At 40.5% G+C, this 60,948-nt stretch overlaps 2 protein-coding genes and 4 long non-coding RNA genes across 12 annotated transcripts in view; 3 read left to right on the top strand and 3 right to left on the bottom strand.

Moving 5' to 3' along the window:
* Positions 1–4,021, bottom strand: part of mydgf (myeloid-derived growth factor) — an 8,734-nt gene extending 4,713 nt beyond the window's left edge. Inside the window, exons 1-4 of the mRNA XM_040052902.1 lie at positions 3,792–4,021; positions 1,594–1,644; positions 1,433–1,494; positions 915–996 (exon numbers count right to left, since the gene is read on the bottom strand). Coding sequence (XP_039908836.1) covers positions 915–996; positions 1,433–1,494; positions 1,594–1,644; positions 3,792–3,953 — 357 coding nt within the window. The 5' untranslated portion in view covers positions 3,954–4,021. The remainder of the gene's footprint in view (positions 1–914; positions 997–1,432; positions 1,495–1,593; positions 1,645–3,791) is intronic.
* Positions 4,022–10,579: 6,558 nt separating this feature from the next.
* loxl5a (lysyl oxidase-like 5a) lies at positions 10,580–15,894 on the bottom strand. 2 transcript variants are annotated; one of them, XR_005699081.1, is made up of 6 exons: positions 13,623–15,894; positions 12,712–12,820; positions 11,988–12,125; positions 11,448–11,604; positions 11,030–11,324; positions 10,580–10,946 (listed from the first exon to the last, which is right to left on the bottom strand). XR_005699081.1 is itself a non-coding variant. In XM_040053048.1 (5 exons), exons 1-5 carry the CDS (start codon positions 14,629–14,631, stop codon positions 11,172–11,174), a joined length of 1,566 nt encoding a protein of 521 aa, XP_039908982.1. In that variant the 5' UTR covers positions 14,632–15,894; the 3' UTR covers positions 10,580–11,171. The 2 variants fall into 2 exon arrangements, 1 of the variants encoding a protein (XP_039908982.1); XM_040053048.1 differs by having other exon boundaries at positions 10,580–11,324.
* A 10,153-nt stretch (positions 15,895–26,047) lies between these two features.
* On the top strand, positions 26,048–28,247 carry LOC120747346. Its single transcript, XR_005699093.1, has 3 exons — positions 26,048–26,204; positions 27,546–27,638; positions 28,002–28,247. It is a non-coding gene; the product is annotated as an uncharacterized LOC120747346 (long non-coding RNA).
* Positions 28,248–31,288: 3,041 nt separating this feature from the next.
* LOC120747311 lies at positions 31,289–34,764 on the top strand. 2 transcript variants are annotated; one of them, XR_005699088.1, is made up of 7 exons: positions 31,289–31,390; positions 32,883–33,014; positions 33,132–33,231; positions 33,350–33,409; positions 33,499–33,589; positions 33,756–33,913; positions 34,559–34,764. It is a non-coding gene; the product is annotated as an uncharacterized LOC120747311 (long non-coding RNA). The 2 variants fall into 2 exon arrangements; XR_005699089.1 differs by having other exon boundaries at positions 31,289–31,385.
* Positions 34,765–46,802: 12,038 nt separating this feature from the next.
* Positions 46,803–50,384, top strand: LOC120747310. 3 transcript variants are annotated; one of them, XR_005699087.1, is made up of 4 exons: positions 46,803–47,342; positions 47,784–48,079; positions 49,186–49,278; positions 49,643–50,384. It is a non-coding gene; the product is annotated as an uncharacterized LOC120747310 (long non-coding RNA). The 3 variants fall into 3 exon arrangements; XR_005699085.1 differs by having other exon boundaries at positions 47,784–47,844; XR_005699086.1 differs by having other exon boundaries at positions 46,803–46,998; positions 47,784–47,844.
* Positions 50,385–55,059: 4,675 nt separating this feature from the next.
* LOC120747043 lies at positions 55,060–58,088 on the bottom strand. Of its 3 annotated transcripts, none has more exons than XR_005699036.1 (7): positions 58,029–58,043; positions 57,582–57,756; positions 56,991–57,483; positions 56,390–56,515; positions 56,031–56,138; positions 55,804–55,925; positions 55,060–55,661 (listed from the first exon to the last, which is right to left on the bottom strand). It is a non-coding gene; the product is annotated as an uncharacterized LOC120747043 (long non-coding RNA). The 3 variants fall into 3 exon arrangements; XR_005699035.1 differs by having other exon boundaries at positions 57,582–57,761; XR_005699034.1 differs by having other exon boundaries at positions 57,582–58,088.
* Positions 58,089–60,948: the final 2,860 nt, after the last annotated feature.

Raw genomic sequence — 60,948 nt, forward strand, 5'->3', positions numbered from 1 at the left:
GCGTGACTCATCTTGAATTTGAAAAAGAAACCAGATGAATCCAAGCTGAATGAGCTTACAGTGCTTTCATGTGATGTCAGGAAAATGAATCCCTGACTGGAGATATTCACGTGTCTGAGAAACCTCTGGCGCTTTAGACAGAAACACAGCGAACATGACGGCAGAAACTCTCGGTGCAAATTCATGATTGGCAGGAGATTTGGTGCAGCGTCTGCATTACTGCGGATGGTGCCTGGGCTCCGGCTCGGAGAGGCGATGAGGAGCTTAGAATCAAGCTGACATCGTACGGAGCCAGCTGAGGTGGTTCGGCCATTTGATTAGGACGCCTCCTAGGTGAAGTGTTTTGGGCATGTCCATCAGTGAGGATAGCCCTCTAATATGCTGTTAGGCTGTAACCATTAGTTACCATCTATGCAGGCTGGGCTAGATTAGTGAAAGAGGTTATTTATTAGTAGTACTTCTGACAGAAAGTCAGTGGAGCGCTGTTCTGGAATCAGCTAACACGGTGTTGTTCTGCTTTGGGCCATGAGAGGATGGACGCGGGACTCCTTGTGGACATCATTCAATAGTTTGCATCTTCAAGGACCAGCCCGAAAAACAGTGAACCAACCACACACCTGCAGGCGAACTCCAGCCAGCTTTTTAAAGAATCATGTGGAATATTTATCGGCAGTGTCCACAGCAAGTATGATCCTGGTTTTAAAAGCATCACTGAAGGACAGCCCTCCTCTGGAAATGGGATCAGCCCACTGACAGTAATAAATAACAAACTCAGCAGCACAAAGAAACAAAACCCAGCAATCACAGTTTTTCAGCTTTGTCCATGCTGAGCACTGGGATAATTTGACAACTCAAAAACAAATGAATGAACACAGGCCCACTAAAAGCTCAGCTAACAGTTTCTTTGTACTTACATACGCGTTGACATACTCGATTTTGGTTCCCTTCAGTTCAGCTTTGAACTGAGTGAAAAACAGGTACGACTTCCCCTGAGGCCTGGCGGGAATGAAAAGGAAATATTTGCTGTCAGTGTCACGCGTTTGCATAAATTCATTTCAATCAGAGGTTAGAAGTTTGCTGTGTTGTTTCCCCTTCTAGTCTCTACCGCCACTGTCACGATTAAGCAAAATCAATGAGGTGACTCAGCAGACGCACACATTAGCGGTGAGGGTGCTCTTAGCATCGGGGTCACCGAACTGAAGAAGAGTACCTCCGCGGGCTGCTCATTGGCCTGTGAGTGTTGTCCTGGTATAACTGCAGTTACGGGGACCTAAATCTGGTTACACAATCACAACACGGGGGCCCGACTTCCTTATGGGGACATTTTAGGGTGAAGGCAGGCTTTAAAGTTAAGGTGAGGTAAGCAGTAGTTGTGCAGCCTCCATTAAGCCAATGCAAGTCAGTGCAGCGTCCTCTAAAATCTGTGTCTCACCTCCACACAGAGCAGGAGAACAGTCTGTTGTCATCAGTCAGGCCCACACTCATCAGCCATTGCTGCGTTACAGAAAAAAGGGACGATATTTTAGCATAAAGACCGCAGTAATCAGTGATGTGAGGCTGGAGACGCACAGTGAGAGAGGGGGAGGCGCTCACCTCGTTGGTTCCTCCTTGAGAGGCGTACGTGAAAGAGCATTCATACTCCCCCTGCAGATGGAGAATGAAACCAGGTGTTAGAGCCACGTTTTGGATTTACCTACAAAACTTTCCTGTAAAACGAGAAACTCTTTGTTCCACTGATCTCACTCAGGTTTCAGTTTAACCTTACATAGAAACAAAGACAGAATACGGTTGCATGTAAACTCACATCCTTTCCAATAATACCCTGAACACTAACACTTTACTCTTTAGGAGGAACCCAAGAAGCTCTGTTCTGTCTGTGCATCGGAGGTTAGCGAGGGTGGTCTCTGCCAGACGGCTCCCCTAAGAAAAGCCCAGAAACTATTTCTTTATTTTGTACTGAGGTCTCAAAACCTTTCTTAATGCTAGAGCGTGTCAGATGTTGTTTATGGGGGAAAGAGTTGAGCCAGATTAAAAAAGCCATAAGAAATTACCGCTGGTCTTTTTGGTTTTGGATGTTTCTTTTGCTTGTTGATCATCATTTAAAAGAACGCCATTTAAAGTCTGGTCTACGTGACCTGGTACAGATGTTGAGAATTAGCCTGGATACTGCTAAAAAAACAATTTCTCTCTATTCAGATTTCAGCGTAGCACGACAGACACGCCCGTGGTTATTTTCTGCCACATTAGTAACAGCTTTCACCAGTTTCAGCTTGAATAGTTCATTCATATTAAGCTTTTCAGCATCACGTAGACTGAATGGCTCCGTAACGTAGTGGTTAACATAGTCACCTAACGTATAAAAAGGCCCTTGGTTTGATACCAGGAGGAATCACAAACTGTTTGGGGTTGGCTCGGGAATCTGGTAAATCCAATGTGTACTGAGCCAACCTGAAAGTAGTTTTAAATATATTTAATTGGTCCTGAAATGAGCTAAATGAGCTAAACAGGGCTTCCTGATGTGGAGATAAGATGTGCATGAAGCTTTAGAAAATGTGAATGAGGGCAATAATGTTGGACATCTAACTGCAACATTTCCTACTGATGAAGGCCTTCCTCTGGACCATTCATACTATACTAAAGTAATTAAGTAACAGATTGAAAAAATGAAATGAAAGAAAAATTCCAGTTTTTTCACTTTGTAGTACAGAATTCGTTTACACCTTTATTTCTTAAATCTCGCTGACAGATTCCTCTCATTTACTACAGCAGCATTTGTCTATTACGTAGAAAGAAATGAGAGGTAAGGTTGTATTTGCACTTTTTTTTCTTATATTCAGATATCTGTGGGAATAAATGTGCAGCTAATCTTCGGTCCACTGACAGAGAAGGGGAATTCCACTGCTCTGGACTCTGGACACTTGAGATTAAAGTGGGCTGTCTGTGGCCAACGACGCAGAGGGAGTCTGACATTCCTGGTTTAGAGCATGAAAGTGAGTCAGAGTCACACCTCTGCCATCGACAACGAGGAAATAACAAATAATAAGTCAAGCTACAGCTGGACGAGTCAGCGAGTTTCTTTTTCTAGTTAAAGAAATAATCTAATGTAACAGCTTGTAAGATGACTTTGACTTTTTTAAACTGCGACTCTGCAAACACCTCCCACGTCAGAATATTAGAGACACGTAATGGTTCTCTTTGTCACCGCTGAAGCTATCAGGGACACCTGAGCTTTACCTGCTGTGACCAATGACAAGTCAGCTTTTCTTTGATTAATCAAACAAGAAAAACATTAATTCATTAAATAATTAGTTCGATCGTTAGTTTAACAATCAGACAAAAGTTGTTTTTACAATTTAAAGTGAGCAGTCTTTAAGTTAAAAGAAAAGAAACTCTCAACCAATCAAAAGCGCCATTGTGACAGCGACGTGTCAGCCCCTCACTGGCTGTGTCGTCATCAGACAGCGACTAAAGCTGCCCAGCAGATTGTAGTTTTTGTCTTTTGTTGTTTATAACATCGATTATTTCCGACTGTAATAAGAGAAGCAGACCTCAGCTGCTCAATGATAATTAATTTATCTATTAATATGTTAATAACTGACTGATAAATCACATTGGAGTGGGTTACAGTGAGCTGCGCGGGGAATTTACTTGAATTCAAATTTAATCCACGTAAAATTAAATTTTACGATTCAGGATTTATCGGTAGCTCCGTGTTTCCCTGCACGAGGGCTCGTTTTAAAGCGGGAGATTTACAGCGAGAAATAAAGACACCGCTCGGCGGAGGCACTTACGATGCCCTCGGAGAAGGTGTGCACGACTCCTCCCGGTTTCACGTTGAACTCCACCGTCTTCGCCTGCTCCTCGGACGCCTCCGCCGGGACACGCGCTGCAATCAGCGCGAGCGCAAACAGAAACGCCAGATTACCGGCGCAGGTGTTACTTTGACGAGCCATGTTTTCCTCCTCTGACCTGCAGCTGGTGCGAGCAGCGCCTCCGGTGTCCCGTCCACTGTGAGTGTCGTCACACCCCACGTCACGAACGCTGTAAAACAGAAACAAAAGGGCTACGAGTAACATCACCGCGCGTGACTGACAGATAATAATAATAATAATAATAATAATAATAATAATAATAATAATAATAACTGTGTTAAATGTTGACTGAATAAAGTTACTTTAATGGAGACGCTGACCGTGTTGGCCACACGGTGTCGCTGTAGTTTAACCAATTTTACACAGTACTTTATGTTTAAGGGATACTAAGGGTATTATTATTATTATTATTATTATTATTATTTAAGCACGAAGAAATAATTTAATTTTAGCATTTTATTTTACTTGTTGTTATTATATAAGTGATGTAACAAAATAGAGATAAATAACAGAGAGATAAGAGGTGTGAAAGAGTTTCTATATTTGTCCTTGTGGCAGTAGAGATAATTCAGTCTGTTAGGAAATGTGCTCTGCTGTCTGTCCCGTAAGTGTTGCAGGGGGTGGTCAAAATGACTGAAGAGTCTCCACCACACCTGCAAAGGAGTCCAGTTTGCAGCCCATCACAGAGTGGGCCTTCATCAGCTTATTGGTGCTTGTGTGTGTCTAGAGCTCAGATGAAGCTCCCCCGGCAGACCACAGCAAAGTATGCCGTGATCACCACAAACTGAGTGGCAGAAAATGATCACTGAATGATCTCAGCCTCCTCAGACAAGAGAGGCTGCTCATCCCCCATCGTGCAGCCGGTGTGCTGCTCTTCCATTTAAGCCTGTTCTTATTTATATGCTAATTTGTAGCATTACGCCACTACAACCTTTTTAATTCGACACTCTGCTGCATTTATCTGCCAGTTTACAAATTCTTTGTACAAATTGATTGAAATCCTGGAAGGCAAAATAGTTAAGCCTGCAGTATGTCATCTATAATTTTTACAAAGGGGTCATTAGTTGGTGCGATCATTGGTAAAATGTCTGACGCTCTGATGCTGGGTTATTTTATATAACGCCTTTAGATTACTTATACAGAACAATTAGTGTTTAAGCAACATGCTGCTGTTTCTGCTGCTGAGTTACTTTGAAGTATTTCATGTGCAGAAATATTAATATGTGGAGGCCAAATTAATCAGATGCGTCCAGAACTTTAATTAAATTGAATTTATATAGCAGCAAATTACAAGGCACTTTATACTGGAAGGTAAAGACCCTACAGAAAAGCCCAACAATCAGAACAAGGCTGACATCTGTATTTATTATTTTTAACCACCTGGCTGTAGCCCTGAATGTTTGGCCAAGGATGTCACATTCAGGTGTGAAGGGGTGAGGTCAAAGGGCACATTTTGTCTTTCCAAACACGTGCAGCAGTTTAAGAGGAGCATTAGCTGCTGGCTCATTGTTCTTATTCTTTCGCTGCACAGATACTGAACGCGATAACATCCTTCATTAAGATGAAAGCTGATAAAAGGACACGTTTCCTATAAAGCACACTGCAGTTACTTCCCCAGTGTGTCCACATTTTCTCCACAATTAGCAATGTTTGTATTTCCTGTCTGGGATTTAAGAAAGAAAGAAAGAAAGTGTACTTTATTGATCCCCGTGGGGAAATTCCTCTCTGCATTTAACCCATTCACTCAGTGAAGCAGTGGGCAGCCATTGGAGTGTGTAGGGATGGTACCTTGCTCAGGGGTACCTCAGGGTAGCTGTTCAGGGGAATCGAACCCCCGACCTTCCGATCATGGGGCCACCACTCTACCTACTGAGCTATCCCTGTAGTAATTACACACTCGCAGCCTACATATGTACCACAGCCCTTTTAAAACTGTCTATACTGCTGTAGTTATAACTTTTGTTATAGAGTTTCATGTATAGTATATTTAATATAGTATATTACACACTGTGGCAATGCTCACAAGCATATACAAAGCGGGATGAATGAAATACTTAGATCAGCCCGTCTGGCTCCAACGACCACGCCACATTCAGAGTGACTTTTAAAAGAACCTTTTTGCTGATTTTGATGTTCAGTTTGAACTTCAGCAGGTCGTCTCGGCCACGCCTCTATGTCTAAACGCACTAACGTGCTGCCACGCGGTTGGCTGATTAGAAATTTGCGTTAATGAGGAGTTGAGCAGGTGTACCTAACAAAGTGGCCGCTGAGTGTATATATCCTCCAGTGCAAAAGTAAGAATAAGTACTTAAACACAGCTCCTGCTGTTACAGTTAGACCTAGAAACTGTTGCTGTCACGCTTCTGTACAGAACCGCAGCAGATGAAATGAGTCAGTTAAGATGCAAATGAAGAATCTCTGCTTTAATCCGAGGGGTTGAACAAAGATCCTGCATCAACACTTGACGAACAGCTGTCACTTTATTTATCCGCGGCTCAAATGTAATTGCACAAATTAACATAATAATAAACGAGCTGTTCATTTTCAAAACTTTGTCATAAATCCAGTAAGATTATTTGTTTTGTAATCCACACATATTAAATCCAGACTACAATAATTAGGCGCGTGTAAACTGCATTTCTTTGGTATTGCTTTTGACTTACTCGAGATTTCTTTAGGCGCTGTTTGAGGCCCGCTCTGCCTCAGCAGGCTGTGATTCATGAGACAACCCTCCGATTAAACTTTGCACTACTCTCGTGCTCTTGCATGAAAGCATATAGCAAACATGTCGACAGCTGTCTTTTTCACACTGCAGTAACATTTTGTTTTACACGAGGCAGCAGCACAGTCTCACGTCTGCTCACGTCTCCGTGGATGTGTTTTATATGTCTCCGGAGCCAACATGCGTCCTCCCGGTGTAGCGTGAACAGATGTTAGGCACGGCAGGAGGCACGCTAACGTCGTCTGACAGCCAAGTGTAAAGCCCATAAAACAATATGAACATTCAGAACAGAAATAAATGGAAGGCTTCAGCTGGACGACCCCCCGCCCTCTCTCCCCTGCACCTCCTCAGCCAGACCTCCTCCCGGCCCCAAAATAATACAATAACAGGATAAATAAAACAGCATGCATTTGCACAGGGCTGTCGAGTGTTTGCTTCAGGAGGGAAACCACACACAGGATTCTTCTCTTTCAAACAGGGGAAGCTGTTGAATCTACAGCGGTGTGTAAACGGCCCAGTTTAGAGCCCTCGTCCCGTCCAGGTAAACATTGTTTCCACTTTTGGGACATCAGACGCCGCCGGCGGGAGAGCCGTGAAAATGATTCAGTCATTTCCCCCCCGCTCGCACAAATAGCTTCGACTCTTTGCTTTAGACAAACAGTTCACTCACAGCAAACACAGAGCACGGATGGAGGAAGGGAACATTAAGTTGACGTCGAATAATTTCACTCGTGATGGAAGCTCGTATTCCAGACTTTACACACTCACTCACACGGTGGGAGGAAACACAGCAGCACGTCGGTGCTTTTATGTGTGTGTGTGTGTGTGTGTGTGTGTGTGTGTGTGTGTGTGTGTGTGTGTGTGTGTGTGTGTGTGTGACTCTACAGGCGTCAGGGTTAATTTGGTGCTTTTATTAGTTCTGAGTAGCTGCTGTGGAGCTGAGTCGCCCTGTGGCGAGAAAACTTTCCAATTTCTTCCTCTTAGTTAAAAACAAGGAAAACTGCATCGTTTGTTTCTTACCTCTGGGTGATTGATCACCGTGGCTACAACTGCAATGTTTTGGTATTTATGTATTCATGGTGCTGATGTCTGCGATCGATCTGAAACAGAGTCATATGTGATGGTTTTACGCTGTTATGAACATCTGGACCCACAGTGGGCCGGGCCTCGTGGTTTCTAACTGACAGGTGCTGGATACAGGAAGAGATCACACTGTGCACGTCGTGATGCGGCCACTGGTGTTTGGAGTTAACAGCAGATGTAGTGACTTGATCAGACCTTGTCAGATCTGCCGTATTTCTTCGTGGCTCTGATTGGAAACATTCCTGGGATATTCTGGTCCATACTCGCATTGCACAGCTGATGCAGATTTGTTGGCTGCACAACCATGATGTGAATCTTCTGTTCCACCACATCCCAAAGGTCTCTTTTGGATTGAGATCCGTTGACTGTGGAGGCCATTTGAAGACAGTGAACTTACCGTCATGTACAAGATACTAGTTGAAGATAATTTGTGACACAGTGGACAGACATGGTCAGCAACAATACTCAGGTAGCCTCATTCTGATGCTCAGTTCAAACTTCAGAAGGTTATCTGAATGATATCTACATGACTATATGCACTGTGATTAGCCGATTAGACATTTGCAATAAGATGGACTACACCAGGTATACCTAATGAAGTGGCCAGTGAGCGTATGTTTGAGTCAGTCCCAAAACCAAAATGATCTCTTTTCAAAAGGTTTAGTTTAACAGATTAACAGGCATCTCTTATTGTTTCTAGTGATACGTATTAACATCAATCATTTTCTGCAGTGTTAACATGCAGATGAATAGGTGTACCTAATGAAGTGGCTGGTCAGCGCTGTGATAACGTTCTCTCTGAGTGCATTAAAGAGAACACTTGACATCGTGGCGCACAAAGCTGTGATTAAGTGGAGTCTGTGACCTGTTAATGCGTCCTTTTAAAATGCGTTTCAGTGATCTGGACACAAGTGGAGCGCGTCATTGTCACACACCTGTTATTGTCACACACCTCCAAGCTGCCCGCTGTGGTCCTTCGCACAAGCTTTTACTGCTGTCCATTTGTGATCTGATTGCATTTTAAAAGGTGATGTGTTTTAGTGTCTTTGAGTGTTTTCTTACCCACAGTCTGTGGCAGGAAAAAAGGAATTAAGAACAATTACCAAATACAGAGTAGAGTTAAATTGCACATAAATGTCTGAGTTTGTGTGCAGGGGATGATCAGTGTTGTGCTCACATAGGCGGTTATGCTGCCACTAAGTGACTGTAAAAATCTGATAATGCATCTTTAATACAAGTGTGATGCTTTAGTGAAGTCACAAGACAAGCGTAACAATATGGGCGTGAAACTCTAAACACGCGTGCATATTTTTAGTCTGTGACTGCTTATCGACACTGTTCCAGTCTAAGTCTGTACCCAGGAATATTGACGTCCATCATGTGTCGCTGGGGTCTGGGCTCTTGGCTCGGACACTTGTTGACTGGGCGTCTCAGACAGTCTGGGCACGGCCTCACAGACACTCAGCCCACAGTAAGAATGGCTCCGTCGCTGATGTCAGCAGTTTGCAGTCGGGTTTTCCTGCCCGTCAGTGGATCTGTGGAATTTCTCTCCTCCTTGTCATCTCCAGCCGGAGCGACCGGCAGCTCTGCCCACACCCTGCAGGCTTAGTGCACCGGCCCACCCTTAGCACACAGCAGCTGGGAGGGCTGGAGGAGGTGGCTCTGCCCTGACCCTCTTTCACACTCAGATGGTTCGCTGGCCAGAGACGGTGTAGGTTCAGCACAGAGTCCATGTTTGGATAAGAGGATGAGTGAAATGGGTTTCAGCACAGTGTGATGCGGTTATACAGGATGCGGTGCAGGCAGCATGCTTTCCATGTCATCTCCGGTAGTTTTTCCATCTCTTGCATCAGTGTGTGTATTTGATTTCCTCTGTGTCCTTAAAACATAACAAATAGAGGTGACCTCATCAGGACCGACAGACTCTTACTATTATTGTGTGAGGAACTGGAGAAGTTGGCGACAGGCTGTGACTTGATGCTGCCACAGACAAACTCTGCAAATGATTCAGTGAATGTGATCCTAGAACAAACTCCCGCGACCCCGCTCTGCACCTGTTAGCATATGCATCTCATTAAAACCCTCTTTCATTTAGGCTTACTGCTGCTAAAAGCTTCCATTTTACTACAAGAAGTTTTCTGCTGAGGTTCAAATTACTGCAGTGGGCATGTTTGGTTTGGAATGGTTCCCACGACAGTCCTGCTGTGCCTAATGACGAATGCCAAAGAAAAAGCCCGTACAATACAGGACATACCTCCTGCTTGTTTTTCTGCCAATCTTCTGTGAGGCAAACAGGCCTCATTAAAAAAAAAAAAAAAACACGGAGCAAAGAGGAAGAGTTGTGTTTTGCGCTGGTTATTTCCTCCAGACAGCGTCCCAGTTGGTCCCGACTAAATTCGGTGACAAAGTGTAAACAGAGCGAGACACTCGCAGGCGTCTCACATGGAGCCACTGCCAGGTGACTAAATGTTTTCCCAATCACTCACCAGCAATAACACAACACAACAAGCACGCAAAAACACACTGGTGTCACAGCGCTCTCGTTCTCTCGCTGCTATTTTGATGACGTTAATGAGCAAAGTGGGATCGTTTCAGGTATTTCTCTGAGGTGTGTTATTCCTAAAGCATTTAGGAAATGTACCGCTCGACACTGAACCGGCTCTCAGCTCGTGTTAACTGGTGTTAATGGGCAGCCAGATGAGTTCAGGCTGAGAAATATTTGCTCCCAATTGTAATTAGACTGATTCAATAATTAGATGTCGGGGTTGCCTTTGTTTTCAGAAATCTAAATAAGTTTTACCATAAAGTAAAAAGCTTTTAAAAGTCGAGCCTTGTTTCAGTAGAATACATAAAACTATAAACTGCTGCTGGAGCAAAGCATTGCAAATAATCCACACGTGACAGCTTTTGAACTTTTTAAATAAGAGCAGCGGCACGCTGTATACTTCAGGGTATATTTGCTGGTCTCTGACAAAATCCTAATAGATGTGATGGAGGAAAGCTGGAGCACCACTGCTTCCCCACAGTAAGCACCAAGTCAGTCTCACAGTAACAGCCAACAGCACAAAATCCACTTAAAATGAATATTCATATAAATAAGTAAAAGGTCAAATTGAGCCATCCTGGCTTTGGATACAATAAATCATATAAATACAGATTCACTTAGAAGCAAACAGATGATGGTATCAGCAGCTGCTCATTAGGAGCAGTAAGAAGAGATTAAGTACATGTTTGCCTGTGAGATGTTCAGTCTGCTGTCAGGTCAGCTCCTGTGAAGCAAAGAAAAAAATACTTTAAACATTTTTACCTCCAGAGTCACTCGTGAAAATCGAGAATACTTGACCTGACTTACACAACGATCCTGCAGTTTCTCGCCTGGACGTAGCTTCCCGTGTACCTGACGTCACACTGAGCCTCGTTGTTGGAGAAGTCAGACTCCTCGACCAGGTGAGAGGGGTTCACCGTTACCTGAAAATCAAATAAACAACAATCATTTAGAGATGAAATGTGAATAATAATATAAATAATATAAATCCGTCCTGCAAACCCGCCTTGAGTATGTAGTTCCCCGGCGGCACATCAGTGATGTCGATCCACTGGCAGTCGATGTTGGCGTGGTACGTGTCATAGCATCCAGGACTGAGACCCTAAGAAGACGCCAAACTTACACAACCTGCTTCTGCGATGCTTTAAAAGCGGAAATCTTTACGTTTTTACGAGAAAGATGTAACCAGTGAAAATCCTGCACAGATACAAAAGTGCAAACTGACTTGTGTGTGAGTAGTGCAGGCAAAGCGTCGCCGTACTCCTGCATCACACGACGTGTCCTCTAGACAGAAACTGGCTTTGTGTCCCTCAGCAACCTTCAGTCCAGTGGAGACATCCAGCAGGTCGTAGTTACTAAATGCTTCCATGCTGTGGTAATGCCTGAAGAGGAGAGAAATCTTCTCTGCTAATGTGTTCAGGAAACCGTCCTTTCTGCTGTATTTACAGTACGTAACATTCTCTTAAATCTCATGTTTCGCTTTTTCAAAAAACAAAACGTGTAATTACCCCAATTAAAACAGATGAAGAGATTTGGTCTACTCTCAGCTGTTTCTGAACTGTTGGCTCTGTGGGATGTCAGAGTGGATGTTCCTAAAACGCTCACCTCAGGCATCTTTGGCTGAGAAACTACAGTTTCCTAAAATTAACTTCTCCCTCGGACATGTTTTAATGTTTTATCTGTTAGTTATAAATCCTGTGTCCACACATCACTCTGCAGGAACTGGGGTGTGACTTTGAGGACATATATGGTGTTTCTAACTCACTGGTGACAGCTGTGCCACTCCCACTCATGCCTGGGTCTCACTGGGAGGAAGTCTGCTGTTCCCTGGTTCTTCACTCGCTGTGGGAAGCGCAGCAGAACTCGATAGTCGAGGTCACTCACACTCGGGTGATATGCAGAGCTGAAGGAAAAGGAAACAGGAAATGAGCCAAGATACCTGGAGCACCTTCACTGTGTGCCGAGATGACACTCGGACGGTTTTAAGCACTCAGTGCGCAGCCGGAATCGACTTGCACCACCTTGCACCAGTCTTTGTCCTCCACACATACATGCCTCACTGCACAGTTTACTCTATTTCCTGCTCACCGAGCGGCAGACGCAATGATTTACTGCAGAGGTGGTTTCTGGTCTTGCCTCAGCAGTTTTTGCATTCACCTCAGAAATCCTTTGCCTTTCATTTCAGAGTTTATTTTATTTGGCAGAGCGGCTGCTCAGATCAGAGGAGAGAATCTCAGGCAGCAGCCAGGTTTGCGTCCATTCATTCTGTCACTCAGCTGTAGCATCCAAATGGGATGTGGGCCAACACAGTGAGGCAGGCTCAAAGAAGTCCTATCTTTTATTGTCTCGATGTAAATGTGTTTGTCCTGCCTGACGTCACACGTTTCTGCTGCACAGCAAAAATAACCTGTATTGTAAAATGTCAGTGAAGAACAACTTAAATTATTTTTGACTTCACAGACAGATTCATATAAAGCCCAATAAAGCACCTGGAAAGACAGTTCTCCTCAGCTGCACAGCGAAGTGCATACATCTGTGCTCTCTGAATGTACGAGGCTGCTTGGATGTAGTAAGGGTCAGGAACCAAGTCTGGAAGACCTGCAGAGGAAAAAAAATCAGAAACTTAAACGATTAAAACAACCTAAAGGCAAAAACTGGGGCATCAACTTTCCACTAATGGGATTTCAAACTCATTTTACTCATCAAGAGTCACATAAATGTCCACATTTAATCCCTCAGATATCTGAATATAAGATAACAAAGGGCAATTTTAACAGAATATCTCAATTTTTCTACATGATAAATGTGCAAAATTAAAGAAAAAGTGCTCTTAGATCACTGACCAGACTGTCCTGTACTTATGAAACATAAAGCTTTGTTGATGGAGTCTGTCTTCTCTGTGTTTGACAGCTCTGTTCTACACTGTCTAATAAACTGCATCTTTATTGAAAGGTGCTGCATGTGTTGATTTGACTATGCAGACGTCACAAAACCTGTATCGATACAGATCAGCATAATAAGAATCTGCTTGGGAAGAATAATGAATGGACAACTTTAGATATACTGTCATAAGCTGCAGAAGTAATTTCTCCATCACTGCTGGCTAATCACTAATGACTCTCAACGTCTATCAATCAAGCATTTAATTTTAACTTTGCTCAGAGGCTCTGGCACGGGAGACATTAGTTTTGTCATAACGGGGCATTAACTCCGGTTCTCATTAAAATGCATTAAAATCTGCATTAGATGGGATTTAAATGTGGGGCTCGGCACTCCTTTCGGCGCCAAACCAATTTGATTGATTGGGCGTGATAATGTCTCTAACGCTTCACGATGCGTGCCTCTCCATAACTACTTTTTAAGACACGTTGGTCTCTTCGCCGCGGTGCTTCTGTCTCACCGTTGTGGAAGAACCTGGTCCCGTAGCCGGCTCCTGGTGGAGGGCGCGCACTCAGCCTGTTCCTGCGGTCTGGTGGGTAAACGTTATAGAAAACCGAGTTCCTGTGATGAATACTGTGCGGGTCTCGTGGGTCACTCGCGTCTGTAGTGCGTGAGGCATCTGGTCCGCTACGTGGAAATTGTAATTCTACAGCGTTGCTGTACAGCGCTGTGGGAGAAACAATTAACTCTGGCGTGACTCTGGTCAGAGTGTGCGCTCTTTGCACACCGCGCGCACTGGGAGCGTCTCCCAGCGTGGTCTCCTGGGTTATATGACGTGCGTTCCCAGCGTCCTCTGCCGTGGTCACCCATATTGATGTGGCAGGTGATCGAACAGTTGAATGCGTGCTCTGGGAACTGGTTCTGCCGCTTCGGCTGTGGGTAAAATCCGGCGATCTTGCCTTTGACGCGCTGGCCCGTTGTACACCTGTATCATCTCCAAGTGCACTACGGCCTCCTCGTGGGACTCCGCTGCCGGAGAACTCTTGGACGGAGGTAAGAGCTGAAGAGCTGCTGGACTGTGGCCGGAGGGACCCGGAGTATCCCACAGCCTCTGTGGTGGTTTGGCTGCGGGGTGGGGACTGACTGCGTGTGCCAGGTCGTCCCGAGGCGAGTATATACTGATCCGCATCAGCACCAAGGACCGACGCATCCACTTGACTGCGCTCGTTTAGTTGAAAATGGCCGTTCAGTTCGTTTAATTCCCAAGATCCGGTTCTGGTGGGTCTACTGGACGCAGCCGGAGGGTTCACTTGGTTGTTTGCTCTCAATAGAAGCTGAGCGCGTCTCCGTGTCTGTGCTGGTAAACGATACTGAGTCCCAGTGCTCAGTAAACTGTACACCTGACCGTTATTCTCCCACTGAATCCGGTGTGTCCACGGTCCAACACGTGCACGCAGATGGTGCTGACCGGTGCCCAAACACACCAGAACACCAAATAAGTAAAATAACACAAATACGAACTTCTCCATGGCTCGTCGGGATGGCAACTGCTCCAAAAGTGACACATGAAATAGGCTGACATTTGAGTTTGACACGGGAGGTGAGGGGGTGTTTTGAATATGCTCGACTCCGTCACGAGGTTGCGCACAGCATCACCGGCAAGGGGGCTTGGTTTGAGAGGTTTTTGGCATCTGTGATGTGATTTACAACCATCCACCCATGTACAGCAAGAAGCCGCACTCACAACCGTGGGCATCAGCAAGTTGGTGAAATTTAAACAAAACAAAACAGCATTCCATCTGAAACTCTCTTATTGTACCCAAAATACAAATTTTAGTGATTACATGTGGCTTCATTAATTATGTTCAAAAGGATGAATACATAACGCAAGTAATAACTTTATGATCAGTCAGTGAATGAAGGAGCTCAAGAGTGCAAATATAGTTGCAATAAAGTGACAAATATGCCCTTTTATGTCAAACAAAGACCGAAATAAGTGGCATCAGTGTGAGGATGAGAATGAGCGATCCAACCTCACACTGCAGATATCAGGGCAAAGCACAGTGGGGGGGTTGCAGTCTGCACGCACAAGAGGGCTAACAACGCTGTGAGTGACGGAATCCACCCAAAGTGAGGAACAGCTTCTTCCCCAGAGCTGAAGCCTGCACTGTTTGCACTATAATATAATATAATATAATATAATATAATATAATATATCATGTTGCTATTTAATGTTTTTTGTTCGTGTTGCAGCTGCTCTGTGAGCCAAGCTTTCGTTGTCTAAATTCAATGGCAATATATCTCTGCACCACACGATGGCGATAGATTCTCACAGACAGTCTGTGCTCCGCTTCCGCCACCAGTCATCTTTAAATCTTTTTTTTTATTCAATGAAACCTTTATTTAACTGTCCATCTCGTGGCATTACTTAAAAAAAATCATATTTAAATACAAAGAAAATTAAATACATGAACGACAGTAAATTGATAAAATAACAGCAAATAAATCTATTTACAAATGATAGCAACATCAATGGAATAAAAGCATGAACACCAGCAGAAGGAGAAAGAGGCCTGTATCTACATTATTACTCTGGCAGCTCTCAGTCTCCATACAGACAGGACACGTTGCAGCGTAATTGCAGACAGGTGCGTGGGCCTGAGCTCCGCCCAGGCAGAATGACGAGTGGAAGAAAGCAGCAACACAATAAACATATGTAGCCTTGCGGAGCCGGCCGGGCAGACACCGAGACAGAGCGCAAAGATTTTATACGTGACAACACACACAAAAAAACACACACAACAAAAATCAGAATGTGTTTGTGATTTGGATTTTTATTTAAAGGTGAAACCTTTTTTCTTTTCTTGTTTTGCCAGATTAGACATTTTGATTCATTTCATTGAAGTATACTTTAGTTTTTTTGTTTTACTTTGATGCTATAATAGATGTTTTTAAAATGTAGTCATATTTAATACTATATTGCATCATGGCAAAACAACAGTCTCCTCAAGCTGCTTTATACTGTAAGGTGAAAACACTACAGTAAAAGCCAGAAAACCCCAACAATCCAATGATCCCCTTTGAGCAAGCACTGGGCGACAGTGGGGAGGAAAAACTCCCTTTAGGAAGAAACCTCCGGCAGAACCAGGCTCAAGAAGGGGCGGCCATCTGCTGCGACCGGTTGGGGGTGGGTGGGCAATCTCAGTCCACGAGGGCCGGTGTCCCTGCAGGTTTTAGATGTGTCCTCGAACCAACACAGCTGATTTAAACGGCTAAATTAGCTCCTCAACATGTCCTGAAGTTCTCCAGAGGCCCGGTAACGAACTAATCATGTGATTCAGGTGTGTTGAGCCAAGGTGAGATCTAAAACCTGCAGGGACACCGGCCCTCGTGGACTGAGAATGCCCACCCATGATATAGGGAGACAAGATGAAGTATACTTCTAATGGCCTATTTTAGCAGTTAATTTTTAACAATCAACTGGTGGTAATCCATCATCAGAATTGAGGAAAGGTGGTGTTGATGGAGACTCTACAGGAGGATTCACTGGGGAAGCCATACCTGCACTTCTGCCAGGGTGTCTTGGACGTACCTGAATAAATGTAGTTTTCCCTGGAAGTGGACGAGGATTAATCTGAGACGGAGTCTCCTCAGAACATCTCCCCATCATGCTTCTATGGTCCAACGATGCCAGCTTTTGTCCTTTCTGTTTTTCTAATTTAAGCTGGAGTTGAGCGTCTTTCACTCTAGATTTTAGATGACCTATCTCTTTTTCTTCATTGCAAGCCTTTTGAATCATCTGGTTCACTGGTCCAATGAGCTCCTCTCTTTGTCGGAATAAAGCGTACTCGGAAGACTTTACCATGTCATTGTACTGCTTTTTAAATGATTCCAGCTGCCGTGTTTTATGTAGTAAAGCTGCATCTAGATCCTTGCATCTGATACGTAGACAGTTCAGCTGTTTTTCAAGAAACTCCGTTGTTCCAACAGAGGGGGTGCCTTCCACTCCGTCTACGTATTTCTTTTTCAAGTTGTGGAACATATCCCTACATTCCACCTTTTCTTTTCCTCTCAAGTGACCTGCATGTGGAAATGCCTTTTCAAAGGACAAAACGCACTGGCACAATTCCTCTTGGTAGTAGCGCTCTTTCTTCTCCAGCCAATTCACTTTGGATATAAATCTTTCCCGTTGCTCTTTTGTGGAGCGCAGTTTCTCTTCCAGCGCCACCTTTTCAGCCAGTGCCTGATTGTGTGCCGCTTTTACTTTATGCCGGTCCACTGCTGTCTTTCTGTGGTTTTCCTGCTCTGTGCTTAGGGCCTTTTTGAGGTCTTCAATTTTCTTTTTCAAAGAATCAACTTTGTCTTCGACCATAGCCTTCATTTTCTTGTCCAAGGCCAGAGCTCTAATATTACTCTGGCATTTCAGTTTGAGCTCCATATTCTGGGCCTTTTGGTTGTCTATTACTTTGCCCATTTGATCTTTCTCCTCTGTTAATTGTTTCACGGTTTTGTCCATCAATTCCTTTTCATCCAGTAACTTTGTATTAGTTGTCAGAAGATCCTCAATCCAAGACTGCGAGGATTGATGGTGTTCCTCGCGTTCCTTAACCGCATTGACGGTCACACCTCTACTAGTTTTTACCTTTCTCTTAAGCTTTTCTAGTTTGGAGTCATACATGTTGATGACCTCTTCTAACTTCCTGTCTGCAGCATTGGCTTTGTTTTCCAGTTTTTTAGTATTTTCCTGGTAAAACTGCTGCATCTTATTTTTTTCCTCTTTGTGGCGTTTCAATAATAATTCAACAACTTGGCTGTTGTGAAATTGCTGACGTGCCACCTTTTCTTTCTCTGTTTCCAGCAGTCCTTGCAGGACTTCGACTTCGTCCTCGTGTTTTTCTTTAAGCTCAGCCAGAGTTTTCTCCGTCTCTGCGCGGAACTTTACCAGAGCTTCGTGGTCATCTTTTATCGAGTCCAACCTGTCTGCGATGTTTGTCCTGTCATCCAAGACCGAACCCAGCAGCTTATTATTCTGCAAAAGTTCATTGTTTTCTTTTGTTAGATCCTCGATCTGTTTCTTATTGACTGTATGCAGGTTTTTGAAGTAGTCAAGCTCAGTTTTGAGCTTTTCAACCTCGTCGATCATTGGCTGCAGTCTTTGCTCCAACTGTCTGCCATATGTTTCTTTTTCTTTTTCACTTTTTTTAACCATTGTTTTCAAGAAATTAACATTTCTGTCTTTGTTAGCTTTCGAACTCATTTCTGCTTTTTTATGTGCTGTATCACTCCAACAAAACGATAGCTTAATGAATTCCCTTTGACAGCTTTCCTCTATTTATAGACTTGAACATCAAAGGATGAAAGGACTGTCACTATGACATCACCACGTTCTGTGACGTAACAGGGCTTTAGAGCGTGATGTCACGGGGGTGGGCGTGGAAAGGATTTTGGGGGTCTAAACAAAGCCTGTCTTTTTTTTAAAACTTTATTTAACAAACAATGAGTATACAACATACGAACAGATGAAGTATACAACAGAACATGAACACAAAAAGCCAAGGGTAAAAGAAAAAGGTAACAATTATAAGAATACACGCAGAAATTCATATTGTTGTGAGAGCCTTTTTGTTGGTGCAGTCTGATATTGATTGTATGTGCATGTGCACATCCTTAAAATAATGACAGAAATATGGTGTTTTGTTAGTAAACTTACATTTATGGATCAAAAATTTAGCTAAAAGTATTAAGAAATTTATCATAAAAAACATTTCTCATACTTCTTGGGGAACTTAAAGAAACAGAATAAAACATTTTCCCATCGTAAAGAAAACTCCCTTAAAATATGGACAATAACAAAGCTGCTAAATTCCTTCCAGAATCTCTGTGTAAAAGAACAGTACCAAAAAAGATGTGTCACAGTTTCTGGATGATCCCCACAGAAAGTACAATTAGTATTTATGTCCCTTTTAAATTTGACCATGTAGTGACTGGCTGGATAACATTTATGTCGAATTTTAAAAGAGACTTCTTTCACCTTATTTACAATCAAATATTTATGGGGGACCATCCAGACTGTCTTCCGCTTGATATCTGGAACACTGATTGGAAAATGATATAGTGCAATAAAGTGGTTGTAAGTAAGTAGTTGTCCCTCTTTACTAACCAGCTGAGCCACCAATAGGATCCCATTTTGGAGCCAAGTTTCCAGGAAAAGTGATTTATTTTTCTATAAAATATCTCTGTTGTTCCAGATAAGGTATTTGTGAGGTGAGAAGTTGTGTTTATAAATGAGGGTCCACGCTAAGAGGACCTGCTTATGGAAGGATGAAAGCTTTACAGGGACTTTCTCAACATTGTAATTACAATTTCAAATAAAAGTAAAGCCACCAAAACGAGAGAAAATGTGATATGGTATAAAGTTCCAGATAGAGGTAGGGTTTTAAGAAAATGTTTGGCCCAATTCATTTTGAAAGTGTTATTTAAAGTAGAAAAGTCTAAGACGTTAAGCCCACCTGATTCGTACTTATTCATCACAACAGTTTTTCTAATATAGTGCGTACGGTTTTTCCATATAAAATGAAAGAGCATACGGTCAATATCTTTACTACTTTTCTTATCCAGATGTAAGGAGAGAGCAGCATATGTTCATCGGGATATCCCTTCAGCTTTAGTAATTAACACTCTACCTTTCAAAGACAAGTCCCTTGTTCCAAGATGGCGCCGCCGCGTATGGATGCCCTGGTGCTTCAGTGCGTTACTTCTGTTTTGTTTTTGTGCATAACTTCTGTGTCTGGGCACTCCTCTGGATATTCTTACACCAGAGAAGAGCTTCTTAACTACAGGACTACAACACCTGTGGATTTACTTCCAATATTTGTGGCATCTGCGGCAGATTTACTGCAGACTCTGATCAGGAAAGTGAGACGCCGAAAGCGAGGAAAGCGAGCCGGCGCACTCGTGCGTCTGAGGAGACGCGGACTGCGAACTGCTCTTCCTGGGATCTTCCTTTCCAACGTACGCTCACTCAGGAATAAGATAGACGAGCTGGCCCTGATGAGAAGCATGAACAGAGACGTTGCCTCCTCCTGTGTCTTATGTTTTACGGAGTCGTGGCTCTGTGAGGACATCCCGGACAGCGCGCTCAAGCTGGAGGGCTTTCATCTGCTGCGCGCGGACCGGCAGGCCTCTCTCTCTGGTAAGACCAAAGGTGGAGGTGTCTGCTTCTACATTAATAGTGGCTGGTGCACAGATGTAACAGTGATTGCTCAGCACTGCTCTTCCTCTCTGGAATACCTTTTTATTCACTGCAAACCGTTTTATTCTCCGCGGGAGTTTGCTTCATTCATCTTGGCCGCTGTTTACATCCCGCCAGATGCGGATGCGCAGGCAGCTCAGTGCGCACTCGCGGAGCAGATACTGCACATGGAGCGGACATTCCCGGACTCTCTCATCATTGCTCTTGGGGACTTTTACAACACCCCCCTCCTCACCCCACACAAAAGAGGATTTCACACCACCTCCTCCCACCACAAGCCTTCATATTCATGAAGCAGATGTGAGGAAGCAGTTTAAGAGTCTGAATGCTCGGAAAGCTCCCGGCCCAGACGGTGTGTCTCGTCTACTGGACGCAGCCGGAGGGTTCACTTGGTTGTTTGCTCTCAATAGAAGCTGAGCGCGTCTCCGTGTCTGTGCTGGTAAACGATACTGAGTCCCAGTGCTCAGTAAACTGTACACCTGACCGTTATTCTCCCACTGAATCCGGTGTGTCCACGGTCCAACACGTGCACGCAGATGGTGCTGACCGGTGCCCAAACACACCAGAACACCAAATAAGTAAAATAACACAAATACGAACTTCTCCATGGCTCGTCGGGATGGCAACTGCTCCAAAAGTGACACATGAAATAGGCTGACATTTGAGTTTGACACGGGAGGTGAGGGGGTGTTTTGAATATGCTTGACTCCGTCACGAGGTTGCGCACAGCATCACCGGCAAGGGGGCTTGGTTTGAGAGGTTTTTGGCATCTGTGATGTGATTTACAACCATCCACCCATGTACAGCAAGAAGCCGCACTCACAACCGTGGGCATCAGCAAGTTGGTGAAATTTAAACAAAACAAAACAGCATTCCATCTGAAACTCTCTTATTGTACCCAAAATACAAATTTTAGTGATTACATGTGGCTTCATTAATTATGTTCAAAAGGATGAATACATAACGCAAGTAATAACTTTATGATCAGTCAGTGAATGAAGGAGCTCAAGAGTGCAAATATAGTTGCAATAAAGTGACAAATATGCCCTTTTATGTCAAACAAAGACCGAAATAAGTGGCATCAGTGTGAGGATGAGAATGAGCGATCCAACCTCACACTGCAGATATCAGGGCAAAGCACAGTGGGGGGGTTGCAGTCTGCACGCACAAGAGGGCTAACAACGCTGTGAGTGACGGAATCCACCCAAACTGAGGAACAGCTTCTTCCCCAGAGCTGAAGCCTGCACTGTTTGCACTATAATATAATATAATATAATATAATATAATATAATATAATATATCATGTTGCTATTTAATGTTTTTTGTTCGTGTTGCAGCTGCTCTGTGAGCCAAGCTTTCGTTGTCTAAATTCAATGGCAATATATCTCTGCACCACACGATGGCGATAGATTCTCACAGACAGTCTGTGCTCCGCTTCCGCCACCAGTCATCTTTAAATCTTTTTTTTTATTCAATGAAACCTTTATTTAACTGTCCATCTCGTGGCATTACTTAAAAAAAATCATATTTAAATACAAAGAAAATTAAATACATGAACGACAGTAAATTGATAAAATAACAGCAAATAAATCTATTTACAAATGATAGCAACATCAATGGAATAAAAGCATGAACACCAGCAGAAGGAGAAAGAGGCCTGTATCTACATTATTACTCTGGCAGCTCTCAGTCTCCATACAGACAGGACACGTTGCAGCGTAATTGCAGACAGGTGCGTGGGCCTGAGCTCCGCCCAGGCAGAATGACGAGTGGAAGAAAGCAGCAACACAATAAACATATGTAGCCTTGCGGAGCCGGCCGGGCAGACACCGAGACAGAGCGCAAAGATTTTATACGTGACAACACACACAAAAAAACACACACAACAAAAATCAGAATGTGTTTGTGATTTGGATTTTTATTTAAAGGTGAAACCTTTTTTCTTTTCTTGTTTTGCCAGATTAGACATTTTGATTCATTTCATTGAAGTATACTTTAGTTTTTTTGTTTTACTTTGATGCTATAATAGATGTTTTTAAAATGTAGTCATATTTAATACTATATTGCATCATGGCAAAACAACAGTCTCCTCAAGCTGCTTTATACTGTAAGGTGAAAACACTACAGTAAAAGCCAGAAAACCCCAACAATCCAATGATCCCCTTTGAGCAAGCACTGGGCGACAGTGGGGAGGAAAAACTCCCTTTAGGAAGAAACCTCCGGCAGAACCAGGCTCAAGAAGGGGCGGCCATCTGCTGCGACCGGTTGGGGGTGGGTGGGCAATCTCAGTCCACGAGGGCCGGTGTCCCTGCAGGTTTTAGATGTGTCCTCGAACCAACACAGCTGATTTAAACGGCTAAATTAGCTCCTCAACATGTCCTGAAGTTCTCCAGAGGCCCGGTAACGAACTAATCATGTGATTCAGGTGTGTTGAGCCAAGGTGAGATCTAAAACCTGCAGGGACACCGGCCCTCGTGGACTGAGAATGCCCACCCATGATATAGGGAGACAAGATGAAGTATACTTCTAATGGCCTATTTTAGCAGTTAATTTTTAACAATCAACTGGTGGTAATCCATCATCAGAATTGAGGAAAGGTGGTGTTGATGGAGACTCTACAGGAGGATTCACTGGGGAAGCCATACCTGCACTTCTGCCAGGGTGTCTTGGACGTACCTGAATAAATGTAGTTTTCCCTGGAAGTGGACGAGGATTAATCTGAGACGGAGTCTCCTCAGAACATCTCCCCATCATGCTTCTATGGTCCAACGATGCCAGCTTTTGTCCTTTCTGTTTTTCTAATTTAAGCTGGAGTTGAGCGTCTTTCACTCTAGATTTTAGATGACCTATCTCTTTTTCTTCATTGCAAGCCTTTTGAATAATCTGGTTCACTGGTCCAATGAGCTCCTCTCTTTGTCGGAATAAAGCGTACTCGGAAGACTTTACCATGTCATTGTACTGCTTTTTAAATGATTCCAGCTGCCGTGTTTTATGTAGTAAAGCTGCATCTAGATCCTTGCATCTGATACGTAGACAGTTCAGCTGTTTTTCAAGAAACTCCGTTGTTCCAACAGAGGGGGTGCCTTCCACTCCGTCTACGTATTTCTTTTTCAAGTTGTGGAACATATCCCTACATTCCACCTTTTCTTTTCCTCTCAAGTGACCTGCATGTGGAAATGCCTTTTCAAAGGACAAAACGCACTGGCACAATTCCTCTTGGTAGTAGCGCTCTTTCTTCTCCAGCCAATTCACTTTGGATATAAATCTTTCCCGTTGCTCTTTTGTGGAGCGCAGTTTCTCTTCCAGCGCCACCTTTTCAGCCAGTGCCTGATTGTGTGCCGCTTTTACTTTATGCCGGTCCACTGCTGTCTTTCTGTGGTTTTCCTGCTCTGTGCTTAGGGCCTTTTTGAGGTCTTCAATTTTCTTTTTCAAAGAATCAACTTTGTCTTCGACCATAGCCTTCATTTTCTTGTCCAAGGCCAGAGCTCTAATATTACTCTGGCATTTCAGTTTGAGCTCCATATTCTGGGCCTTTTGGTTGTCTATTACTTTGCCCATTTGATCTTTCTCCTCTGTTAATTGTTTCACGGTTTTGTCCATCAATTCCTTTTCATCCAGTAACTTTGTATTAGTTGTCAGAAGATCCTCAATCCAAGACTGCGAGGATTGATGGTGTTCCTCGCGTTCCTTACCGCATTGACGGTCACACCTCTACTAGTTTTTACCTTTCTCTTAAGCTTTTCTAGTTTGGAGTCATACATGTTGATGACCTCTTCTAACTTCCTGTCTGCAGCATTGGCTTTGTTTTCCAGTTTTTAGTATTTTCCTGGTAAAACTGCTGCATCTTATTTTTTTCCTCTTTGTGGCGTTTCAATAATAATTCAACAACTTGGCTGTTGTGAAATTGCTGACGTGCCACCTTTTCTTTCTCTGTTTCCAGCAGTCCTTGCAGGACTTCGACTTCGTCCTCGTGTTTTTCTTTAAGCTCAGCCAGAGTTTTCTCCGTCTCTGCGCGGAACTTTACCAGAGCTTCGTGGTCATCTTTTATCGAGTCCAACCTGTCTGCGATGTTTGTCCTGTCATCCAAGACCGAACCCAGCAGCTTATTATTCTGCAAAAGTTCATTGTTTTCTTTTGTTAGATCCTCGATCTGTTTCTTATTGACTGTATGCAGGTTTTTGAAGTAGTCAAGCTCAGTTTTGAGCTTTTCAACCTCGTCGATCATTGGCTGCAGTCTTTGCTCCAACTGTCTGCCATATGTTTCTTTTTCTTTTTCACTTTTTTTAACCATTGTTTTCAAGAAATTAACATTTCTGTCTTTGTTAGCTTTCGAACTCATTTCTGCTTTTTTATGTGCTGTATCACTCCAACAAAACGATAGCTTAATGAATTCCCTTTGACAGCTTTCCTCTATTTATAGACTTGAACATCAAAGGATGAAAGGACTGTCACTATGACATCAACCACGTTCTGTGACGTAACAGGGCTTTGGAGCGTGATGTCACGGGGTGGGCGTGGAAAGGATTTTGGGGGTCTAAACAAAACTTATTTACAAACAATGAGTATACAAACATACGAAACAGATGAAGTAATACACAGAACATGAACCAAAAAGCCAGGGTAAAAGAAAAGGGAACAATTATAAGATACACGCAGATTCACATACATAAGGTAAAGTCTAACATGCAGTCAGTCATTGCAATCTAATAAGTGCCAATTCAAAACAGAATAAAATCATGATTCTGATTGTGAAACCTTCTTTTTGCATTTGAAAAATACCACTTTGATTGGATGAAGCGAAATATCTGGACAAGACAAACGCAAAGTTTTGTGATTCTCTTCAAAACAAGAGTTCTTTTTCATGTTTGAACAGATATATCTTTAATTTGAGTCAAGTGATTTTGCACTTGAACACGCCCACCAGAAATAGACCGGGACCCATTTTTATTCTGCATGGCTGCTGGAAACATCGTGTCACATCTTTATTAATTTCATCTGAAATAAACGTAAGTAAAGCCAAGTGTGTTACAAAAGCTTTTATAATTTGTATTGCCAAAATTGCAGAAAATAACCCCATTTTAAGCTGGGTCGACAGCCACCCCCAATTTTTTGCATGATTGTAGCTGCTAGCTAAGCTAGCTATCCGGCGCGACGTTAGAACTGGTTACCAGCAACCCGACCATCACAGTCGGGAATGCAAGTTAGGCAAAAAGCCGTTTTTTACCAGTATAACTAACTAGCTAGCGTACCACGATGCATCGGTGGTGGATACAGCTAGCTAGCATAAGTTTCATAGTTCATAACATTCATAGTATAAATCCGTGCTCCGCTTCGTTGAGTTTTTCTGGTGAGCTCGCGGTTTCTAGACACAAGCTTGTGTTTGTGCGCGCACGTTTGTCCTCTGTCTCTCTTCATATAAATATTTGTTTGTTATGTTTGTGTACACCGAGCGCAAAAGATAATTATTAATGTGCATGATTTAGAGACAGAAATAACACGCCAGCATATAAGATCAATGACATAAGACTAATTCCTTCAATTGACTTTCAGGCGCGGCTCGGAAAAATGTGCATTTTCTGAAGAAATGTTAATTTTATCAGCAAAAAATTGACCCTATGCCAAACTTAGTCGCTAATGGCTGGTCTGTAGACTGTTTGGTAAACCTAAATCAAATTATAGTACTAGCTTTTTATAAGGATGTGTATTCATGTTACGTATTTCTTGGTTTTTCTGTGTTATGTGTTTTATAGAGAAGTAACATTATTCTTTTTTTTTCTGTATGCTTTCAGAACCACTGATTGCTCCATCCATTCCATGGCTGAAGCATACATTTTCATTTAATCTGAACAGGTATCATTTTGCATTTACACTGCACATCCTTTCTAAACATTTCATAATAATCTAGACCCTCCTCATTATCCTCTCATTCACCTTGCTGATGTGTTGGCCACTATTGTGTGCAATAATTGCTCTCTCGGCTTCACCCAGGTGTGTGCTCAGTGCTGGTTGTGTAGGGAGATGTGCCCCATTCCCCTTTTCTAGTCTTGCTAATTGAAAAGCACTCTGAAAACACTTTTGTAGTAGTAAGTAATATTGCTATTGCATTAGTTACATCCGTTGTGTGCAGTAAGTAAGAAATCCTTGTCCACTAATTTCCTCTGTCCAGTTATAAATGCAGCAACATTTTCTATGGAGGGGCAAAGGAACAGTTCATTTTGGTTGTGTCCTGTTATTTTGGAGTGTAAACTACTTAAAGAGTAACTGAAGCCTAACAACTTGTTTGCTTAGAAACTGTTATAATGGTTTTTACAATGCATATCTTTCAGTTTTGGGCAGGTAGGGTGTATATAATTAACTATTAACATGGACAGTTAGCATTTTAACCCTTGTATCTATGAGAATTTGTATCCTGTTACAGTTTTATTTTGGTAACGTCAGTGATTATGGCTGTGACCTTTTAAAATGTTGAAAGGAAGTGTGGGCTTTGTCCTTGAATGAATGAAGAGATTTATTGTCATTATACAAGTACAGAGCACAACTGCAACAAAATTTATTTTGGAGACACATTTTCACTCTCACTCGCCAGATACACATACATACATATATACGTATAAACTTTTATTTAGGGACAAGAAAGCATATGCCGCTTTTCCACCGACAGAACACGGTGTGGCTCAGTTCACTTTAGCCCCTTGCGGACGCTTTTCCACCGCCTTTACACCTGATTGGCCCGGGTGTGTGTGGTGCCCACGTGATGTGATATAGAAGCGCTCCCACAAAAGGCTTTAAAAAAAAAAACTCCCAGCAACCATACTCCATTGACTTTGGACCATGGCGACTTCCTCCACAAGAACCAAAAATCAAACCAATCAAAATGAACCACAGACAGAGCAAAGTACAAAAACACACATATCGCGATTGTTGTTGCTCTTCGGGCTGTGACGTTGCGGACAAAGACTTTTGCGCGCGCCAGATGGGTTCGCCCCTGTTCCCAGTTACGTCCGCTTTATGTTTCCACCGCAACAAGCGAGTTCATCCGCGCTAAACTGAACTGCTCTCAAGCGCACCGTGCCGATTTGTCGGTGGAAAAGGGGCATTAGTCACCTCATGAGGATAGAGAGGTGAAAAAAAATTCCTCTCACGCAGCATACTCTCCATATTGCATAGTAACAATTTTAACTGTTCCTGCAGGATGCTGATGCTGACATTAGGAGGGAGTGTATACTTAAATCTCTCATTATCTACCTTGGAGAACGTGTTGAGGACTTGATAAAAGAATACATGGTATGTCCATATCTGTTCTGTCTCTACATGAGATGCAGTCTCTTGATGTAAATTTGACAACTCTGCTATTAAATGCAGTGATTAATGTAGGACAGCAACGATTAATCAACTCATCAAGTTAATATCTTAGGGTTCTGTATTGTTTTCTTTTTTTTCTTGGGCTTTGTGGAACATTTATGAAAATGTTCCACCATTGATTTAATTGAATGATTATGCAATTCACAATCTGATTAGTCAAATAATGTTCTAATAGTCTGTGACCAAACAACTATCAAAATAGTAGTTTATTATGGTCAAAGATTTATCAGGTGTGCCAGACTTCAGTTCTTCACTTGTACATTTTGTTCCATATTTTACCTCAAGATATCCCAGACAGATGAAGCTGAGGAAGAGCTGCAGAGTACCACCATGGCACTCTTCGTCTTCAGGGACAACTCAAGCCTCCTACATCAGCCTCGAGACATCGGGATAATCATTGATGGTGTGGAAGTCCTGAATGAGTTGCCTTCTGTGGCAGCTGGAGTGGCAATGGTCTTTGGACTCTGTTATGCTCTTAATATGGAATATCCACGAGGATTCAGGTTCACCTTTGAGGCTCTTCAAAAGATTATGGGAGCTTGACTTTAACAAGATGACCTCTAAGATTCGCAAACTTAATTGTGAACTTAACACTGCACAGTAGTGTGTTTGCATGCATGTGTGCATGTGTATGTGCACATACATGTGCATGTGTGCTTGGTTATTTTGCTTGGTTGGCCTGCAGTGGTATTCTACATTCAAAAATTATAAGAACACCCATTTGAAAGGGAGATTTAAGTTGATTTCATTGATACATGTGTAGATTTTTTTTTTACATTGTACAGGCACAGTGCACATATAAACATTTTTGAGTACTTGCAAATTGGTTTAAAAAGAGTTTTTATAATGGTTTTATGCCAGTTTTAGACAGGTTGCAGGTTTTATACCAGTTCTAAAAAGATTGCAGGTTTTATAAAACAAACATTTCTCTAATCATTTCTGCCGCAGCACTAAATCTGTATATTACTAATCCTCTCTATTGATTATAGTTAAAATGGTTTGGAACAATAAATAATTTTGAAATAATTGGTTGGCCAACTGTCTTGTTTTTTATAGGAAATGCAGAGCATTTTTGAACTGAAATAAAATGAAATGTAAAAATATAGTTTGAATATATGTAAATCAATTACCTGGCTTCAACACAAACATATTAGTTCATGTTAATTTGGTTCGATGTGAATACATTAGGTTGGTTAAATTTCAATATATTAGCTTGGTTCAATAATTAAAATATGGTTCTATGTAAAAAAATCAATTTGGATCAATGCAAAATTTAAAGTTTCAGTCAAGTCTAGTAATATTGTTTATATCAACATAAAAGTATCAGGTCATATCAAGTGACTCAATATGGATTCTATGAAGTCAAATATTTTGGATGTGACAATTGGACATCTTTTTTTTTTATTTGAATAGGGTTATTCTTTTTACAGTGTATATTGTTGTGAGAGCCTTTTTGTTGGTGCAGTCTGATATTGATTGTATGTGCATGTGCACATCCTTAAAATAATGACAGAAATATGGTGTTTTGTTAGTAAACTTATTGATTTGATTGATTGATTGGTAATTTATTTCAACATGTGAACAATATACAAGTACATTTAGAAAAGAAATAAGAGAAAAAAATACTATACAAATTACATACAAAAAAACATTCTGATTAATTTACATGTTGAAAGGGAGTGGGAAGAAGTATACACTTATTTAATCCCACCCCTTTGCCATAAATTATCAGTGAATATTTAGTCAGCTTCCTTACTGATATAATTTGTAATAAAAATAGTGAACAGATTTCTGATATACTATAATATCACTCATGAATTTTTTGTTTGTTTTGTTTTTAAATAGAGACATTCACTTAATTTAAATATTTTCCTTTTCTTTATAGATCGAGAAGATCATATTTTTATAACTCTTTTTGAACAGTTTTATGTTTGGACATTGCTTTAATTCCATATTCAGTTTGTTCCATAGTTTCACTCCATGAACAGAAACACAAAAGCCTTTTCTTGTAGTACGTACCTTCATTGTTTTGAAGTTACAAAAACCCCTTAAATTATAACTTCCTTCTTTCAAAAAAAACATACTCTGAATATTACCTGGCAGTTCTTTATTTTTTGCTTTGAATAGAATTTGTGCTGTTTGGAATTTCACTATATCGTCAATTTTCAATATTTCAGACTGCAAAAATAGTGAGTTTGTATGTTCCCTATAACCTGCATTGTGGATGATTCGAATTGCTTTTTTTTGAAGAGTAAAAAGTGAATGTAATGTGGTTTTATAGTTATTGCCCCAGACCTCTGCACAATAGCTTAAGTATGGTGAAACCAGTGAACAGTAGAGAATATGAAGTGATGTTCTGTCGAATACCTGTTTTGCCTTTAGTACTGCAATGCTTCGTGATACTTTGGAATGAATATATCTTACGTGAGCTCTCCAGTTAAGTTTTTCATCTATTATTACCCCCAGAAATTTATTTTCACTGACTCTTTCAATATCAACACCATTTATTTGAATCTTTGCATTTGTATTTAAACTACACTGTAAAAAAAAGTCAGTAAAATATACAGCAAAACACCGTCAAATTCCAACGGTAATGGAGCGTAAAAGCAAAAACTTCCTTTCACTGTATTAAATAGATTGAATAACCGTTAATTGTGAGACTGGATAAAACTTTGTTTTTTACTGTAATAAAATGTTGAAATTATAAATATTTTCTGTGAAAACAAATAAATATGCATACATTTTACAATTACATATTGTAATGTTGAAAATGTCTGAAAAACTTAGATTTTACGGTATTATTTGAGTAAAACTACATCTTTTGGGGTTGTGCACATTGGAATTCACAGTATAAAGCTGTAGATTTTTAAGCAAACAAAAACATTCATTTTTACAGAAACAAGATGTTAAAAAATAGGGTCCACCGTAATAATACAACCAGTACATACCATTAAAAAAAAGCAAATATCAGCAGTGAAAGACAATAAAACTGATAGTATTTTTTTATTTTAAAATTCAGATACTGATATACAGATTAAAAGTTAGGCCTGCAGTATATCATTGTTAACCTTCTGATAAAAAAATCAACAGCAAAAGAAGATGTTAAAAATAAAGTTTATGGTTGTGAATAAAATTGATTTCAATAATCTTTTTTAATTATTATTTTAAAACAACTTTATGTTGTTGTGTTTCACGCCATATTATCAGACCACCTTAAGTGGGTCGGCCTTAAATTTTGAATTTGTGTGATCGCTGTTGATTGGTAGCTAAACTGCTGGTAAACTGTGTACAGACGTTTTACGTTCGAATTGCAGAGAAAAAAAATCTGGTAGCAACATTGTGCAGTATGAGCGAACCATTTCACCAAAAAAAGGGGAAGCAAGGCAAGACGTGGCTGCAGCGGCCTGCAGACGTGACTTCTGATCAAATTCGAACCTCCTAAAGAAACAAAGAGCGACGTTACATTGCGGGATGACGTCACCTGAAAATGACCAATAGCGCGGCGCGCTGCTGAGCTGTGTGCCAACCGCTCTTTTTTTCATGCAGGAGACTCAAGTTGGCTTCGCTAACGGACAGTTTTGAACTGGTATATTAGCGCCATTTATTGCTGCTTGGACCACAGCATCTTCGGAATTTGTAGACATCCTGGCAGCTTACAATTAGTTCGAGGTGAGGTGAGTACATGCGACTTCAAGTTATCTCTGTTATAAAAATCCACCAGCCCAGCGTTTATAGATAATTTTAGCAGTTCGTTTTTTATGAGTGAGGTTGTGAATTTAGTTAGCATTTGTGAGTTGAGTTAGCATTACTGTTGCGCGGGAAGCATTGCTCTGGATTAGTTTCTGTATATGGCGTGCTTAATTCGCTAGGGAGGAATTACCAAAGTACATGGAGTTATGTTAACGTGTAATTTCTGTGGTAAGGTAGTTCAGTCATCAAGGGGCTACGTGCTTCATTGTAAACTGCATCGGAATGAGCCACGTTGTTTCTTTCGGTGTATTGAAGCAGGCTGCAAGCAGACATACACCAGGTATGGCGCGTTTAAGGCTCATTTTTACCAAAGACACTCTGCCCCCACCCATGTCACTGGTGTGGTGGTGGTTTCTTCGTTTACATGTGCAATGGCGATGTGTGAACGTCAGTGTCAGAACTCTAAAGAGTTAATAGCTCATCTGAAGAGCCATATTGTGGAAGGACACGTGGTCACTTGACCAGTAAGAGGATGCACAAATACCTTTAGAGTTAAATCATCTTTTACTGCTCACATGTCACGTAAACACAGAGTTTTCAGACAGCAGCATTGGTGATTTATATAGAGTCTGCATGTCAATCATCATCTGTTCCAACCACATCAGATGACTTTGTACCCTTGATTTCCGAGCCTGCTGCACAGTCTATTACACATGAAGATAACATGGAAATGCCCCCTGAATTCTGTGATCTTTTTCTGAGAAACGTTTCACTATTCTACTTAAAATTGCAGGGTCAGTTTCTACTGCCTGCTTCAACCATACAGAACATTGTAGAGGAAATGCAGAACATGCATGAGTTGGGACAGACATACAGTTTGGGTAAACTTGCATCACTGTTAAAAGATGACACATCATTATCAGAGGAGGACATCAACAAAGTCTGCGAGTCTGTCAAAAGCTATGATCTTTTTTCTGCATGTCATACCGGGCCATTGAGGACAGTGCACTCCAGAGCTCAGATCTTTAAAAAAGCCTTCAACTATGTGGAACCAAAGAAAATATTTTTAGGGAGAGATGAAAACAGAAAAGATAGGTTTGCCTATTATGTGCCTTTAAGAGAGACTTTGAGATGTCTGCTAGAGTCTGATCTGTGGCAGAAATCAGAAGAGCCCTCTACTGAGCCTCCTGCTGATGTTCTGTGTGACATAAGTGATAGTAAGCTGTTTTAAATAAAATGATTTTTTTGGTCAAAACCCATTGACTTAATTGATTTCTATCCATTAACATCTTACATGAAGTATGGGTACCAAATGGTTCCATTGAAACACAGTGTGCTGTCACAATAATGGTGCTGTTAGTTTGGTACTTACGAAACACTGTATAAAAGTGTAGTATCAAGCAAGATCAGCTTCATATTTTAAGACCAAAGGTACCACTTGGTGTAAATTGACCTTTATTCACATTCTTTTATCAGACATCTTGGAAATGGGGGACAGCATAAGGAGTTCCATTACTAAGGTGCTGCCGGACCTGTCTGCCTCAATCCTTGAAATTGTACTGGAGGCACTACAATCATTAGGAGTGGAGACATCTGAGAAACAAACCAGTAAGTATTATGATTTCATTGCACAATAGCCATGAAGGGCTTTCTGGTTTTTCTATTATGCTTTGGCCAAGGTCCAAAAAGTACAATTAATCTATTGTTTGTGATATTGTTTTACAGCACCAAATATGGAAATTTCAAGCCAGGCCAGCATATCGTCTCCATCTGTTTTAAGGTTTAAGGGTGGTGGCACAGCTAAGACCCAAGAGTCTCTTTCAAGGTTAGTAAAGTAAACAGATTCAAGAAGATATTTTACACATTTCTTTGTCGTCTGTCTCGAAATCTTATTTTGTCTTTATTATGATTAAAAAGGTTTGTTTTGTTCCTGCCCTTTTCAGACACTGAATTTGAGCAGAAACCATAAGGATACTCAAAGGACCTGTGACTCTCAGGAAATGGTGAGATTTCAGGTCATAATCTTTTTTTTTCCATTAAATTAATTTTCCTTTTTCCCTTTACAATATTGCTGTTTTGTTTTTGTAAACAGCATCAAATGAGAGGGACAGATGAAACAGTTTCAAGACAATGGCAGGAAAAACATGCTGAAGATTGAAACAAACCTTGGCTGGAAATATTTGGTATGTGTTTTACCGTAAATCAAATTGTTGAAAAACATTCAGCTACACTGCAACACAGGGAAACTTGATTTGCACTTATTTTGTTACTTTAATTTCTTGTCTCATTATTTTTGTCAGTTATTATTGTTTATGGTGTATGCCCTTCTTGTTTTCTTTCTGAATGCAGAAGGTATCTAGCCAGTTCACAATGAAAGCTTCGTTGCACCCCATGAGTCTTCTGGCAGAAATGATGGCGGCTGTATTCTTTGGTTTCCCTAAACATCACACCCTGCCTGTTTATACGAGGCTCTTCAATTAAGTCTGCACCCAAAGATTCAATGAGAGGTAAGCAGTGGTATTATTCAAGTTTTGCTAAAGAAAGATGGACAGGAGACACTAATCTTAATCAGCCGAGCTCAGGTTCATGTCCAGGTGAGCAGTTTCATACGCTATAAAATGTAGATTGAATGATAGGTCTCATCACCATGCATTCAGCCATTAACTTCAAGTTCTATGATAAATCAATACGAAACTTAAATACGTTTTCCAACAAATTATGATTGTGATTAGGGCGCTGCGTTGTCTATGTATTACTTTTACATAAGTAGATTTAAAGTATAACTATTGCCAAAACGCAACCTGGGCTGTTTTTTTACTGTATCGATTTTGATGTGCTCAAATTTATGCCCCGGCCCCCTAGTATTCCCATTCACTGGCTATTGACCACAAAACAAAATCACGGTCAATCTCAAAACGGCTTGTTTGTCGTAATTATGCTTTTAGATATATGCTTGTCTCGTTTACAGTAAAAAAAACAAACAAAAAAAAACAGCCCATGTTGCATTTTGACAATAGCTATCCTTTAAGAACTGTATATTTTACACTTAAGAAATCATTTATCATTAGATCTGTTTTTGGCAGCACGTTTTGTTCATTTCTGTGCATTTTGCTCAAGCACTGATCAAACTTTGTCCATTTTTTTTGCTGCAGAGGGGATCCTGCCAGTCCAAAGTGAACTCCTGATGGACATTGAAGTACTCCTGCAGAGCTTGTATCTTCAACACCATGCGCATTAGAAACTCCACCGAGTCCTTTCCTTCACCAAGGCAGGACCCAGTGACTCATTACTGTTGATAGGTCAGGGGCAGGTAATATTTTGTTTCATGTTTATTCATTCCTCCATGGATTACCAGCCATATATGGACACATGCTGTATTCTCAAGATCTATGCTGTTTTGTAGGAATAGAGAAAATGATATGTTTAGTCTGTTTTCAAATGGTATGTCAAATTTTCTCATTGTTTATCAGTAATATTCTCTACCTTGGTTGTATATGAGCATCTTTAGATTTTTCTATTTTAGCGGTTGCAAATGTAAAATGTACGGTAAACCATTTATGTTCCTCATATTGTACTGTATTTTTAGCGGTAAAATACCGGCAGCTGTGGTTGCCAGGAATTTACCGTAAAATGTATCTGGTCAAAATAAAATGCTGTAATTTGTTATACAATTTCACTGTGTTTTTTACTGTCAAAGGTTTTAATAAGGTTTAACATATTTCTGTTATTTTTACAGTTATTTACAATAATAGGGTCTATCCTATTACTGTTAAATTAACAACAAATTACTGTAATATTATTATTATTATAACTTTTTTTTACTGCAAATATCCGTAAAAAGCTATGGAAAGTTGCATTTTTTACATTAAATTGCTGTATAATTGACAAATATATTTGGTTTTTTCTATCATGATTTTGGTAAAATAATACGTTGTCTACCTTAAAAATTAGGGTTACAAACCAGTATACCGTATTGTCTTTTACAGATTCCACATTTTTTTACACGGTATATTCCTGGCAACCACAGCTGCCGGTATTTTACCGTAAATTTGACAGATTTTTTTTTACAATGTACTATTTCCAAATAACATCAGTTTAGATTTATTCAAATTTAATGATAATTTTTTTTATCAAGCCAGAAACTTCACTTTACTTATTTCATTAGTCATATCCTCCAATAAATTCTGCAGATCATCACCAGAGCAAAAAATGTTTGTATCGTCAGCAAGGAGAAACCATTTTTAATACTTTGGACACTTTACAGATGTCGTTAATGTACAAGTTGAAGAATTTTGGACCCAAAACTGACCCTTGGGGTACACCACAAGCAATGTCCATACATAAGGAGCAACCACCATTTATTTTCACAAACTGCTTTCTGTCACTTAAATAACTCCGGACCCAATCTAAAACTACCCCTCTGACACCATAACGTTCCAGTTTTCTTATTAATATATCATGATCTATAGTGTCAAATGCCTTTGTCAAGTCTATGAATAACCCAGCCACATATTGCTTTTTGTCTATGGAATTTGTGATGTATTCTATTGAATCTAATAGTGCCGATGATGTTGATCTGCTTGATCTGAATCCGTACTGACTTTCAGTGAGTAGTTTATGTTTATCTATAAATTTTTCCAGTCTGTTTTTCAACAGTTTTTCAAGAACTTTTGAGAATTGAGGTAGTAAAGAGACAGGCCTGTAGTTTGTGAAATGGTGTTTGTTCCCAGATTTGTATAGAGGTAAACTTTTGCTATTTTCATTCTGTCTGGAAATCGACCAGTTTGAAATGATAAATTACAGATGTATGTGAATGGTTTTATAATAGCCTCAATGACTCTTTTAACCACATATCAATATCATTACAATCCAAAGATTTGTGATTTTTACATTTTTTGACAATTTCAAGAACTTCATTTTCATCAACGGCTGTGAGAAACATAGAATATGGATTTCTGTCAATCAGTGTATCGGGTTTTTCCTGTGCTTTCCCAGGATCAGTGATTGTTCTTGCTAAAGGCATCTTGGCATCTGTGATGTGATTTACAACCATCCACCATGTTACAGCAAGAAGCCGCACTCACAACGTGGGCATCAGCAAGTTGGTGAAATTTAAACAAAACAAAACAGCATTCCATCTGAAACTCTCTTATTGTACCCAAAATACAAATTTTAGTGATTACATGTGGCTTCATTAATTATGTTCAAAAGGATGAATACATAACGCAAGTAATAACTTTATGATCAGTCAGTGAATGAAGGAGCTCAAGAGTGCAAATATAGTTGCAATAAAGTGACAAAATATTGCCCTTTTATGTCAAACAAAGACCGAAATAAGTGGCATCAGTGTGAGGATGAGAATGAGCGATCCAACCTCACACTGCAGATATCAGGGCAAAGCACAGTGGGGGGGTTGCAGTCTGCACGCACAAGAGGGCTAACAACGCTGTGAGTGACGGAATCCACCCAAACTGAGGAAACAGCTTCTTCCCCAGAGCTGAGCCTGCACTGTTTGCACTATATTATAATATAATATAATATAATAATATAATTACTATAATATGTTGCTATTTAAGGTTTTTTGTTCGTGTTGCAGCTGCTCTGTGAGCCAAGCTTTCGTTGTCTAAATTCAATGGCAATATATCTCTGCAACCACACGATGGCGATAGATTCTCACAGACCGTCTGTGCTCCGCTTCCGCCACCAGTCATCTTTAAATCTTTTTTTTTATTCAATGAAACCTTATTTAACTGTCCATCTCGTGGCATTACTTAAAAAAAATCATATTTAAATACAAAGAAAATTAAATACATGAACGACAGTAAATTGATAAAATAACAGCAAATAAATCTATTTACAAATGATAGCAACATCAATGGAATAAACGCATGAACACCAGCAGAAGGAGAAAGAGGCCTGTATCTACATATTACTTCTGGCAAGCTTCAGTCTCCATACAGACAGGACACGTTGCCGCGAATTGCAGACAGGTGCGTGGGCCTGAGCTCCGCCCAGGCAGAATGACGAGTGGAAGAAAGCAGCAACACAATAAACATATGTAGCCTTGCGGAGCCGGCCGGGCAGACACCGAGACAGAGCGCAAAGATTTTATACGTGACAACAACACACAAAAAACACACACAACAAAAATCAGAATGTGTTTGTGATTTGGATTTTTATTTAAAGGTGAAACCTTTTTTCTTTTCTTGTTTTGCCAGATTAGACATTTTGATTCATTTCATTGAAGTATACTTTAGTTTTTTTGTTTTACTTTGATGCTATAATAGATGTTTTTAAAATGTAGTCATATTTAATACTATATTGCATCATGGCAAAACAACAGTCTCCTCAAGCTGCTTTATACTGTAAGGTGAAACACTACAGTAAAAGCCAGAAAACCCCAACAATCCAATGATCCCCTTTGAGCAAGCACTGGGCGACAGTGGGGAGGAAAAACTTCCCTTTAGGAAGAAACCTCCGGCAGAACCAGGCTCAAGAAGGGGCGGCCATCTGCTGCGACCGGTTGGGGTGGGTGGCAATCTCAGTCCACGAGGGCCGGTGTCCCTGCAGGTTTTAGATGTGTCCTCGAACCAACACAGCTGATTTAAACGGCTAAATTAGCTCCTCAACATGTCCTGAAGTTCTCCAGAGGCCCGGTAACGAACTAATCATGTGATTCAGGTGTGTTGAGCCAAGGTGAGATCTAAAACCTGCAGGGACACCGGCCCTCGTGGACTGAGAATGCCCACCCATGATATAGGGAGACAAGATGAAGTATACTTCTAATGGCCTATTTTAGCAGTTAATTTTTAACAATCAACTGGTGGTAATCCATCATCAGAATTGAGGAAAGGTGGTGTTGATGGAGACTCTACAGGAGGATTCACTGGGGAAGCCATACCTGCACTTCTGCCAGGGTGTCTTGGACGTACCTGAATAAATGTAGTTTTCCCTGGAAGTGGACGAGGATTAATCTGAGACGGAGTCTCCTCAGAACATCTCCCCATCATGCTTCTATGGTCCAACGATGCCAGCTTTTGTCCTTTCTGTTTTTCTAATTTAAGCTGGAGTTGAGCGTCTTTCACTCTAGATTTTAGATGACCTATCTCGTTTTCTTCATTGCAAGCCTTTTTGAATAATCTGGTTCACTGGTCCAATGAGCTCCTCTCTTTGTCGGAATAAAGCGTACTCGGAAGACTTTACCATGTCATTGTACTGCTTTTTAAATGATTCCAGCTGCCGTGTTTTATGTAGTAAAGCTGCATCTAGATCCTTGCATCTGATACGTAGACAGTTCAGCTGTTTTTCAAGAAACTCCGTTGTTCCAACAGAGGGGGTGCCTTCCACTCCGTCTACGTATTTCTTTTTCAAGTTGTGGAACATATCCCTACATTCCACCTTTTCTTTTCCTCTCAAGTGACCTGCATGTGGAAATGCCTTTTCAAAGGACAAAACGCACTGGCACAATTCCTCTTGGTAGTAGCGCTCTTTCTTCTCCAGCCAATTCACTTTGGATATAAATCTTTCCCGTTGCTCTTTTGTGGAGCGCAGTTTCTCTTCCAGCGCCACCTTTTCAGCCAGTGCCTGATTGTGTGCCGCTTTTACTTTATGCCGGTCCACTGCTGTCTTTCTGTGGTTTTCCTGCTCTGTGCTTAGGGCCTTTTTGAGGTCTTCAATTTTCTTTTTCAAAGAATCAACTTTGTCTTCGACCATAGCCTTCATTTTCTTGTCCAAGGCCAGAGCTCTAATATTACTCTGGCATTTCAGTTTGAGCTCCATATTCTGGGCCTTTTGGTTGTCTATTACTTTGCCCATTTGATCTTTCTCCTCTGTTAATTGTTTCACGGTTTTGTCCATCAATTCCTTTTCATCCAGTAACTTTGTATTAGTTGTCAGAAGATCCTCAATCCAAGACTGCGAGGATTGATGGTGTTCCTCGCGTTCCTTAACCGCATTGACGGTCACACCTCTACTAGTTTTTACCTTTCTCTTAAGCTTTTCTAGTTTGGAGTCATACATGTTGATGACCTCTTCTAACTTCCTGTCTGCAGCATTGGCTTTGTTTTCCAGTTTTTTAGTATTTTCCTGGTAAAACTGCTGCATCTTATTTTTTTCCTCTTTGTGGCGTTTCAATAATAATTCAACAACTTGGCTGTTGTGAAATTGCTGACGTGCCACCTTTTCTTTCTCTGTTTCCAGCAGTCCTTGCAGGACTTCGACTTCGTCCTCGTGTTTTTCTTTAAGCTCAGCCAGAGTTTTCTCCGTCTCTGCGCGGAACTTTACCAGAGCTTCGTGGTCATCTTTTATCGAGTCCAACCTGTCTGCGATGTTTGTCCTGTCATCCAAGACCGAACCCAGCAGCTTATTATTCTGCAAAGTTCATTGTTTTCTTTTGTTAGATCCTCGATCTGTTTCTTATTGACTGTATGCAGGTTTTTGAAGTAGTCAGCTCAGTTTTTGAGCTTTTCAACCTCGTCGATCATTGGCTGCAGTCTTTGCTCCAACTGTCCTGCCATATGTTTCTTTTTCTTTTTCACTTTTTTTAACCATTGTTTTCAAGAAATTAACATTTCTGTCTTTGTTAGCTTTCGAACTCATTTCTGCTTTTTTTATGTGCTGTATCACTCCAACAAAACAATAGCTTAATGGAATTCCCTTTGACAGCTTTCCTCTATTTATAGACTTGAACATCAAAGGATGAAAGGACTGTCACTATGACATCACCACGTTCTGTGACGTAACAGGGCTTTAGAGCGTGATGTCACGGGGGTGGGCGTGGAAAGGATTTTGGGGGTCTAAACAAAGCCTGTCTTTTTTTTAAACTTTATTTAACAAACAATGAGTATACAACATACGAAACAGATGAAGTATACAACAGAAACATGAACACAAAAAGCCAAGGGTAAAAGAAAAAGGTAACAATTATAAGAATACACGCAGAAATTCATATTGTTGTGAGAGCCTTTTTGTTGGTGCAGTCTGATATTGATTGTATGTGCATGTGCACATCCTTAAAATAATGACAGAAATATGGTGTTTTGTTAGTAAACTTACATTTATGGATCAAAAATTTAGCTAAAAGTATTAAGAAATTTATCATAAAAAACATTTCTCATACTTCTTGGGGAACTTAAAGAAACAGAATAAAACATTTTCCCATCGTAAAGAAAACTCCCTTAAAATATGGACAATAACAAAGCTGCTAAATTCCTTCCAGAATCTCTGTGTAAAGAACAGTACCAAAAAAGATGTGTCACAGTTTCTGGATGATCCCCACAGAAAGTACAATTAGTATTTATGTCCCTTTTAAATTTGACCATGTAGTGACTGGCTGGATAACATTTATGTCGAATTTTAAAAGAGACTTCTTTCACCTTATTTACAATCAAATATTTATGGGGGACCATCCAGACTGTCTTCCGCTTGATATCTGGAACACTGATTGGAAAATGATATAGTGCAATAAAGTGGTTGTAAGTAAGTAGTTGTCCCTCTTTACTAACCAGCTGAGCCACCAATAGGATCCCATTTTGGAGCCAAGTTTCCAGGAAAAGTGATTTATTTTTCTATAAAATATCTCTGTTGTCCAGATAAGGTATTTGTGAGGTGAGAAGTTGTGTTTATAAATGAGGGTCCACGCTAAGAGGACCTGCTTATGGAAGGATGAAAGCTTTACAGGGACTTTCTCAACATTGTAATTACAATTCAAATAAAAGTAAAGCCACCAAAACGAGAGAAAATGTGATATGGTATAAAGTTCCAGATAGAGGTAGGGTTTTAAGAAAATGTTTGGCCCAATTCATTTTGAAAGTGTTATTTAAAGTAGAAAAGTCTAAGACGTTAAGCCCACCTGATTCGTACTTATTCATCACAACAGTTTTTCTAATATAGTGCGTACGGTTTTTCCATATAAAATGAAAGAGCATACGGTCAATATCTTTACTACTTTTCTTATCCAGATGTAAGGAGAGAGCAGCATATGTTCATCGGGATATCCCTTCAGCTTTAGTAATTAACACTCTACCTTTCAAAGACAAGTCCCTTGTTCCAAGATGGCGCCCGCCGCGTATGGATGCCCTGGTGCTTCAGTGCGTTACTTCTGTTTTGTTTTTGTGCATAACTTCTGTGTCTGGGCAATCCTCTGGATATTCTTACACCAGAGAAGAGCTTCTTAACTACAGGACTACAACACCTGTGGATTTACTTCCAATATTTGTGGCATCTGCGGCAGATTTACTGCAGGACTCTGATCAGGAAAGTGAGACGCCGAAAGCGCGGAAAGCGAGCCGGCGCACTCGTGCGTCTGAGGAGACGCGGACTGCGAACTGCTCTTCCTGGGATCTTCCTTTCCAACGTACGCTCACTCAGGAAGAAGATAGACGAGCTGGCCCTGATGAGAAGCATGAACAGAGACGTTGCCTCCTCCTGTGTCTTATGTTTTACGGAGTCGTGGCTCTGTGAGGACATCCCGGACAGCGCGCTCAAGCTGGAGGGCTTTCATCTGCTGCGCGCGGACCGGCAGGCCTCTCTCTCTGTAAGACCAAAGGTGGAGGTGTCTGCTTCTACATTAATAGTGGCTGGTGCACAGATGTAACAGTGATTGCTCAGCACTGCTCTTCCTCTCTGGAATACCTTTTTATTCACTGCAAACCGTTTTTATTCTCCGCGGGAGTTTGCTTCATTCGTCTTGGCCGCTGTTTACAGTCCCGCCTAGATGCGGATGCGCAGGCAGCTCAGTGCGCACTCGCGGAGCAGTACTGCACATGGAGCGGACATTCCCGGACTCTCTCATCATTGCTCTTGGGGACTTTTACAACACCCCCCTCCTCACCCCCACAACAAAAGAGGATTTCACACCACCTTCCTCCCACCACAAGCCTTCATATTCATGAAGCAGATGTGAGGAAGCAGTTTAAGAGTCTGAATGCTCGGAAAGCTCCCGGCCCAGACGGTTGTGTCTCGTCTACTGGACGCAGCCGGAGGGTTTCACTTGGTTGTTTGCTCTCAATAGAAGCTGAGCGCGTCTCCGTGTCTGTGCTGGTAAACGATACTGAGTCCCAGTGCTCAGTAAAACTGTACACCTGACCGTTATTCTCCCACTGAATCCGGTGTGTTCCACGGTCCAACACGTGCACGCAGATGGTGCTGACCGGTGCCCAAACACACCAGAACACCAATAGTAAAATAACACAAATACGAACTTCTCCATGGCTCGTCGGGATGGCAACTGCTCCAAAAGTGACACATGAAATAGGCTGACATTTGAGTTTGACACGGGAGGTGAGGGGTGTTTTGAATTATGCTTGACTCCGTCACGAGGTTGCGCACAGCATCACCGGCAAGGGGGCTTGGTTTGAGAGGTTTTTGGCATCTGTGATGTGATTTACAACCATCCACCCATGTACAGCAAGAAGCCGCACTCACAACCGTGGGCATCAGCAAGTTGGTGAAATTTAAACAAAACAAAACAGCATTCCATCTGAAACTCTCTATTGTACCCAAAATACAAATTTTAGTGATTACATGTGGCTTCATTAATTATGTTCAAAGATGAATACATAACGCAAGTAATAACTTTATGATCAGTCAGTGAATGAAGGAGCTCAAGAGTGCAAATATAGTTGCAATAAAGTGACAAATATGCCCTTTTATGTCAAACAAAGACCGAAATAAGTGGCATCAGTGTGAGGATGAGAATGAGCGATCCAACCTCACACTGCAGATATCAGGGCAAAGCACAGTGGGGGGTTGCAGTCTGCACGCACAAGAGGCTAACAACGCTGTGAGTGACGGAATCCACCCAAAATGAGGAACAGCTTCTTCCCCAGAGCTGAAGCCTGCACTGTTTGCACTATAATATAATATAATATAATATAATATAATATATATGTGCTATTTAATGTTTTTTGTTCGTGTTGCAGCTGCTCTGTGAGCCAAGCTTTCGTGTCTAAATTCAATGGCAATATATCTCTGCACCACACGATGGCGATAGATTCTCACAGACAGTCTGTGCTCCGCTTCCGCCACCAGTCATCTTTAAATCTTTTTTTTTATTCAATGAAACCTTTATTTAACTGTCCATCTCGTGGCATTACTTAAAAAAAATATATTTAAATACAAAGAAAATTAAATACATGAACGACAGTAAATTGATAAAATAACAGCAAATAAATCTATTTACAAATGATAGCAACATCAATGGAATAAAAGCATGAACACCAGCAGAAGGAGAAAGAGGCCTGTATCTACATTATTACTCTGGCAGCTCTCAGTCTCCATACAGACAGGACACGTTGCAGCGTAATTGCAGACAGGTGCGTGGGCCTGAGCTCCGCCCAGGCAGAATGACGAGTGGAAGAAAGCAGCAACACAATAAACATATGTAGCCTTGCGGAGCCGGCCGGGCAGACACCGAGACAGAGCGCAAAGATTTTATACGTGACAACACACACAAAAAAACACACACACAAAAATCAGAATGTGTTTGTGATTTGGATTTTTATTTAAAGGTGAAACCTTTTTTCTTTTCTTGTTTTGCCAGATTAGACATTTTGATTCATTTCATTGAAGTATACTTTAGTTTTTTTGTTTTACTTTGATGCTATAATAGATGTTTTTAAAATGTAGTCATATTTAATACTATATTGCATCATGGCAAAACAACAGTCTCCTCAAGCTGCTTTAACTGTAAGGTGAAAACACAGTAAAAGCCAGAAAACCCCAACAATCCAATGATCCCCTTTGAGCAAGCACTGGGCGACAGTGGGGAGGAAAAACTCCCTTTAGGAAGAAACCTCCGGCAGAACCAGGCTCAAGAAGGGGCGGCCATCTGCGCGACCGGTTGGGGGTGGGTGGGCAATCTCAGTCCACGAGGGCCGGTGTCCCTGCAGGTTTTAGATGTGTCCCTCGACCCAACACCGCTGATTTTAAACGGCTAAATTTAGCTCCTCAACATGTCCTGAAGTTCTCCAGAGGCCCGGGTTAACGAACTAATCATGTGATTCAGGTGTGTTGAGCCAAGGTGAGATCTAAAACCTGCAGGGACACCGGCCCTCGTGGACTGAGAATGCCCACCCATGATATAGGGAGACAAGATGAAGTATACTTCTACTGGCCTATTTTAGCAGTTAATTTTTAACAATCAACTGGTGGTAATCCATCATTCAGAATGAGGAAAGGTGGTGTGATGGAGACTCTACAGGAGGATTCACTGGGGAAGCCATACCTGCACTTCTGCCAGGGTGTCTGGACGTACCTGAATAAATGTAGTTTTCCCTGGAAGTGGACGAGGATTAATCTGAGACGGAGTCTCCTCAGAACATCTCCCCATCATGCTTCTATGGTCCAACGATGCCAGCTTTTGTCCTTTCTGTTTTTCTAATTTTAAGCTGGAGTTGAGCGTCTTTCACTCTAGATTTTAGATGACCTATCTCTTTTTCTTCATTGCAAGCCTTTTGAATAATCTGGTTCACTGGTCCAATGAGCTCCTCTCTTTGTCGGAATAAAGCGTACTCGGAAGACTTTACCATGTCATTGTACTGCTTTTTAAATGATTCCAGCTGCCGTGTTTTATGTAGTAAAGCTGCATCTAGATCCTTGCATCTGATACGTAGACAGTTCAGCTGTTTTTCAAGAAACTCCGTTGTTCCAACAGAGGGGGTGCCTTCCACTCCGTCTACGTATTTCTTTTTCAAGTTGTGGAACATATCCCTACATTCCACCTTTTCTTTTCCTCTCAAGTGACCTGCATGTGGAAATGCCTTTTCAAAGGACAAAACGCACTGGCACAATTCCTCTTGGTAGTAGCGCTCTTTCTTCTCCAGCCAATTCACTTTGGATATAAATCTTTCCCGTTGCTCTTTTGTGGAGCGCAGTTTCTCTTCCAGCGCCACCTTTTCAGCCAGTGCCTGATTGTGCTGCCGCTTTTACTTTATGCCGGTCCACTTGCTGTCTTTCTGTGGTTTTCCTGCTCTGTGCTTAGGGCCTTTTTGAGGTCTTCAATTTCTTTTTCAAAGAATCAACTTCGTCTTCGACCCTAGCCTTCATTTTCTTGTCCAAGGCCAAAGCTCTAATATTACTCTGGCATTTCAGTTTGAGCTCCATATTCTGGGCCTTTTGGTTGTCTAATTACTTTGCCCATTTAATCTTTCTCCTCTGTTAATTGTTTCACGGTTTTATCCATCAATTCCTTTTATCCAGTAACTTTGTATTAGTTGTCAGAAGATCCTCAATCCAAGACTGCGAGGATTGATGGTGTTCCTCGCGTTCCTTAACCGCATTGACGGTCACACCTCTACTAGTTTTTACCTTTCTCTTAAGCTTTTCTAGTTTGGAGTCATACATGTTGATGACCTCTTCTAACTTCCTGTCTGACAGCATTGGCTTTGTTTTCCAGTTTTTTAGTATTTTCCTGGTTAAAACTGCTGCATCTTATTTTTTTCCTCTTTGTGGCGTTTCAATAATAATTCAACAACTTGGCTGTTGTGAAATTGCTGACGTGCCACCTTTCTTTCTCTGTTTCCAGCAGTCCTTGCAGGACTTCGACTTCGTCCTCGGTTTTTCTTTAAGCTCAGCCAGAGTTTTCTCCGTCTCTGCGCGGAACTTTACCAGAGCTTCGTGGTCATCTTTTATCGAGTCCAACCTGTCTGCGATGTTTGTCCTGTCATCCAAGACCGAACCCAGCAGCTTATTATTCTGCAAAGTTCATTGTTTTCTTTTGTTAGATCCCTCGAATCCGTTTCTTATTGACTGTATGCAGGTTTTTGAAGTAGTCAAGCTCAGTTTTAAGCTTTTCAACCTCGTCCATCATTGGCTGCAGTCTTTGCTCCAACTGTCTGGCATATGTTTCTTTTTCTTTTTCACTTTTTTTAACCATTGTTTTCAAGAAATTAACATTTCTGTCTTTGTTAGCTTTCGAACTCATTTCTGCTTTTTTATGTGCTGTATCACTCCAACAAAACGATAGCTTAATGAATTCCCTTTGACAGCTTTCCTCTATTTATAGACTTGAACATCAAAGGATGAAAGGACTGTCACTATGACATCACCACGTTCTGTGACGTAACAGGGCTTTGGAGCGTGATGTCACGGGGGTGGGCGTGGAAAGGATTTTGGGGGTCTAAACAAAACTTTATTTAACAAACAATGAGTATACATACGAACAGATGAAGTATACAACAGAACATGAACACAAAAAGCCAAGGGTAAAAGAAAAAGGTAACAATTATAAGAATACACGCAGAAATTCACATACATACACTGTAAAAAGTCTAACATGCAGTCATTCATTCAATCTAATAAGTGCCATTCAAAACAGAATAAAATCATTGATTTGATTGTGAAACCCTTTCTTTTTGCATTTTAAAATACCACTTTTGATTTGGATGAAACTACAAAGGACACAACGCAAAGTTTTTGATTTCTCTCAAAACATATATTTCTTTTCATGTTGAACAGATAATATCTTTAATTTGAGTCAAAGTGATTTGCACTTGAACACGCCCACCAGAAATAGACCGGGACCCATTTTTATTCTGCATGGCTGCTGGAAACATCGTGTCACATCTTTGATTAATTTCATCTGAAAATAAACGTAAGTAAAGCCAAGTGTGTTACAAAAGCTTTTATAATTTGTATTGCCAAAATTGCAGAAAATAACCCCATTTAAGCTGGGTCGACAGCCACCCCCAATTTTTGCATGATTGTAGCTGCTAGCTACAAGCTAGCTAGCTATCCGGCGCGACGTTAGAACTGGTTACCAGCAACCGACCATCACAGTCGGGAATGCAAGTTAGGCAAAAAGCCGTTTTTTACCAGTATACTAACTAGCTAGCGTTACCACGATGCATCGGTGGTGGATACAGCTAGCTAGCATAAGTTCATAGTTCATAACATTCATAGTATAACTCCGTGCTCCGCTTCGTTTGAGTTTTTCTGGTGAGCTCGCGGTTTCTAGACACAAGCTTGTGTTTGTGCGCGCACGTTTGTCTCTGTCTCTCTTCATATAAATATTTGTTTGTTATGTTTGTGTACACCGAGCGCAAAAGATAATTATTAATGTGCATGATTTAGAGACAGAAATAACACGCCAGCATATAAGATCAATGACATAAGACTAATTCCTTCAATTGACTTTCAGGCGCGGCTCGGAAAAATGTGCATTTTCTGAAGAAATGTTAATTTTATCAGCAAAAAATTGACCCTATGCCAAACTTAGTCGCTAATGGCTGGTCTGTAGACTGTTTGGTAAACCTAAATCAAATTATAGTACTAGCTTTTTATAAGGATGTGTATGTCATGTTACGTATTTCTTGGTTTTTCTGTGTTATGTGTTTTATAGAGAAGTAACATTTCTTTTTTTTTTCTGTATGCTTTCAGAACCACTGATTGCTCCATCCATTCCATGGCTGAAGCATACATTTTCATTTAATCTGAACAGGTATCATTTTGCATTTACACTGCACATCCTTTCTAAACATTTCATAATAATCTAGACCCTCCCTCATTATCCTCTCATTCACCTTGCTGATGTGTTGGCACTATTGTGTGCAATAATTGCTCTCTCGGCTTCACCCAGGTGTGTGCTCAGTGCTGGTTGTGTAGGGAGATGTGCCCCATTTCCCCTTTTCTAGTCTTCGTAATTGAAAAGCACTCTGAAAATCACTTTTGTAGTAGTAAGTAATATTGCTATTGCATTAGTTACATCCGTTGTGTGAGTTAGTAAGAAATCCTTGTCCACTAATTTCCTCTGTCCAGTTATAAATGCAGCAACATTTTCTATGGAGGGCAAAGGGAACATTTCATTTTGGTTGTGTCCTGTTATTTTGGAGTGTAACTACTTAAAGAGTAACTGAAGCCTAACAACTTGTTTTGCTTAGAAACTGTTATAATGGGTTTTTACAATGCAATCTTTCAGTTTTGGGCAGGTAGGGTGTATATAATTAACTATTAACATGACAGTTAGCATTTTAACCCTTGTATCTAATGAGAATTTGTATCCTGTTACAGTTTTATTTTGGTAACGTCAGTGATTATGGCTGTGACCTTTTAAAATGTTGAAAGGAAGTGTGGGCTTTGTCCTTGAATGAATGAAGAGATTTATTGTCATTATACAAGTACAGAGCACAACTGCAACAAAATTTATTTTGGAGACACATTTTCACTCTCACTCGCCAGATACACATACATACATAATACGTATAAACTTTTATTTAGGGACAAGAAAGCATATGCCGCTTTTCCACCGACAGAACACGGTGTGGCTCAGTTCACTTTAGCCCCTTGCGGACGCTTTTCCACCGCCTTTACACCTGATTGGCCCGGGTGTGTGTGGTGCCCACGTGATGTGATATAGAAGCGCTCCCACAAAAGGCTTTAAAAAAAAAAACTCCCAGCAACCATACTCCATTGACTTTGGACCATGGCGACTTCCTCCACAAGAACCAAAAATCAAACCAATCAAAATGAACCACAGACAGAGCAAAGTACAAAAACACACATATCGCGATTGTTGTTGCTCTTCGGGCTGTGACGTTGCGGACAAAGACTTTTGCGCGCGCCAGATGGGTTCGCCCCTGTTCCCAGTTACGTCCGCTTTATGTTTCCACCGCAACAAGCGAGTTCATCCGCGCTAAACTGAACTGCTCTCAAGCGCACCGTGCCGATTTGTCGGTGGAAAAGGGGCATTAGTCACCTCATGAGGATAGAGAGGTGAAAAAAAATTCCTCTCACGCAGCATACTCTCCATATTGCATAGTAACAATTTTAACTGTTCCTGCAGGATGCTGATGCTGACATTAGGAGGGAGTGTATACTTAAATCTCTCATTATCTACCTTGGAGAACGTGTTGAGGACTTGATAAAAGAATACATGGTATGTCCATATCTGTTCTGTCTCTACATGAGATGCAGTCTCTTGATGTAAATTTGACAACTCTGCTATTAAATGCAGTGATTAATGTAGGACAGCAACGATTAATCAACTCATCAAGTTAATATCTTAGGGTTCTGTATTGTTTTCTTTTTTTTCTTGGGCTTTGTGGAACATTTATGAAAATGTTCCACCATTGATTTAATTGAATGATTATGCAATTCACAATCTGATTAGTCAAATAATTGTTCTAATAGTCTGTGACCAAACAACTATCAAAATAGTAGTTTATTATGGTCAAAGATTTATCAGGTGTGCCAGACTTCAGTTCTTCACTTGTACATTTTGTTCCATATTTTACCTCAAGATATCCCAGACAGATGAAGCTGAGGAAGAGCTGCAGAGTACCACCATGGCACTCTTCGTCTTCAGGGACAACTCAAGCCTCCTACATCAGCCTCGAGACATCGGGATAATCATTGATGGTGTGGAAGTCCTGAATGAGTTGCCTTCTGTGGCAGCTGGAGTGGCAATGGTCTTTGGACTCTGTTATGCTCTTAATATGGAATATCCACGAGGATTCAGGTTCACCTTTGAGGCTCTTCAAAAGATTATGATGGAGCTTGACTTTAACAAGATGACCTCTAAGATTCGCAAACTTAATTGTGAACTTAACACTGCACAGTAGTGTGTTTGCATGCATGTGTGCATGTGTATGTGCACATACATGTGCATGTGTGCTTGGTTATTTTGCTTGGTTGGCCTGCAGTGGTATTCTACATTCAAAAATTATAAGAACACCCATTTGAAAGGGAGATTTAAGTTGATTTCATTGATACATGTGTAGATTTTTTTTTTTACATTGTACAGGCACAGTGCACATATAAACATTTTTGAGTACTTGCAAATTGGTTTAAAAAGAGTTTTTATAATGGTTTTATGCCAGTTTTAGACAGGTTGCAGGTTTTATACCAGTTCTAAAAAGATTGCAGGTTTTATAAAACAAACATTTCTCTAATCATTTCTGCCGCAGCACTAAATCTGTATATTACTAATCCTCTCTATTGATTATAGTTAAAATGGTTTGGAACAATAAATAATTTTGAAATTTGGTTGGCCAACTGTCTTGTTTTTTATAGGAAATGCAGAGCATTTTTGAACTGAAATAAAATGAAATGTCAAAAAATATAGTTTGAATATATGTAAATCAATTACCTGGCTTCAACACACAAATATTAGTTCATGTTAATTTGGTTCGATGTGAATACATTAGGTTGGTTAAATTTCAATATATTAGCTTGGTTCAATAATTAAATATGGTTCTATGTAAAAAAATCAATTTGGATCAATGCAAAATTTAAAGTTTCAGTCAAGTCTAGTAATATTGTTTATATCAACATAAAAGTATCAGGTCATATCAAGTGACTCAATATGGATTCTATGAAGTCAAATATTTTGGATGTGACAATTGGACATCTTTTTTTTTTTATTTGAATAGGGTTATTCTTTTTACAGTGTATATTGTTGTGAGAGCCTTTTTGTTGGTGCAGTCTGATATTGATTGTATGTGCATGTGCACATCCTTAAAATAATGACAGAAATATGGTGTTTTGTTAGTAAACTTATTGATTGATTGATTGATTGGTAATTTATTTCAACATGTGAACAATATACAAGTACATTTAGAAAAGAAATAAGAGAGAAAAAATACTATACAAATTACATACAAAAAAATTCTGATTAATTTACATGTTGAAAGGGAGTGGGAAGAAGTATACACTTATTTAATCCCACCCCTTTGCCATAAATTATCAGTGAATATTTAGTCAGCTTCCTTACTGATATAATTTGTAATAAAATAGTGAACAGATTTCTGATATACTATAATATCACATCATGAATTTTTTGTTTGTTTGTTTGTTTTTAAATAGAGACATTCACTTAATTTAAATATTTTCCTTTTCTTTATAGTCGAGAAGATCATATTTTTATAACTCTTTTTGAACAGTTTTATGTTTGGACATTGCTTTAATTCCATATTCAGTTTGTTCCATAGTTTACTCCATGAACAGAAACACAAAAGCCTTTTCTTGTAGTACGTACCTTCATTGTTTTGAAGTTACAAAAAACCCCTTAAATTATAACTTCCTTCTTTCAAAAAAAACATACTCTGAATATTACCTGGCAGTTCTTTATTTTTTGCTTTGAATAGAATTTGTGCTGTTTGGAATTTCACTATATCGTCAATTTTCAATATTTCAGACTGCAAAAAGTGAGTTTGTATGTTCCCTATAACCTGCATTGTGGATGATTCGAATTGCTTTTTTTTGAAGAGTAAAAAGTGAATGTAATGTGGTTTTATAGTTATTGCCCCAGACCTCTGCACAATAGCTTAAGTATGGTGAAACCAGTGAACAGTAGAGAATATGAAGTGATGTTCTGTCGAATACCTGTTTTGCCTTGTAGTACTGCAATGCTTCGTGATACTTTGGAATGAATATATCTACGTGAGCTCTCCAGTTAAGTTTTTCATCTATTATTACCCCCAGAAATTTATTTTCACTGACTCTTTCAATATCAACACCATTTATTTGAATCTTTGCATTTGTATTTAAACTACACTGTAAAAAAAAGTCAGTAAAATATACAGCAAAACACCGTCAAATTCCAACGGTAATGGAGCGTAAAAGCAAAAACTTCCTTCACTGTATTAAATAGATGAATAACGTTAATTGTGAGACTGGATAAAACTTTGTTTTTTACTGATAAAAATGTTGAAATTATAAATATTTTCTGTGAAAACAAATAATATGCATACATTTACAATTACATATTGTAATGTTGAAAATGTCTGAAAAACTTAGATTTTACGGTATTATTTGAGTAAACTACATCTTTTGGGGTTGTGCACATTGGAATTCACAGTATAAGCTGTAGATTTTAAGCAAACAAAAACATTCATTTTTACAGAAACAAGATGTTAAAAATAGGGTCCACCCGTAATAATACCAACCAGTACATACCATAAAAAAAAGCAAATATCAGCAGTGAAAGACAATAAAACTGATAGTATTTTTTTATTTAAAATTCAGATACATAGACAGATTAAAAGTTAGGCCTGCAGTATATCATTGTTACCTTCTGATAAAAAAATCAACAGCAAAAGAAGATGTTAAAAATAAAGTTTTATGGTTGTGAATAAAATTGATTTCAATATCTTTTTTAATTATTATTTTAAAAAACTTTTATGTTGTTGTGTTTCACGCCATATTATCAGACCACCTTAAGTGGGTCGGCCTTAAATTTTGAATTTGTGTGATCGCTGTGCGAAGGACTTCAGCGAGTGGCGTTCATGGTCTCAGTGAACAGTCACGGTCACACACTGCATGTGGTTTTAAAAGCAACATGTCTGTTCACCACAACAATGGAGATGTGTAATATTAGTGCAGCTACGGTTTGTTCTTGAACATCAGTTCTGTTTTCTACTTTGATCACTTAGACCAAAAAAGTGTTGTTTTCAGATTCTTTCTTTTACATCTATAAAGCACCTGTTCATTTTTTTTATTACAATTAGTTTCACATAAATGTTAGTGTTTCCTTTATGATCTTTTAATGCTTACACTACACTGTACATGTCTACATTAGAGACATTTCTGTTTCCTGTTTCTGTTGACTCAGAGTTGTAAAATGTTCTTTTATTTGATGCACAATATGAAGTTCATAATTTTCTTACAAATAAAACTCTGATGACAAACATGAACAGCTGTGCTTATTTCTGAGACATGAGTTTTTGAATGTGTTGATATTTAGACAGTGTGCATCTGTCTGCTGAAACTGTGATGGTGAACCTGAGGTGATGGTCAACAGAAGGCAAATATATATCAATATAAAACAATATTGAAGTAATGTCTTTACCCTCTGCAGCGTGTGGACGCTGTGCACGCAATCACCTTATTCACTGTAGTAAACGTGCACCGCTAGCTCACGTGACTGTCTCCATGGTTACATCGTATATTATTAGCTATGTAAACAGCTTCCATAGATACCGCCATAGCTCTCTGCAGCTGTAACACTGTCACACTTTGCAAATCATTTCATGTTTTTGATCGTTATGAAGACAGAATATGTTTTTAAGGTCATGCTAGGCGGTTGCTATGGTGGTTGCTGTGGACTCGGGTGGACCGCGTCCGATTCCTGTTATTAGCTGTCCGCCGCAGGAAGGCTGCGTTCCATTTACAAGTAGTGACAGTCTGCCGCAACTCGAACTCAAACCCCGCTTTGTTCTTTAATTATAGGCCTTTTATAGCCGTTCATGACACGCACACACACACATAAAGCACTTTGCCTCACCATGAGAATGCAAGTTTATCTAACCTAACCTTAAAGTGTCTGATATAGGATAGAAAAATGAAGCAACCAGAGATTTAATGATGAAGACTCTGGGCTCTGTAGTTCACGTTTTACAGTCCTGAATGACTCTTTGCATATGATTTATTGAAGAGGACTTTAGAATGCACTTTACATTTAGACTGTTGCTGTTTCATTTTTTACATTGTTGCCGTGTTATGTTATGAATAAGGTTCACCTGCTGGGGGTTTGATGGATCAGCTGGACAATACAGTCAAAGACAGACTTCATTCATCATATGCAAGAATCCTAGTTGGATTTTTGTTGTCACTCATGTTTTTGAACCAAATATTGAAAACAATTCTGACAGACTGGATACCTGGTCAGGTCTACATTACCTTGTAGTCAAGCATCCCAGGACAGAGCCCTGCCCCACCATGAGCCTGGGTGGATACGTTGTTATTAATATAAAAGGACCAATACTGAATATGAATATTTCATGAAAATTGAATTATAATACAAATTAGTAATAAGAGTTTCTCTGCGCCCTTATCTACCCCATACTCAAAGAGCTGCGGGCAGAGAGGGTGACAGGAGAGGATGGCACTGAAGAGAAGATGCTCGGTTTCTGGAGTCTCCTGGTCCTGTCAGTATTAGTAGGATGCATCTGCTGTGTCTTCTCGTGGATGCTCACCTACCTTGACTCGTTCCAGCCTGGTATGGATTTCCCAACACTGCGGACAGTGGCCCACGTCAGAGACGTTTAATAATGATTACATATGTCTGAATTGCTAACCCTAACCCTAGCTCAACAGACCACAATGCCCTGGACTGTCAGTATTATTACATGCTGTGAACATAAGTAGCTTTGATCACAGTTTATGTTGTAAAAGAGAAGGAATATTGGAAAGAAAGATCAACATTGTGATATTATTTCTTCCAAACTGACCAGAAACATGCTTGTCAGACTCTCACAGCAAAGGATCAGACTCACTGTGCATGACGGCTCAGGCCAATGATGTCTGTTAGATTGTCAGTTGTTTAGTGCTTCTGTACAGTTAGGGTCACCGTCTCTATTTCAGAATAATTAATATGCAGAAAACACTAAAAGTTGATTGTCTTCCAATATTCTAGCATAATTAAAAAACTTTGACTTTGTAAGTACATATTATTAGTCCTAATGCCAGCATGATTCTTCATAACTCCTGCTTTGAAATACTGAACTTTAAAATTTACCTGATGAAAGATCATTTACAGTGGCACTCTGTCAGGATCATTCTGACTGTAAGATCACTGTATTAATCTGAATCCTTCTGAAATGTGCTGTGAATGAATGCTGATGCAACTCACTGTGGGAAAGCTGTTAATAAAATGAATCTGTGACACATGCAACACATTCACAGAGGAAGAGGACACAAAGGGAGGACACGCAGAGGCTGTGTTGAAGTCAGAAATCCAAATCTTTATTAAAAAACAGGCGGCGGTAACAAACAGGAAGACAAGCAGTCCATCAAACAGTCTACAGGGTCAAACATACAGAGAATTCAAACAGCAGTAAAAAATAACTGGACACTGAAAAACTTAAAGCAATGTGTGACGCAATAAAAGGAAGCAGCGCAGTATATTCACTGAATTATCATCAATTACAAAAGAGAAAAACGATGATTTCTAAGGATTATTTTCTTAAATGCAGTTAGAGTGTGGCTGGTAAAGATGGAAACATACAGAATGTAAACTGTGTGAGTTTGTGAACTTTGTTAGTAACAAATGAGGTAAAAAAAACAACCCCAAAACAGACAAAACACAGAAAGAGGCTCAGTATTCATTCATAATTAGAAAGAAACATTCTGGTCGTGTATTTTTACAGTCTTAGTTCCGCTCGCTGTCATCATTATAATCATCATGATCAATGGCGAGGTCCTGAGGTGGGCGGGGCTGTCTCTGGTGATGTCACCATGAAGGAACAGCATCTGGCACGTGTTGGTGAAACATCCCAGTACACTGGTGTAGTTTCCTCTCCAGCTGTTTGACATGTGACACTTGAACATTAAGGGGAAGAAAAAGAAACAGTGTTAGGTCAGGTGACCACATGGTTTCTAAAGTAACTGACAGGAAGTAACCAGGCTGTCAGAAATGGATGGCATGTGTTTAGAGTTACTGGAGTTGGGTAACTCTACTTACCAAAAGCAGAAGCACACAGATGAAGGATCAGATGCTGAATGTTGCAGGAACATGCTCATGTGTGGTGGTCATTCAGTGCTGCTCCAGCAGGTTAGACAGTCCAAGACTGATATGCTGCCCATCTGAGAGTTTGAAAACACACATGCAAAGATTTATTTTGTGTTACAGTCAAAGTTGGATGTTCATTTTTGTCCTTTAAAAATGTTTGTGTATTTGAAAGCACTAACATTTAAGGATGACTTGGATCGTCTCCTTTAAAGGGGAGACAAGTGTATCCACTGATCTACGTCACTTTACCTGGATGATGACTCCTCCCCCCTCACTCAGAAACACTCCTAATATAACCAAGCAAATAAATAATATTGAAGATTTACTTACATCATTACAAAAACATCAAAAACATCTCCCTTTGATTCTATTTCTCCATTCCTGCTGAACATCAGGCAACAAATATCTCAATAAATCACAGTAAAATGTAAAGCACATGTTTTCTCTGCTTTGTCTAACCTCTGCAGAGCCTCTGTCAAGAAAAACACATCTGTAAGCATAAAACAAATATACATTTATAACACGTCACTGGACAAACCTCGATCAGTTGATTTCCTCTGTGCAGTGCAGACGAACATCAGTCAGCAAGTGACTCTGCTGGTTCTTCTGAGGAAACACCACCGTCTCTCCACACCGTCACCATCTGTGAGCACAAACTGCTGCTCTGCCAGCATGTAGGAATCACATATCACACACAGGGGTGAAGAAACATCAGAGCTCAACTTTGGATACTTTAGATCTAAACAGATCAAAGTAGCTCTTAGTTTCAGCAATCAGACAAACAATGATACCAAACTGATTCTGTATGAATACAATATGGTATTTTCAATACAGGTGTCAAATTAATTTATTAACACTAATACAGATATATGTACATTTTTTTTGATAAATTAGTTTGCTAAATTATAAGAATATATATATATTTTTTTCATTTAACAATTGCAACTGAAAGAAATTAAATATTGAACAAAAATATATTGTCACATTCTGAGCATGCTCAGCACGCTGACAGACTTGAAGTTGCTACAGATTTTAAGAAGTGATAATTATAGGGAAGAAACTTCTCTTTTTCATCCGTTTAATCAAACATTTGATGCCTCAGCTGTCTCAGTCTATAGCGTTCTGCAACTACAACTAACCTGAGGCTTGGATTTGGCTGCAGGTGCCCCTGTACATCCTTCTCAGCAGCACACATGTGGGTACCATTTAATCACACTTCTTCCTGAGCTTTGCTTCATCACAAGACCAAAGGTGGCATCCCGTGTCAGTCTTAGCATCATCCAGAAGAAACATTTGAAGAAACATCATGGAGAAGAAACATTTACGCGCCTCCTGGTTTTTTTTTTTTTGATCCTGCAAAAAGACTGAGGACAACAAAGCCCAGAGAACACGAGATACACAACATCCAACATTCAGACTCAACAGCCTCCATAAATGAAGAGCACCAGGTTGGTTCAGTTATAGTAGATATAAGCATACTTCACATTACTGGGTATGAATAATAATGAGGAGACAAACTTTAAAGATGCAGAGCATGATGTCCCATCATCAGACTGTAAACAAACATCCACCAGGCTTCTTTGTTGCCAAAATTGATGATTCTCCCATCAGGGATCAGTAGAGTGTATTAACCTGTGGTATAAGCAGCAGTCACTGAAATATTACTGTTTCAGACAAGAAATCTAGCACATAAAAGCCAGGGTGGGAGGGATCTCTGCAAACTGACTTACCTCTGCAAGTGTGAAGCTCAACAAAAATCTGCCTCTCCAGTCACAGACAAACAAAAACTCCAGCTGGGAGATAGAAAACGCTGTCTGGGTCTTGCTGGATGTTGCTGGTCAGAGTCCCACATTAGCAGAGTGCTTCTTTGTCCCACTGACCCATGTGGACAGCGACTGTGGAGAACTGTTCTGGAAAACAGAGAAGAGAATTAAAATAACAAAAAGCCAAACAGGATTTCCACAAAGACTCTCTTGGAATCAGCAATCAAAAAAATCACTGGTTCATATTAAATATGAACAGGTTCCTTAAATGTACGCAGTTCAGATCTGATTTAATTTAATTTCCTTCACACAGCACATTCGTCCAGGCTGACAGGTAAACATAGAATTAATCTCAGGTAACATGACTCATAGTAGAGATTCAGTAAGAAAGATTGCAGGCTCTAATATTATTACCACACAATCCAAGGACACACCCACAGCTCAGATTTGTAGAACTATTTAAACAAATGTCTTCTGAATATTCAATTCAGGTTCACAGTGGGAGGGGGGGGGGGGGGGGGGTCGTGGAATTTTTTAAATAAAGTCTGCAACACAGAAAGAGCTGTGATCCAGCTATTTATTACTGCGCCAACACACATCAAACATCACAGTTCAGTCATGTCAGCGCTGCCACAGAAGTGGTGCTCCTCCTCCTTTATGCATTCCAAGGAAGAGGGAGGAAGTTACAAACTGATCCTACCACACTTCATGTGTCTCGCTATGAAACCTAACGGATCAATGGTTAAGCTGTTTTGTGGCCTTATCAGCACCTGTAAAGGGAGTTGTTTTCTCAAACTGCTGACGCTGAAGTAAGTTCATCTAGTTTTAGAAACTTTCACTGAACAGTAACAGTGTCACAACTAAGCATATGCATAAGCACTTAAATACTTTAAATGAGAATAACAGAACATTTCTATTACAGAGGCTAGAGCCTGTCCCAGTAGTCACAGGTAGAGCACACCTGGACAGGTCACCAGTCTGTCAGAGGACTAACACAGAGACAGACATCAGAGTAACAAATCTATTTAAAATTAATGTAAGTTTGCTGCAGCTGTATGTATGAACATGTGTTTCTGTGCTCACAGTCCACCTCTCAGGAACCTGCAGTTCACTTTTAGTCAACTTTAAACAGACCTCACAAAAGGCTGATGTGGCTGGATCAGTAGTCTGATTTAAGTACGATACCTTTGGCCAGGGATTAATCTGGTGCATCGCTTCACTGCAGTCTTACGTATTTTCCCCACACCTGAATAAAAAATACTGATATATACAAATAACAGCTTCAGCTGATGCAGCCTGACTCAATCCTAGATGTTCAGCACACAGAGACACAGAGGTGCCGTTTAAAGTTTAGTGTTAACCTGAGTCACTGATCATTTGCAGTATTACAGAGTCTGGCAGTCTTTGCATGATGTCCACGTCACTGTAAGTTTCTAGCTGACTCTCAGGTGTGACAGGTGTGCCAGCAGGAAAGAGTAATAATAACCTGCATCCTGAGGTTTGTCATGCAGGATTAAAGGAGCCAGGCTTTGTTCACACAGCTAGGATTGTATTTTACACTGACCCTGGGTCAGTATAAGTATCATACAGTTTAAACGAAGCACTGAAACTTGCACATATTTATTACAGATGCACTGAAGCTAATCGAGATATTTGCTGTCAATCTGTGGCTGCGATTAAACACTTTACTGAAAACTTTATTAACTAGTAACTTCATCAGTCATGACAGAAGCTAATATTTCTGTGCTAACATCGTTTAACCAGTAACAGCTTTACTACAATATAAGCTAACGTTTACACCGTAACTTTAAGCTAGCACCATAAAGACGGTAAAACACGTAATAATATCTACAAATGCATCTTAAAGCTGTTATATTAGCACTCGGTGTATTACTAACATAACCACATTAACATTATTGACACTCGCTGCCTTTTAATAGTCATTCTATAAATGCTGTCCGTTTAAATGGTCTTACCTGTACACACTGCATATCCACCGGATTCCAGCCAGAGTGGATTCTGGAGTCTTCCACGCTCCTGTTAGTGATCCTCCATCTGGATGGATGAGAACAACCTTCTGAACAATCTAGCAGGAGATGGCCCATATCTATGGGACTGATTTGTGCTAATAAGGCCCATTGTATGGACTGATAACAGCCGAAGCGGGTGAATAAACCCAGTAGCTAGCTGTGCCATTACCCAGCATACATCACTCCCTCCGTAAACGCAATAAACGATACAAAAGCATCGTTCTACCTGTTTTTCAGGTAGTTGTTTACATTATATAATTTATTGTGTTCTGTATACGTCACTACAATGTGATTTGGAAAATGTCTAAATATACCGACAACAGGCACTTCCGCAGCAATCTCTTCAATCGGAGGACCCTTCACGTCAATTCCCGACGCGAGGGGGGTACCCTGCGCGTCCATAAGTGCAGCAGAGGGAGCCTGACCATGCGTCACACGTTTGACGAGTTGGGAGTGAGAACGTGTTGGTTGTATACTCATTGTTTGTTAAATAAAGTTTAAAAAAAAAGACACGCTTTGTTTAGACCCCCAAAATCCTTTCCACGCCCACCCCCGTGACATCACGCTCCAAAGCCCTGTTACGTCACAGAACGTGGTGATGTCATAGTGACAGTCCTTTCATCCTTTGATGTTCAAGTCTATAAATAGAGGAAAGCTGTCAAAGGGAATTCATTAAGCTATCGTTTTGTTGGAGTGATACAGCACATAAAATAGCAGAAATGAGTTCGAAAGCTAACAAAGACAGAAATGTTAATTTCTTGAAAACAATGGTTAAAAAAAGTGAAAAAGAAAAAGAAACATATGCCAGACAGTTGGAGCAAAGACTGCAGCCAATGATGGACGAGGTTGAAAAGCTTAAAACTGAGCTTGACTACTTCAAAAACCTGCATACAGTCAATAAGAAACGGATCGAGGATCTAACAAAAGAAAACAATGAACTTTTGCAGAATAATAAGCTGCTGGGTTCGGTCTTGGATGACAGGACAAACATCGCAGACAGGTTGGACTCGATAAAAGATGACCACGAAGCTCTGGTAAAGTTCCGCGCAGAGACGGAGAAAACTCTGGCTGAGCTTAAAGAAAAACACGAGGACGAAGTCGAAGTCCTGCAAGGACTGCTGGAAACAGAGAAAGAAAAGGTGGCACGTCAGCAATTTCACAACAGCCAAGTTGTTGAATTATTATTGAAACGCCACAAAGAGGAAAAAAATAAGATGCAGCAGTTTTACCAGGAAAATACTAAAAAACTGGAAAACAAAGCCAATGCTGCAGACAGGAGGTTAGAAGAGGTCATCAACATGTAT

The sequence above is a fragment of the Simochromis diagramma genome, unplaced genomic scaffold (assembly GCF_900408965.1).
Source record: "Simochromis diagramma unplaced genomic scaffold, fSimDia1.1 OVJJ01000419.1, whole genome shotgun sequence".
In the NCBI taxonomy this organism is placed as follows: Eukaryota; Metazoa; Chordata; class Actinopteri; order Cichliformes; family Cichlidae; genus Simochromis; species Simochromis diagramma.

Bases quoted from the DNA above. Each gene is read 5' to 3' on its own strand.
- loxl5a (XM_040053048.1), bottom strand. From the start codon at position 14,631: ATGGAGAAGTTCGTATTTGTGTTATTTTACTTATTTGGTGTTCTGGTG. The intron at 12,821-13,622 runs GTGAGACAGAAG...TTTCCTCTGCAG, and splicing joins GACCAGGTTCTTCCACAACG to GTCTTCCAGACTTGGTTCCT. The intron at 11,605-11,987 runs GTGAGTTAGAAA...TCTCCTCTTCAG, and splicing joins GAGTGGCACAGCTGTCACCA to GCATTACCACAGCATGGAAG.